Here is a 72,089-nt window from a genome sequence, read left to right as displayed (position 1 = left end):
CTAGAGTATCTTGATCCACCATCTCTGTTTCAGTGAGCTTTAAGATCTTCACCTAGTGGACATGATTTCATAGAAATTAGTAATTTTCACAAGCCTTATAGTAATAAAGGATTCCCAAGAATTCTATCACTTCCATTCAAAATTTTAGAACCAACCTCCACCTATCATTCCACCTAATCCTCCACCAATGGCCTTTTTTGCAAACATAGTAACTTGCAAGGTGCACTTAATGACCTTCCCAAGAATCCAAAGAAATTCTATTGAAGGTTCATCTATGGAGAAATACAAAAAATTGAGGATCATATGAAGGTATTCAAAAAAATATACAATCAAAAATATATTCAAGAAGAGAATGTAGTCCTTTGTTTATTCCCATACACATTGGGAGAAGTTGCCTTCAATTGGTATGTAAAATTTCCACCAGCATGTATCTAGAATTGGACCACGTTTGAAAAAATTTTCTTAGGTTAATTTAAAACATTTTAACCCAACTTTGATACATCATCCATTCATATCAACCAAGAGGGATACATCAGAGACCATTTCATGTTTTAATCATTACTTTCATATGGCATACCACAATTTGGAGACATCTTACACCATACCAGTTGAAGCTACAATCCAAATTTATCTTAATGCTATGGACCACCTTATTGCTATATTCCTAAGAAGACTACCAGTTGTGAACACTAACACATTGGAGAAAGTCTTCGAAGAAACAATTACATTTACTAATCAAGCCAATACTAATGGAGGAGGATTGATGGTTCCAACTCAAGCTAGTACAATGGTACCAACATATCCTACTGGAGCACAAGTAATGCCTAGTCAATATATTATAGTGACTCCAATTCCACTACAATGAGCACCAGGTGTACTAGTTCTAGCCATAAATTACCCAAGATATGAACCTCCAAATGCTGCTTTCTTTGAGAAAAAGGCAACAACATCCGTTTAAGTAGAAAACAATGTTACAACTATGATTGGCCAAATGAAGAAGACCATGTCTCAAATTACAAATGAACTTACCCATTTGAGGTTGTCTCAAGGGTAGAACAACAATTTCCAAAGAAAAAATGCATGTCCTTACATCAACAACAACTACTATGGTTAGAATTACAACAAGAACTTTAGTGGAAACAACAATATAGGAAACAATCTCAATCCTCTAGATCACAATAATGGTTTCCAAAGAAAAAATCAATAATGAAATACCCATCCAAACAATGGAAGTATCCCTACAAACAACAACAACAATGCTTAATTTGTGGACATCAACAAATTTGACACTAGTCAAAACATGCCTAATGATGGTGGCTCATATTTCAATGGAAATCAAGAAGTGAATTAGAATTCACAAGGCAATATTAATGACCCCTCTATAGAGTTCAACACTATGCTATTAGAATCTTATGATTCTCCACGGAGTCCTAAAATGGAAGAACAAGTCAATGAAGAATTTACTTTTCTATTCACTCAAGAATCAGATCCTCAACTAGAAGAGATGTTTTCTTTTTAGAATGATATTAAAAATACTTACAATTTGCGGAATAAAAAGGAACCCATGACTGATGGAATTCCTCCCATTTTGCAACCAACACCTCTAGATCCAAGGGATAATAACAATCCAGTGCCCATATGAGCACCGTATGTTGGACAACAAAATCAAAACCAAGGAAACATACCTACAATACTACATAATTCTACTTGGTCAACTGAAAAGTATAGCACAATTGAGGATCTAAAAAGGACAAAGGCCAATATATCCTTGTTCAATTTGCTAAAAAATTGTCCCAATTAGAGAGAAGCATTGCTAAAGACTCTTGATCATATAAAGGTAACCCCTAACACACATCCTTAGAAGATAGTAGCACATCAAGTTAACACTTTTGAGGCTATGCCTACCATGTATAAAGACAAATCCAAAGTGCGTCCTTTCTTGCTCAGTCTTAGAATTTTTGGAAGAAACCTTCACAATTGTCTCATAGATTTAGGATCTTCCTATAATGTCATGCCACTTTCAATAGCTCAAAGGTTGGGAGCCACCCCTCAACACACAAATCAAATAATGATTCAACTTGATAAAATGAAAGTAAAAGTTATTGGGGTAGTGAAAGATTTTCAAATATAGTTAACTACGGAACCCATAATTCAAGACATCATAGATATGCATGTGGTGGAAATTACAAAAAATTATGGTTTGTTACTAAGTGGAGAGTTGACCCGGTGTCTAAGAGGATGGTTCTTGATTGATTTCATTCAACTATGGTTACTATGGAAGAGACTAACTAATTAGATCAAGACAGATGCTGACCCAAAGTTAAAGATGATGATCACATAAAGAAATGCCCCAAACAAAGTAGAATTCCTTCAATCAGTCCTAGGTTCTTACAAAGTGATGACTCTTGACATAGCTCCAGTTAAAAGAAAAGACAATCTGAATAGAGAACCCATAAACTCTATCCCAATAAAAGAGGTTGTGACTTAGTTCATAGACAACATGGTTACAAATTTTCAATGTTTAGGAGAAGAGGCAAACCCAAATGTTTTGCTCCTTCTAGGATTTTGCAGGTTATACAAAGCAAGTCATTTAGAATTTGAATGCTCGCATTGACAAGAAGCGATTGCTTGGGTATTGACTTAGATAATGTACTTAAAAAATGGTCAAACTCGAAGTGAGATACAAAAGGAAAATTCATGTTCCACATGTATATCTAAAGTCTTGGAGAATGATGAGGAGGAAAAGGAAGATCTTAATGTTTCATATAGTAACATCTCTTCAAATGGTGGGGCTTTGTCGTGTTGTCCACCAAGGATAATTAAAGTCCTAAGAAGAAGACATTTTGTAAAAGGCCAAGGCTAGTCCTCAGTAGTTGTTCATCCTAAGCCACAAATTGATAAAATCACATAATTGATTGGAGAGATTCAAGATCAACAATAAAAATAGACAACCCCCATATCAAAGGTAAATATGGTAACTCACCAAGTCTATCACATGAAAGATTGCAATGGATCCCACAAAGTTCAAGTCAAAGGAAAGCTTTGAATAAATAAGCACAAGTCAAGAAAGCTGAAAGATCAACCAATTTAGACATTCATGTTTGATGGCTCTTGATGAAAATTAGGAGCTAGTGCAGGTATTGAACTAATTAATCCCAAAGGTAGGTCATTTTATGTTGCATATCATTTATAGTTTAGATGTACTAACAATGTTGCAGAATATGAAGCCTTGATTCATGAACTTCTCTTTGCATTGGAGAAGGACATCAAAGCTCTCATAATTGAAGGAGACTCTCAATTGGTGATTAGATAGGTTAAATCAATCTACTTTTGCAATAATAGAAGACTACTTTCTTACTAAAAAAGAGTTTGGGACTTTATGGAAGATTTCTAGGCCCTAAACATAAAGTCCATCTTGAGAAGGAGAAACATGGTAGTCGATGGCCTTGCAATTTTAGCCAGTCATTACAAGCTATTGAAAGGACATAACTCAAAAGGTTTTTGGTTGAATTGGTGGCTAATTCATCTATCCTATACAACATTACTAACATTTAGGTCTTCCAAGATGACCATCATATTCTTGAGTTCTGTCATGCCCAAAATACAGGGGCAAAAACACATGTAATATTTTTTTTTTTGATTAATTAAACTAATAAGTTCGTTAAGGGGTTTTGATGAAGTTTTCTTTGTTTGATTTACAAGTTAAATTATAGGTACATTGAGAGATAGATACAAGATCTCCTATCAATACTTTAAGACTACAACTTTGTTTAAAAACATCATGTAGGAATAGATCGTTAAATTTAAACTTTTATTGCTAAATCAATTAATTTAATTAAGCAAATTAAATTTAATTAATTAAAAGACCTAACACTATTATTTTTAATTACCCTTAAAATATTACATCCATAGAACAATAGTACTAAGCTTACTAGTGAACATAATTTATAATTAATATAAATCCCATTAACATTAATCAATAAAATATCTATTAAGAAAAATATCAATTAACAATATAAATTAATTGATTCGAATGACCCTTTAAATAATATAAATCTAATAATTCAAAACATTGAATAAAATGAACTCACTAACTAAAATAACGTCTAACATACAATTAAATAAACTTTATTCTAATAACAATTTTGTTTAAATCTACAATCTATTTAAAATAAAACATTCCTAATAATAGCATTATAACTAAAATTAAATACTACTAAATAATAAAATAAAATATAATATAATAAAATTAAATCTAAAGCCTTAACTATACTAATTTAAAATATTTAAAAATAAAACTAAGCAAAACAAAATAAATTAATACTTAAATTTTAAACTAACAAAAAAAAAAAACATGCTTAAACTAAAATCAAAACTAATTAAATTTTATAAACTAAATTTAGCATTAAAAAATACTAACACCTTAGCTAAGAATAAATTCTAACATTAAAATAAACTAATAGTAATTACCTAACCATAAAAATAATCCACCCATCTTAATTTCCTAATGTTCCACTTAAACCAATTTCTAAACTAACCTACAACTAACTTTCTTAAATGTAACTTAATCCAAATCCTATCTACCTTTACCCACACCCCCCCCCCCCCCCTTCAAGCCTAAAACTTTCCCCATCCCACATGGGCACAAGGACTTTAAAAAAAACACAGCCCAAGGTAAGAAGGCAAGTACGGTAGGTTAAGAGAGGTTATAAAAAGTTAAAAAAAAAACTCAAAACAAACATGCCTTTTCAAATCCCCCCCCCCCCTTTAATTTCATTTGCCAACTTGTCTGTCACATCAGACCTCATGGGCACGTGCTGTATTTTAAGTCAGCCCAAGAAAGCTTGTCAATTCGCCTAAAATGGAGGGAGTAAGATAGGAGTTTATGTGCATAAAGTTTTATAGGTAGGAATAGAATAGAACAAAGAGTTATGTCATAAAGTTAAGTAGTTAGGGTCTTAGGATATTAAATTAATTTCTTTCTTTAATTTTTTATTTTTTAATTTTAATTAAAAAAGAGTATCTACAAGGAATATTCCCTATCAAGACAAGGAGATTATTATTTTTCCCCATACAAATTCCAGAGAGCATTTTGCTCTAGGGAGGTGATTTTTTTTTCTTGTCTATTTTTTTTTCTAAGTGTAAATTTTTGGGTGCAAATTATTTTATTTTTACAAAGTATATATATATATATATATATATATATATATATATATATGTATGTATATATATGTGTGTGTGTGTATAATATATATGTATATACATATATGTATATATATGTATGTATGTATATATGTATATATATATATATATATATAAAAGGTATATATATATGTGTATATAATATATATGTATATACATATATATAGATACATACATATATATACATATATATTATATACACACACACATATATATATACATACATATATATACATACATATATATACATATATACATATATATATATATACATACATATATATACATATATACATACATATATACATACATACATATATATACATATATATATATACACACATATATATATATACACATACATATATATACATATATATACACATACATATATACATATATATATATATATACATACATATATATATATATACATACATGCATATATACATACACACACACACACACACACACACACACACACACACACACACACACACACACACGTATACATTTTTTCTTTCTAATTGAATATAAGCAAACCATATCTATTTAATCAAGGACGATATTATTGATTTTCTTTCTAACATTAATTATAATGATCAAGTTTAAATATTTTTTCAAACCATAATGTAAGATTATTTTGTCTCCTAATAAGCATGAAAATGAATTGAAGTTCCAACCATAACATAAATTTTTCTTTAACATATTTGAACTTATAATTGCAAAATTGTATATCACCATTTTATCTAATTAATCTAAATTAAATGAATATGATTACCAAACATAAAAATGCTGTAGTAAGGTAAACATCATCACATTTGATTTTTAAGTAACATGTGCAAAAACCAAAAAAACTATAAGACTCATATGCAAGAACGATACCCAATTTTTATCAACAATGTGGTTTAGTCATTTTTTATTTATTTTATTGAACCACCTGATTCAAAAGCTCTGCCAGGAAAGAACTAGGAAGAAAACTTGACTTCATAGCCATTTCAACAAAGAGTTTACATATAACATTTTTGCACACGATTAATATCCCAAGGAAAAATCTTCCAACATATTTGGAGTTCAATATCAATTCTACATTTCCTTCTTGGCTCCATAATAGGGAAACCATTACGAAGTCTACAACATATCAAGGTGATCATGGAGAGAACAAAAATTGACCAGGAGACAACCAAACTTAACATGAAGACAAATTTAAACATTCACTTCCATCCAGCTTTGCACAACAGGTTCGACATTGAACCAGACTAAGGAGAAGGTAGATTTTTTCAACAGGAGACGTTAGACACAAGAAAATAATAGGTGCCCTTTCAGGGCTATAAATTCAAGAACTTTTGTTCTTCCATTCTTACATTCCAAAACTCTAAACATGGTTTGTGCTGATGAGTAGGGGCCCATAACACCCTACTCTCTTTCTCTCTCTTCATCTTGAGAAGAGACTCTACATTGTTGGAGTCCAATTAAAGACCTCCTCCCATACATGGCCACTTCTGCCCTATCTGAGGGTGAGTAATGCCAATACACCCATACAATCCCTTTGAAAATAAAATAAAAAATACAAAGAAAAAACCATTCAAGAAAATTCATTTCAATCCCTTCCAAACATATTCAACAAGCACATGAACACACATATGCAAACAAAATGACTTAAACATGAATACAACATGAACCAAAAGAGCTTGAAGGGTTCCTACCTTCACAATACGGTAATGGAAATTGGACAAATTTGAGATGAGCTTCCTTTCCTCTCCTTCTCCTTTAATCTTGAATTTCTCTCTAAAACTAGAGGTTGGGTGAACACTCAAATCCTCTCAAATTTGCCTCTAAATAAGATCCTAAACTCAATCACCTTTAAAAAGTAATAACTCTCCCACTTGCCTAAAAGTTGTAGAGTCTTCTAACTCAACTAGACATAAGGCTAACCTCATTGTGGAGTTAAAGTTATCAAACTCATGATGAAAACATTCAATTTTCGCAATAAAGCAAAGATAGGATATTTGAGTGACTACAAAAGTCAACAAAAGGGGTTAGGGGGGTGGAAAATGACCCCAACCCATACTCAGACCCCTTAGGTACCTAGATTTCATGATTTTTTGCCTTTAGGACTAATTAGGGACAAACAAAAGCTTGGAAATTTTAGGACTTTCTAACAACCTTTAAAAATGTAGATTAATCACTAATCTTGATTAGGGTACTTAATCTCAATTACTAACTGATTAGCAAAAAGGTCACTAACCTAGTCTGACTTAGATCTTTAGCGTACTCGGTTAATCCTAACTATCATGCTGGAATGCATATACAATTTACGAGTGTCAAGCAACACTGAAAAATCACTGTTACAAAACATCAACACTTAATGATTAAAAAATGATACATTCATCCAAACCATGATACAAATAAAATACAAACAAAGGGGTTTGCATCTTTCATCAAATTTAACCCTGGTTTCCACAAATAGTACATAGGGTTTAGTTTTGTTTCTCCATTAGATTTCTCGGCTAAAATATCTTGCACACTCATTGCACGCATCAGTAGCTCAAGAAAATCACATGCATATATATATATGTATGTATGTATGTATAAAAATTATTAGGGAAATCAAATAAATTAAAACATCCATCTTTCAAATAACTAGTTGTTTCTCTTGTTTCTACTCATATTCTTAACCATTAAAATTGTATAACCGAAGTGTTAATTCTGCATTCACTTTCTACACTGCTTCATCAGTATACATGTTCATAAAACATTAAATAGCATAATTTAAACATCTAAAGGTAAAACATCACACAACATAATAACATAATAATGTTCAGTGTATCTAACAGTGTCTTGATATATAAAGTCAAAAGTATCAAAATAATAATGTATCCACTATGCTATGATGGGTTGGAGTGAGGCCTCACAAGTTCATTATGTGCAATGGTTTTTTCAAAGGACAAGAGATTAATGATACTTTTGATGATAAACTTGAGGATGAAAAACTAGAAGATGAAGATGGGATTATAAATTTGAAAACCAATACTATTCCTAAGGGGATGGTAGAGTTGGAACATGCCTTTGATCGAGATGAATTGATGCATAGTAAAAGAACTATTGAACAAAAAGGGATTGAAGAATGTGATTCATATAATTTGGGCACAGATCAAGAAGGCCCTAAGTTGGTGAGAATTGGAAAGGCATGTAATCCTCAAGAATGAGAAAGTATGCTTTGATCACTTACAAAATACAAAGATGTCATAGCATGGAGTTATGAAGAACTCAAGACATATGATCCTGAAAATCATCACTCATGACATTCCATTGAAACTTGATGCTAAAACTATTTGTCAAAGACAGAGATTGGTGAGCCCCATTATTGAACTATTAATAATAAAAGAGGTCCAAAAGTTGCTTGATGCTAAAATTATCTTTCCAATCTGACATTCTACATGGGTTGCTAACTTGGTTCCAGTAAGGAAAAAGACTAGAGAAATTTTCCTTTGTGTGGATTTTCATAATTTGAATCTAGCATCCAAAAGGATAACTACCATTTTCCCTCATTAGATGAGTTACTACAGATTATAAATGGATCCAAAATGATATTCAGGATACAATCAGGTGATGGTAGATGAGGAAGATTGGTTAAAGACTACATTTACAATGAAATGGGGAACCTTAATTTGCATACGTGAGAATACCTTTTGGATTAATCAATGCAAGAGCCACATTGCAAAGAGTGATGGATGAAGCATTGAAAGGGCTGATCAATAAATGTATAGTTATTATATGGATGACCTAACCATCTTTTCAAAAGATTGAAGACTCATATTGCTAATTTGAGACAAGTTTTCAATAGATGCCAGAGATATGGCATATCTCTTAATCCTAAGAAGTGTTCATTTGGGGTTACTAAAGGAATTTTTTTGGGTCACATTATTTTTGAAATTAGGATATCCATTTATCTTGAAAGGGTAGAAACCACTCTAAATTTGTCACCTCCCCATAGTCAAAAAGAGCTTAAATCTTTCTTTGGGAAGATTAACTTTGTGAGAAAGTTCATCAGTGGGTTTTTTGAAATAGTTCATCCCCTCAATTACTTGTTGAAGAAAGAAGCAAAGACATAATGGGTTCCTAAGATAAAGAAGTATTTCAAAGATATCAAAGTAGCTATCTCCATGGCTCCAGTACTTGTAAGTCCCAATTATGAGTTGCCTTTCAAAATCTATTCTTTTGCTTCAGAACAATCATGTGCAGGGATTCTCACTCAAAAGAAATACAAAGAAGATGAGAGACCTATCACATTCATGAGTTTTCCACTAAAGAATGCTAAATTGAACTATTTTGATCTTGACAAACAATCTTTTGCCCTGATAAAGGTAGTCAATAAATTTTTTCATTAGCTACTCAAGAGTAAGGTATATACTATTGTATCACATCTTGTAGTAAAATCATTACTAATGTAGAATGAACTAGGAGAAAGGAGAGGAAAATGGTGGCCATATTACAAGATTTCAATTTGGAAATTCAATCAATAAAGCTAGTGAGAGGAGAAGGGCTGACCAAGATGATAGTTGACAATGAGATTAGATTTGATGATGAAACCAAGACTAAAAATGAACAAAGGATCATAGTGTCTCAAGTGGAAATTGATAAAGGAATAGTCATAGATGTATGGTATCAAGATTTTGTGTACTACCTCTTACATAATCAACACCCTAATTGGATGAATAGTTCCCAATGCAAAGGACTCAAGATGAAATGTGAATCCTATATGATTCAAGATAGGAAACTTTATAAAAGAAACTATGAGGGAATTTATTTGAAGTGTTTGGGGCATGAGGAAGAAAAAGAGGTATTGGAACACTAGCATGATAAGTGTGACATAGGACACAAATTATCCAAAGCTATGACCCATATGATTTTGAGATTGGGTTATGTTTGGACTTCAATTTCAAGGACACATTTGAACATGTACACTCTTGCCACACTTGTCCAACAAGTGCCAACAGGGAAAGACATCCACCTATGCCACTACAACCAATGTTTAAAGTATTCCCTTTTTCCAAGTGGGGGATGGAATTTATTGGACTAATAGACCAACCATCATTAACAAGACCCATGTTTTTCCTTATAGCTATAGACTATTGTACACGTTGGACTGAAACTAAAACTTTCTAAAATTGGACAACAAAAGTGGTTACTGATTTCTTGGAAGAGCATATTGTCACTAGGTTTGGAATGTTATTCTTCATTGTATGCGATAATGGGTCATCTTTTGCTTCAATTTTCCTTACTCAATTGGTATTAAACAATCATGTTATAATCAAGTTCTCATCTAATCACTATCCCCAAGGGAACATTTTGGCCAAATCCACCAATAAGAACTTGATCAAAGTGATAAAGTGCTTACTAAAGGAGAACCCAAAAGATTGGCACACTTAGCTAAAATATGCATTATGGATGGATAGAGTCAGGATTAAGAATTCTTTGGGAAAATCCCCATATCTACTTGTCTATGGACATGAACTAGTATTCCCAATTAATCTTAGGATTCCATTGTTGAAATTCATGAGAGGGTGTGCTGAGGATGTTGACAGAGTTCAAATCAAATTGATGAATCTCTTGGGATTGGATGAGAAAAGGACAACCATTTTAAAGCATATGGAAAAACATTAGACTATTATAAAATGGTAGTTTGACAAGTGAGCCAGAGTCAACTATTTCTGAATCTCTAATCTTATTTTCTTGTGGGACAAGGAAAAAGAAAAACTAGGCAGTTACACCAAGTTTCAATGCTTATGGATTGGGCCTTATCAGATTACAAAGATTTTGGGAGAAAGCACTTTTAGGCTAAGTTCTTTACAAGGGAAATTGGTCCCATTGCCAGTCAATGATCAAATTCTAAAACATTATTTCAAGGCCTAAAAGAGAAAAACATTTTGATTTTTATTATTATTTTAAATTACCTTTTGCATGAGTGTTTACTTTATGCAAGTGTGTTTAATTTCAGTCATGTATTTACTTTTTGTACATGTGTTTACTTTCAGTTGTGTGTATTCTTTAAAGTTGTCTCTATCTTTTCTTGTTAGTCTAGGGGTTAGGTGTAATCAAGATCCTTTCTTGATGTATTCAATAGATCACTCCATTTGGTTTCAACTTTAGGGAAGAGGTATTTAGTTGTCAAAGCACTTGGATGATTTTTTGTTTCTTGTATCAACTAAAAACATATGTTACTTATAGTTATAGAGGACTTTTAGCCTTAAAATCAGAATTGTAGATTGATAGCTCTCAACACCTTACAAATTTAAGAATTGACTATCTTGGTGGATTTTGAATTTAGGTTGATAGTAGCAAGGGATAATTCAAAATTTTTTGGTTCAAAGTAAGGGTCTCTTCGACGAACTGCTAAGATCACTATTTGGCATGAGAGTTTTCCAAAAGTTCATTAGAAGAGGAACACAAGGGTTATCAAATTGAAGAACAAATTTGGAAGATAACACCAATGCCTTAGCCACATAGTCTAAGTGTGGTCAAGGTAGAAAAGAAAGAAAAATAATTACAAGAGGTATTAAATCTAAAGTTTCCAAATGATTCTAAAAGGTAATTAGATAAAGGGATATGCACTCCCAAATGGCTATCCTATTCTATGAAAAATGCTTCACAGAAGAATCAAATAGAAACATGTGAGCTCTGCAAAGAAAACCAAAAGAGATTACCAAAGACTCAAAAAGAAAGAATTGATAACTTGCCAAGACCCCTCAGAATGGATTCTCTCATCTGGTCAGATAGTTATATAGAAAAACAAGTTTTATGAGGATTCCCAATGAATGGACTATTGGAGCCAAATATTTTCTCCAAGTTTCTAGATACTCATGATAGATTGGACCTTGAGACATCAAGGGAAATTGATACACTAAGCACACATTTGAAGATTCAAGATTATGAAGTTTTGACTCCTAAGGGACTTGAAAGATGCTTGAAATGTTTGAAATTAAATTTTTAGTTGACACATGTGAGAAAAATTCTTGTTGATGAAGAAATTACTTTGTCATTTCTTCCTTTTTGTTGGGGCTATTTGTTGCGGTTTCACAATGCACACCCCATTTTTATGCAGAAAATAAGGACCCCCTAGCTTGAAATCCCTACCAAGGCTTCTAGTCCAAAGCCCCAATCATTTTGGACCCTCCCCTATGTCTGGGTCAAATACCAATCTTTGAACAGGAAGAGTTGGGCAACTAAAGAGGAGAAAAAGTTAGTTTTTAGGGCTCTATTGTGCTTCAAGTACCCACTTGCGTACATGCGCATGTGCACTAAGTGTGCACATGCAAGGGTGCACACTAGGCACTCGGAGTCTATATAAGACATTGACCCCTCTTAGTCTCTCACTCCTAGTTGAAGACCACACCTTCACAATGCCTCTGATCCCCCTAAAAACATAATACACAAGGTCAACACTATAGAGGTGTGTGCACCCTCGCACATCCTAAAAACTAAAAAACTAAGACCTAAACCTAAAGCAAAGGCCTAAGGCACTCTATAAAGGTGTGCACATGCACACCCCCATGAGGTGCACATGTGGCCACCTCTGCACAAACCTTAAAGCTCAAAAATATAAAATTTAAAACCTAGCAACTAAAGACTTAAGGAATTAAGGAGGTGCACACATTCACACCTCCATGAGGTGTGCATGTGCACACCACCACACTTAAAAAAGAAGGAAATGTAATCTTCCCCCTAGATGTACAATGCACTTGTGCATCTTGTCTAGGTGAGCACATGTGTAGGTGCACAATTGCACATTAATAAAACCATTTTAGAGCTAAATCAATGCACTAGCACATTTGTAAGGGTGTGCTAGGTGTGCTCAGATGCAAAACATTCTTTTCTACGAGAAGGAGAATTGCTTTTGACCTATTTTGTCTAGTTTTGTCCTTTATTTTGATGATAGTTTGAGTCCCGTAGAAGTTCATTTTTGCCTTCTAACTAATGCTTGGCTCGTTCATGTAGATTAAATGACATCTTCATAATCTTCCATGATGAAGAAGCTGACACCAAAACCTATTGCCTTCAAAGATCAAGTAACACTAAAGAAGTCACGATTCCAGAATGGGCACACAAAGATATGAGACATAAAGTTGGGACACATCGACTGAAATGCCTTCCTTACGAGATGCAATAAGCCAAGGGAGAGGTCTGCTATGGTATCTTCCTTAATCCAGTCTGGGATCATAAATGCAACATCTCACCCCACATCATTTCAATCTTTAAAATTGATAATGTGACTAGTAGAGCACTATGTGATCAAGAAAAAGGTCATGAAGAGTGCAACTAGAGAGATTGTCCTTGACCTTTGACCCCAAAACATTGAAAAAGTGTTTCACCTCACATGGATAGATCAATACTTTTAGATTTTATATGATGAAGTAGAATGATGGTATAAAGATAATGAGAAAGAGGCAAAAGAACTAGTACAATCTACATTCCTGATTGACAAGACACCTTTGGGCTGTAGAGTAAGCAAGGTGGATATGACCAAAGGATAAGTGAAAGACAACATCAAATACATGATTGTCCTTCTAAGTAGAGTTATGGGTCTTCCTATAGTTGGTTGCCTTGAGAAATGGATGGTTTATTTCATTGAAACCATAAGGACCACAAAGATGTTCATTGATTGGGCCACCACCCTAAGTGATATCTTGGATGAGCAGCTAGTCACCGTTAAAATTGATCCTTGGTTCTAAATGACATCATACATGGTGTACTTGTTAGTGGCATGAACTATAGACTATCCAAGGTTGTATACAAAGGGAAGCATGTAGGATGCAAATGCTTGGACCTAAGTAGTATATCCATAACTAGTGAAAAAGAAGCTCCCACTGTAAAGTGTGGAATATAGAGTGGTTAAGGATGGGTTGATCTTTTCCATCATTTGGTTTATTGAAGGGGATTATGCAAAGAGGATGTCAGTAGAGGTGGCATATTGAATCACAAAAGTTAGAGCCTACTATATTCAATTTAAGACCACATATCTTTAGGTAGCTAGTACTTTTTTGTGCCTCAAGAAACTCCCAAGATACCCCTCAGACAGGTTGATACTCTTGGAAATAGCGCTCCAAATCACTTCTAATTATGACAAAGTGATGAAATGACTTAAGAAGATAGAGGTATGGCATTCAAGGTGAAGTAGAAACAAGATAGTGCCACCTTTGAATTTGAATGGGATCAATATCCCTTGGAAGAATACAACTCCCCTCGTCCATTCTTTGACAAAATTGGAATGGTGCAACATCTAGCAAGAAAATAGTTAGTACATATTGATGGCCTAGAAGATCACTAGATGATTGTAATATATGACTATGATGTCTGTATAAGGGACTATTGTAGGATGAGTCGATACCTAACAGAAAATGTGATGAAGATGAAGATTCCTCTTAAGGCTGTAAAGAAGGATACCAAAGAAGTCATGGATCCTTTTTATAATAAAGATTAAATCTAGACATGCCTATCATGAATGTTGAGATCGGGAGAGATGAAAATGATGACATAAACCATCGAGCCAAACACATGGTCAAGTTGAAAAGGGAATGGATCTGGAAGCCATTTCAGATGGATCTAGTTCCTTAGGTCATACCCCTACAATCGACAACTAGGCCTATCAGAGGTAAAGGTGAAAAGGTCACCATACCAACCTACCCCGCTCAATCCCTAGTGAGGCCAAAAATAGTACATTAACATGAGTGGGAGGTTGAGTACTTCAAGGCTGATAAGGGAAAGAAGAGGAAGAGGGTACCCCTAGGGAAAATAGACAAGTGATTGAGGCCCAAATTGTACCAGCTCACTAGGAGCAAGGTGAACCTCAAGCAAAGCCAGAACAAGAATCTCTAGAGCAGTCACAACTAGAACAATTGGAGGAGGAACAAGTGGAGGAATAGAGGGTCCCACCACTAATAGCTATAGAGGAAGAAGCCTCCCCCTAAGATCAAAAGAGAGAAAGGACCAAAATAACTATAGTGGGAACATAGAGGAGAAGATGGAAGAAAAAAAATACTCCATCCCCACAAGTTTGAGAAACCATCATGAAAGTCGTGGATGAGCAAGAAGAGGAAGAAACATGATTCTCCCCCTTAAGCCAGAGAACCCACTTGACAAAAACCATAGAGGAAGAGAGGAGAATAATTTCTACACAAACACCTCCATCTTCTCCAAGAAAGCCCATGCAAGTATCAACTTTAGAAGATGAGCAACAAAGGTGGATAATAAAGATGGGCAATGAAGCAACTTATGTCTTTGACCTCTTAGAATTTGATTTTATGCCAATGGGCACTAAGATGGTGGGAGAGAATATCATAGATAGTCCCACGAGTGAGCCTTTAGGAAAGGATTGGAATCAATTGCCTCATTTATTTCAAGGACCTCTTGGCATTCCATCACCACCACCATAGGATACAACCATCATTTGGGATAAAGGATTAGTAGCTCTGCCTTCTCCAATAAAAGAAGCTCAACCAAAAAGTCAAGGAATGTAGGAGGATGAATACTAGTAGCTTCATATCGATGAAGTATTTGAAGAGGGAGAAATACAAGAAACTCAAAAAACTCGTCTAGATATAGAGGCGAGATCCTTATGCCAACATAGTATAAAGACTCCTTTGAAAGATCTTTTTCAACATGAGAAGACTCTAGAAAGAAGTGATAAGGGAAAGGAACCTGCTACACAACCAACCTCTTCAGCCAAGTATATGTCACCCATGGGCACCACACCAACATGGCTAAAGAGGGAGGTTATGCTTTGGTAGAAGAGGTAGCTAAAGCTAACAATAGAGAAGGGAATGCAAGAATTGATTAGAGCAGTAAAGAGACCTGAGCCAACTAAGGGTGATGCAAGAGCACTTGTCTTAATAGTGAAGAACCAAGACTAGGAGTTGCTTGCACATATTTCCATTCCCCCTCCTCATGCCGACACCAAAGAACTAATTCCAAAAGGTTACCAAATCAAGGAAGTGATGTTGGTAAGGCCCATGGTGGATACTGTATGCACCAAAAAATGGTCGCCTAGACTATGGGCCATCATTATTCAATTTATCAATTTATCAAATTTTCTGAATCAATGGTTTGTAATATATTCAAATCAATTTCCTTGATCAAATTCGATTTATTTCATTTCTAAGATTGATCATTTTATTCCGAGTCTTATTTAATTAAAAGAAAATCTTCTCTTTTAATTAAATAAAATAAAATCCCTATTTAATTAAAAGAAAACCTCTCTTTTAATTAAACAGTTCATCCACATTTAATTAATTAAGAGAAAAACCTCTCTTTTAATTTAATTAAATATCTTCTATTTAATTAAAAAGAACTTACTCCCTTTTAATTAAATAAAAATCCCACTTAAATATCTCTTTTGATGAAAAAAGGAAATAAAATAAATTCTTTTTATTTAATTTCTCTACACTTAAAAATGTGATCTAAGTGGGATTTATCTTTCCACTTTCTCCTCAACCACTCCTCTTTTCTAATTGGTGGAATCTTGTCTCACATGGATCACCACTTTCTTCTCAACCACTCCTCTTTTCTCATTGGTGGAATTTTGTCTCACATGGATCAAGCTCTATTATCCCATATTGGTTGCGAGAAGCCTCTCACCTCCATAATTTCCTTTATAAGGGAGAGCCCTCTCCTCATGTTAGACACCCATGATTATGCTATCGTTATGCTGTAGGTTTGAAGACCAATTTTTTGAAGGAGTTTGAATACAAAAACTTTTTGTGGAGAACTTCTATTTTCTTGTCTTTTTCTCTCTTGCACCCATCATGGGCTTTTAGCTTAGATCTTACATTTATAGATTAGATTTTGCTTTCATAGATTAGATCTTATTTTCATGCATATTTGAAGATCATGGAGACTAGAATTCTTGCTTTTCCTCTTTGAATCTCTCATCTCATGGTGTACTTGCATGGACACAAAAATAGGTCAAACTGAGGGCCTTCATTACAAACCCTTGCACTCTATGAGTAGAGAGCTATGGATCGATTTGTGAGGGCTCATTCTTGAGTTTTCTCACATGTAATGATTCATAGAAGTGTGACAACATTTTAGCACACAGATACAACTTAAGTGATGATCACCACAGGTATGAAGGAGGTGTTTCAACACATAGATTAGGATGAGGCTAAATTGATAACACTGCACAAGTAGAATGAGCTACTCAAAGGCTACCTGAATGAAGTAGTGGGCCCTATTGACATGGAAAATACAAAGATTGCTCTTATAATGACACTAGGAAGAAAAGGAGTAGGAACACATTTGTATCCATTTTTGGAGGCATATCTGCAATGACGTGACCATTTTCTGGAGAAAGGAGTGTAGATAATACAGGATACATCTAGTCAAGTTTAGACAAGTTTTTTTTCTATAGTGAACCAATATTTTGGGCTAATAGATGAAGTGTATACCTAGGCTAAGGACCTAAATGCATTGAAATGAATAAAGGGTTAGAGGTATTAGATGCTAATGGAGGTATATGATAATGAGGATCTAGATAAACTCATTGATTAGATTGAAAATATATCGACAAGAAATAGAGTAATGGAGGGATTGCACAAGGAGATCGAAAGGATTAAGAACAAAGCTCAAGAGCAATTTTTGGAAGCAAAGAGGTACTATAATGCTGTGTGCCTTGAGATTTTTGAAGATGAGTCCAAAACTAATATTTTTGTGATGCACTCATTAGTCCAATAGTTTAGAGGAACATGCAAAGAAGCTTCATCATAATATGACATCAAATAAGCTTTTAAAATTGATGAAGCACTATTGGAACTAGATACCAAGCTCGGGGATTTTGTGAAAAAAAGAATAGAAATCAATAATTACTGGAAAGTAGTGAAGAACATGTATGAGGCTTTAGATTTACCATAAGCTACTTAGATAGAAGAGATTATTGAGTGATTCAAGAATAAGCATCCAAACATCATTTTTCTCTAAACGGGAAGAAAACCTAGATGCTAGAAATTCAATTTTGACACTTTGAAGATTTTTTGGATTTTTTGAATCTATCACCAAGGTGCATAGGTGCACTTTTCACTAAGTTGCACTAACAATTTTGAAGGAGTGCACCAAGAGTTAACTATCAATTCCTAATTTAGAGGATTTCATGCACTAAAAACACATTTTGACGATAGTTCAACTTCAAGAAATACTTAGAGAAGCCCAAGATCCCAATTTTAGAGCTTCTAGAGACTTCTAGACCATCTCACAACTTCCTTCTTCTTATCTTCTTATTCTTTTGTTTTTTTAAGTCGTGTAAAGGCTCATGTGCCCATTAATTGATATAACAAGGGTGGATACCTACTTAGCACCATTTAGAGAGCTAATTTTCATATAATTAGATTTTTTAAATTATTTTTTAGCATGAGTTTGCATTTTAAGAGCTCTCACTCCTAACACAAAGGGAGGGGAGGATTTCTTATAAATACATGGATGTAATATTTACTCCAAGCATTATTTTGATGCAATAATATATGCTATTGGTTCTCTTATTGGGAGTGTAGTAAATCTTGCCAGAGTGTGTTATTTTTGTGAATGCATGTTCATGAATAATAATGGAGCCAATGGTTTTATTGTATTGTTATTATTGTGTGAGCTTTTAGTTCTGGTATTTTCCTTGTGTTAACGAATCTTGCTATTGTGACAAATTGGAGAAAGGACCATCTTTATTCTTTCACGACATCTTGTCTCACATGAGAGAACTCTCCATGGCCTTGTAATTTAATGAAACCTTAAACATATTTTTGATTTATATTGATTTACCATCAATGATTGCATCAATGGAGTGGAGGAAGTGCTACTCCTAATTTCATTGGTTTCCTGCCCGATCCTTTTGATAATTTAATTCATAGATTTGCTGTTACCTTGGTTTATGTCCATTAGGAATTTACCTTTCAAGTCATTTAAGTTAATTTCCCATTACTCTTTCTTTTCTAACACTTGGTTAAAATAGGAATTCATATAGTTGCATTGATAAATTGAATTCATCATAAAATAGAAAATACAAAAATATATCTCATTTTGTGGTTACATTTCAAATAGAAATAGATTGTCCAAGATTGGTTTGAACCAGCAAAGGCCTCCTCATGAACATACACATTTATCTTCAATTAAGAGAACTCATTAGATTTCAAAACCACTTGGAACCTTAGAGTTGGTCCTTGATCAACTTTTCAAGAGAGGGATTTGAAAGGATCCCTACCATTCAACATCGTGCAAAATGATAACTCAATAATTATGGGAGAATTTTAAATCTTACTAGATAGAATGCAATAGGTCAACATGTCTAGGTTTTTCATAATACATAACATTCGTTTATTCATGGATTATCTAGCTAGAAAGACTATGTTGAGGTGTGTTTAGTACCACTTTTTACGCATATAGTGATACAATATTATCTTGGACCACAAAGAGGCTACCGTAGAGAAGTAAAGAGATTCCTCACATCTTCTTGGTTGATTTTTAGAAGCTAAAAAACTAGTCAAGGAGCTTGGGTAGGAACTTAATGTTCATCCATGTGGGTTCTCCCTCCTTCCAATAGTGTAGGAGCACCTACGGGTTGAAAGAGAAAAACCTCAAATTTTGGTTTATAAGGAATTTTTTAGGTCAAAGGGGGAATTATGATGGTTTTTAAATCTATTTGATGCCCTAAGTGAGGTTTGGAGAGTCTTGAGTCAATTTGTGTCTTACTTGTTAAAACATAGCTTAATTGGCCAAAAGTTGTCAAGTATGCTAAAATTGTGCACTATATGTGAAGTAATGTAGTAATGAGTAGGTAGTTAGGTTTTGGTGTTATATATGTCTAGGGGGTGTAATAAATCATTCTGAATCATTAGCTTGAGTATATGGAATGGTGAAGAAAAAGTTTCATATGTTGTCAAAAAGTTGTATTGACAACTTTTGCAACTTTGTATTGACAAGTTTTTGCAAGAGCGGGCGGGCATCTTGTGTCAAAATAGTTATGAGCATACATAAGTGGTTGGATCATATTGTAGAAGCATATAAAGAGGTTGGTTGCCAATTTATACATTTTGCAATAGTAATCAACTAACATTTTACTAGTAACTTGTGCTCAACTACACTGTAACACGAGAAAATATTAGTTTTTTGATTGGCAATGGATATTTTATAGTTGTACATTGTTAATATAGGTTATTCACCTCCTTTTTATAATTTGGTGTACACATTTTTGAAGTTTTTATTTCTTAAATAAAATTCAAACAATAAATTGCTCTTTGTTGGCTGTGTTGGGGTTTGAGTTATAAAAATGTCTCTAACTTTATTTACCACTATGGAATTCTCATAGATTTTTGGGGTCTTCAAGTAGAAACTATGTTCACTATTTTATAATTGGTATTTTCCCAAAATGTTTAGTTTCTAATTTTTTCCATCAAGCCTTAAGCGAGTTGGTTGATTGTCCGACTAGGAATTTGAAGTGAGAAGACATATTTTCTTCAAGAAGTTGATTGGGGATTGAAGTACAATGAATTGTAAAGGTGTAATGAGGTCTAAAAAAGCATTGGTGAAAAGGACAATTTTTTAAAATCCATTTAAAGGGGTTATGAGTAGTAAAATTAATTACTAATTTGATTAAGTGTGAAAAAGATTAAATTAGGGTTTGATATTGTATGAAAGGTTGGAGCACCAAGAACTAAATAATATTTTAGGTAAATGGGTACTCTAAATGACCATTTATTCATAGGGTTAATTTCAAAGTTTTAGAGTTAGAGCCCCAAAAACCAAAATAAAGGGCAAATTGAGACCTACAATCCTAGTAGGCCTAAAACTATCGAAGTGTGCAATCATTAAGATTTTTTAAGGAGATCCATCAAATTGGATTAGTAATAATGTGTTTTGATGAGTTTTGATGTGCTCTACTCCTGCAAGATAGTCTTAGAAGAATTTGGGAAATGTTAAGCAAGTTTGTGAGGATGTGCTTGCAAATTATTTTGAAGATTTGCTTGAATTGATTGGGTAGTCTAAGAAAGAATATCACGAAATGTCTAATCAATCTAATCTTAAAAGGTTTACGAATTTAAAATATGTTTGAAAAGATCAAGAATAAAATTTAAATTTTTATATCTGGGCCTAAATATTTGGACTAATATTGAGTACATGTCCATTATTGAGTCAATGAGGGAAAAAAACATGGTAACCAATAGGAAATAGCCAAGGAAGTTTAGGATCAAGAAGAGGAGAACATGCGCCTTAAGGGAAAGCTTGACTTGTTATAAATTAAGATTAGGGAAGTAGAAAGAAAGATAGAGAGGGTCATTGTTAAGATCATAGAGAAAGAATGAAAAGAGAAGAAAAAAAGAGCTTCAAGATAGGATGAATTACTTGAAATAGACCCCATTTTACTAGAAGTTCCCTTTCTTAAAGCAATAAAAGCTATGAGAGGAAAATAATTGGAAGAAATACCACTATTTAGTGGAAAAATGGAACCAAACTTGATTATGGAGTGGATAGAAGGACTAGAAAAACACTTGGGAATGTGAAGACATTAGTGACACCCAAAATTTGAAAGTTACCAAGTCCATGTTAAGAGGAGCTACCCTAACCTAGAGGAAATTTGTTCAATTGAAAATTAAAAAGGAGTGTAATAATTCCATTAGTACTTGGAAAGGGGAGGTAGCCAAGATTAAAGGGACCTACATACCAGAGGACTATGAAAATCAAATACATAGAAAGAGGCAGAACTTAAGATGGATAAATCTCAATTTTAGTACATATACTAAGGAGTTTTAGAATTTTAGTTTGAGGTCTAGTGTAGAAGAGGATTAGAGCATTGTTGGAAATTTATTTAGTGCTCCCCTCAAGATTCATGACAAGGGCTTAACGACCTCCTAAATAATATAAGTTGAAGGGTTGTATCAAACACTGATAGATTGGTCTTTTGGTGCAATGACAACCCCACTCTAGCAAGTGGTATTAGAGCTTAGTAACATGTTTGAATCCTCAGAACCTTGGGTAACATTGAGGGGGAGATTTTTGAAAAAAAATTTAGCAGTCCCCTTAGGATTTGTGATAAGGGATTAACTGCCTCTTGTGTACTATAAGTTGAATGGTTTTATTAGGCATTAATAGATTGGTCATTTGGTGCAAAAAAAACCCCACTCTAACAAGGATAAATGTGGATAGATAATTGAATGGTTTGAGATGGAACATTCAAGAAGAATCAATTTATTGAGTCTCACCACAATTTAAAGGTACTATCAGTTGGTTCTTAAGGTGGAAGAGAAGAGAAAAAAGAAGCATAAGAAAAGGCAGACTTAGGGATGGTAGAGGACATATAGGTGGCTTTGAAGGGGGAAATACAAACCTGAGATCCAAAAGAAATCCAAATTGGTAGAGCAAAGTGTGGATTGTGTTAGTAAAGGGAGCTAAATAGGAAGAGGTTCTAGTAGTAGAAAAGGTAGGTCTAGACAATTGGGAAGAGGATCCCATTTATCCGCCATGAAATATTATAATTGCAATTAAATTAGGAACCCTTACTTTATATTCCCTAAGAAGGGTTCTTGATCCCAATGAGGGGACAGGAGAGTGAAATACACTCAAGAAGATATTGCAAGTGTTAAGTCACTCGAAGTCAACTTGTATTCAAAGGTTGGAGAGAACCTCGTGATGATTAGTGTCTGATCAAAGAAATAGTGAAGGAGGATCCGAGCCAAAGGAAGTCCTTATTCAGGATAAATTACAAGATTTTTGGAAATCTATGCAGGTTGTTATTGATGTAGGTTTTACAGATAATATCTTTTTAGAGTAAGTAGTTAGAAAATTAAAATTGTAGAGAGTTCCCCATAGTAACCCTTATAGAGTCACTTGGTTTAACAAAGGACAACATGTGTTGGTTAAAAAAAAAATATGGGTAGAATTTATGATAGGAGACTATTAGGATAATTTAATTTTTGATGTGTTACCCATAGATGTCTGCAACCTACTATTAGGTGGCCATGGAAATATGATAGGAAGGAAATTCATGATGAGGAGAAGAATTCATATGTATTGCAAAAGGATGGGGTCACCTTTAGGATCCAATCTATAATAGAGGGGGAAGAAATCAAGTCTATGGATCCTAATGTACTATTAGTTGGAGAAAATGATTTTTTGGACATCCTCAATGAAGATGATGGTGTGGGGTTTGCATTAGTAGAGAATCCTAAAGAGAAAAAGTAAAAAAAAGAAGGTAGAATTCCCTATAGAAATACAATGTCTACTACATAAATTCAATGACATAATCAGTGATGGAGCACATGATACCCTACCACCACAAAGAGATATAAGCGTTAAGATAGAATTTATATGAGGGGAATCCTTACATAATAGGGATGCATAAAAAATGATGCCTTAATAAAATGAAGAAGTAGCAAGGTAAGCACAAGAAGTACTTGAAAGTGGTGTAATTAGAAATAGCATTAGCCCTTGTGCAGTCCCCACAATTTTGGCACCAAAAAAAGGAGGAACATGGAGGTTTTTCACTTTTCAAGAGCCATAAATAGAATCACCATTAGGTACAGATTCCCTATACCAATAATTGAAGACATGATGGACTATTTAGGGTGTGTAAGGTATTTCACTAAGACTAACCTTAAAAGTGATTATTGCCAACTAAGGATCAAGGAGGGAGATGAGTGGAAGACAACTTTCAAAACCACATAAAGGTTATATGTCTACCATCTTAAAATGGTCACACTTTCATTTAAAGATTTTTTCTCACCATTTTCCATAATTCCTCTTTGGGACCATGGATGAACCTATGCTCAATTTCTCTTTTTCTCTTCTCCATTTCACTCTTCTTTGTCATCTCTCACTCTCTAAAATGGTCGTATAGGTATAATTTTGATACCATTTTGACCATATCTCCTATTTAGTTAATTATCTTTTAGTTTCACTTGCACCCTCTTCGAGACCTTTATGATGCCCATCTATCCTAACCTCTAGGATAAGGTTGACCTAGAGTTGAATTTGTTGACTTGGGATGGATTAGGTAAACCCAAGTGGACCTAGTCCCCAATGGTTGCAAGTTTTAGGGTCCAAAAGTCCTCAAGTTTTCCAAATTAATTAATTTTACTCCCTCGTTAGCCTGAGTTATTTTCTTGCCCAAAAACACATATATAAGGAGGCTTGGGGGCTTCATTTTCATGTCTCATATTATTAATGACATGTCATTATCAAGACATAAAAACATTAAAGATAAGGAGTTCAAGCATTCAATCAAGAAAGTGAGTTTGTTGCATGCATTCAAGGATTGTTTGTGGGAATTTCCTCTTTAAGGTATAGCTTATTGTTGGCCATCAAGGGATGAGGTCTACATTGAGGAATTTATTATCTTCTTGATTGATACACATTCAAATCCATGAATCCATTGTATGGTTATGGTAGATCAGTTGCAATTGTGGAGATTTCCTACATCCCTCATACAAAATTCAAGATCTACAACATACAACAAGGAAAAATCCTTATTGAAAAGAGTTTTTCTTACAAAGAAAGGTGAATATTTACATTTATCTTATTTTCTTTACATTTACATTTATTATTTATGGTTAATTCCTTAACCTAGGGCTTGACCAAGGCAAGCCTTCCCCCAAAAAAACCCCAAAACCCTTCTTTTTAAATTATGATTTGCAGGATATCAACAAAAGGTGTACAAATCTAGAACCTACTTTTCAAGAGTTTTATGGAGAAGTTAGTTTTAGGTTTCCATACTACGTTAAACTAGTTTTAGGAAATCTTTCCAAGTTAACCTAGACTTTCAATCTCCATTTTTGCAAATATTTCAGGGTTTTTCTCCTTTCATCATTTTATTTCAAGATCTACAGATAGATATTCAGAAACAGTTTAGATCTACAAATTTTGGAGCTAAAATACATCTTGCTCTATGAATTTCAAGGTGATTCTTTCATATTTTATTTTATTTCACATCCTTACCCTAGATTTATATGTTAATTGGGGTAATTGTCTTCACATAGCATCTAGATTTACATTATTTAAACAATTGGTCCAATTTTGCATTCACATTATCCTACCAAGGGTCAAAGAGAGTATTTCCTTGTTTTTCATTCCCCTCTATAATTTGAATTTAGTATTAGGACCCTACTTTCTTTAGGTCCTAGCTAATCTAATTTGGATCATAAGTAGAATCATATTTGGAAATTCCTCTCTTTCCCCCCACACACATAGTTGAATGGATTAGTGGACCTCAAAATAGGGAGATCTACACTCCTATTAAAGTGTCTCCCTTCTCCCATTAAACATTTTGGTGAACCTGACCTCTTGCCTCTTTCTTTTGGAGTTAGAACTTTTACATTGCCTTCTTGTGGATTTTAGAGTTAGATCCTTTAATATACTTTTCTTTCATTGCATTAGGTATTTATCTTCTTTGAGTGCATCTAAATCTATTTTTTGCATTTATGGTATTTAGTTCTCCTTTTGCATTTCCTATCAATGGGGTCATTATCTTTCTTAGATGTACGTGATAATGATGCAACATATGTTGACAGTTGGCTAATGAAGATCTATAATTATTTTCATTTATGGAAACACATGATGTACATGCTTACAAGGAACCTTGGAAATAAAGATACTTAGCTTTTGGTACTTAGAAAATTGTCTAAGTATTAATTTGGTTTATAGAACTGTATTATTTTGTATGTAACTTGTTACTGACATCATATTATGACTAGTGAAGTTAGATGAAGATAGTATACATGTTGATGATGACATGTATAACCTTGGACATTAGTACAGACTATAAAGATAAGAGATATTCATGTTTACCAATGAAATAGGATAGTGAAATTAAAGTAAAGGAATTATTTTGTTTACAATATAATTAATTGACCAATTAGGGCTGACATCCTAGATGTTTACTCTAAGTTGGAAAAAAATATTATGGTCTTAGCCAACCTAGCAACAATTTGTGTAAAGGCATGATATTTATGCAAAGGACATCTTGCAAATTCAATTGTGTAAGGCGTGTGAGTGAAGTGAAGTATTGTGATATACAAACTTTTTGTAAAGCAATATATGTGAAATTTAAGAAGCCATTTTTGTGATTTGAGATCAAGTTGAAGATCAAAGATTAGCAAAGAAAGAGGTTATAGTACCTATACACCAGAAGTCTAATAACTTGTTTGGGCAGTAAGATCTTCTTGTAATAAGAAGTGCATGTTTGGGAAATGGGCTCATCTTGCATCTACTATACTACAACTCCTAATAGGGTTGGAATCTCCTAACATGAATTTAAAGTCTCCTAATAGGGACTCTCTATACTAAATTTTCTCATTGACTCCTAATAGGGTCCATCCGCTAACAAGGAGCTTACATATCAATATATTATCTAGTGGGTATCATCCCCATCAGGGTTTTCCCTTGGCCAAGATTTCCCTGGTTAACAAAATATGGTGTTATGAGTTATCTTTGTGCATGGTTACTGTTACTATTCAACATTACTTGTTTACTTTCATATGTATGGTTCAAAGCAATAAATAATATTCAGTTGGTGACTAAATTTTGTAAATCACTAATTCATTCCCTCCTCTCAGTAATTCCTATTTCTAACAATTGGTATTAGAGTATAGTTACTTATAGGAGACTTAATAGCTTGAGTAAGATCCCTATGGATAATGGAATAGTTGATGAAGAGCCTTGAAGAGGCACTTGAACAAATTGATATCCTTATTGAAGAAAGATATAAGCTAAAGGATAGATATGAAGACTCCAAAGCATATATTGGACAATTGAAGGACAAGATTGAACTTCTCAAATTCAAGCCTGAATCTACTAAATCTGAAACTAGTGATGATGACTATTCTAAGTTGAAGACAAAGTACAAGATCTTGAAGAATGAATTTAATATTATAAATCTAAAGTTGACTTTGAAGAATGATCCTAGCAAAGTTGAATATGATTTGAAGACTAAGAATATAGATCTTAGAGCAAGTCTAGCAAAGAAGACATTTGAATTTGAAACATTGAAAGAAGATCATGAAGAACTTCATAAGTACAACACTATTGTGAAAGGTGAACTAATTCAATGGAAGCAACAACTTGAGAAGCTTTATTCTAGTAAATAAAAGCTTGATGATTTTATGTCAATACAGATACCTACCTATGATAAGATTGGTCTTGGTTATCTATCTAACATGTTTGCAAAGAAACTTGATGTTATATTAGATCTAAAAGAATAAGACAAATGTGATGATAAGATTGAATCTAGTCAATCTTCTGATAAACCTAAAGAAGTTGGACAAGACAAGGAATTTGAGATTTTGGATGAACCAAAGCAAGTGGAATCCCCTAAGGAAACCATGTATAAATTTAGAGGTAAGTTTTTTTCATGTAATGAAATAGGTCATATGAAAAGAGATTGTATAAATAAGTCATTTAATCATGTTAAGGATTTTTATTTTCATAATTGTCATGGTATGGGTCATAAAGAAATTGATTGTAGGAAACCTAAATATAATAATGATAGAAGGAATAGTAGAATGTCTAGAAATACTAACCCTACAAATAGAAGAAGATCTAATGAGAGGACATCAAGGGAAGGAAGACCTTATGAATAAAGAAGACATATCATGTGTTATAAGTGTAATAAAGTTGGATACATAGCTTGGAATTGTCATGCACCTAATGATCAACAAAATCCTAGAAGCAGAACTCCAGTATGTTAGTTACGCAACAACTTCAGACATACAACAAAGTTTTGTAGAATGGACAAAAGCTTTGGAGATAGAAGGCACAATGGAAGAAACTTTAGAAACATAAGGAATGATGGAAGAAACATCGATATTTATAGAAGGAACCATGGGAGGAACTTCAAAACAAACAAAGACAATGAGGAACAAAGAAATATAGTCAGTGAAATTTGAGAAGAACTCAATGAGGCATTTGTAAAAGGATTATATGTCTCAAACGAAAAGTTAGAAGATGATGAGACATGAAGATTGAAGTTAGTAATCACGTTTGATTCAATTAAGTTGAATTAATCTTGTTCACAACACCAAAATTTGAAACTTCATCTAGAGATTGAAGTAGAGGTAGTGAAGTTGGGAAAAAGGTGTATCAAGATAAGTTTACACAAAATCTAAGCTCACTTAAAATTTGGAGCTTATCTAAACTAGTTATGAAGGGATTATGAGTTACTATTATTACAGAGAAAGTTAATTCTGTAGCAGAAGATGAAAACTATGTTTTTACAGAGAATTTCATGCAATGAATTTTTGTGGAGCATTGTCATGATGGAAGGAAGCTATGGTAAACCTCAGGTAGTATCTAAAGATTAGATAGAAGATCTTGAGTAGATATTTGATTTCAAAATGTAATTGAAAACTTTTTCATATTTGTGAAGTATGTAATTAATTCAAGTTTGAATTGGATGAATAAAATGGAGTACCAACTTGATTACCACTTCATTGTGATTACATCCGAAGCATAGAGCACTCTGAAGTGACTTGATAAGGAAATTTTGAAGTAAACCTTATTTTTGGAAAGAGGTATTTTATCATTTATTCACATAATTTCTTTGATATAGTTTATATTTGATAGAACCATGGATATGTCTGCAATTCATAATGTTGAGAATGAGGAGAGACTAAAATTGAAGGTTGTTTCCATGAAACCTATAGAAGGAAACCCTAATTCAACATTATCCATTATGCTAAACAATATAGTTTATTTGGAAGATGTAGGAAGTTATCTTAATAGAAAGTTTAAATCTATTAGGAGCAATTATATGAATAAAGATACATAATTAGTCTTTAACCATGATATGACTATGAAGCCTAGATTTGAACATTTAGAGGAACTAGATCTTTTCAAATATATTTCTACTAAGAATTGGAAATTCATGAATGGACATAGATCATACTAAGTAGAATTAATGATGGAAAACTATGGATGGAAGATAATATAGTTGATATTTCAACCAACCTTATTCATGAGATAATTGGTCTTAACAAACAAGGCAAAGCACCTACAGGCGAGAAACTTGTTAAGAAGAAGGTTGAGAGCTACATAAAAGTAGTTTATAATGGAAAGACCATGGTGATAAACACCATTAAATAAGATGATGTAAGATTCTTGAGTAGAATCATTGTCTACTCTATATGTGCAAGTTATAAGATTGATGAATTTTTAGCCAAATTTCTCTATGTAGCTTACAAGATATGTGTTGAGAAGGAACAAGTTAATCTTAGTGAAATTCTAAGAATGCAACTTCTTGAGAACCTAGAGAAAATCAAAAGGACTAAGAATGGTGTGTCTAGATTTCAGTCACTGATCAATCATTTATCTTTTCATGTACTTAAGAGATTTCCATATTTGTTAGTCACAGAGATTATGAGTAGTGAGAGATGTACCATGGAGAAGATCATAGATGTATGTAGAAGACATCCAACATATAAAATCTTGGATAGTGATAATTTGATAATGAAAACATTTTAAAATGAGATGAGACAAAGATGTAGAACTGGACCTGCAATTATAGAAAGATTTAAAGAAGATATATGTGTTATGGTTGATACAAAATTTACTTATATTCAAGTAGTAGAACCTTAGGAAACATTCCTTGATCCCTTAAGTAATGAGATAAGTGATGATATAAAAATTGGATACATTGATCTATTGTTGAACTCTGAGAAGGACTAAGCTAAGTATAGATTTGGGACACATGAAGAAATTACCCAATCAATTCAATAGCCATCTTTAGATAAAGAATCTCACAAGAAGATTGAGACATTAATGAAGAAATCTCTAACTGAGGCCAATGTGATAGAAAGTGAGTCATAGGCAGTTACACATATAATGAAGCAAGGTATAACATATGTGCAACATTTGTTAGTGTCTATTGCAGAGACATCTTTAGAATAGAGCATTCCATATGCTACAGTATCAAATGAACAACCAAGTGAGATGAAGAGAAAATTAGAAATATTAGTGGAAGCTATGACTACCAAGACTAAAAGAGTTAAACAACAAGTCACTAGACCAGGAAAGAGACAAAAGATATTGTTGACAATTGTGGAATCTAGTGAAGAAGAAGAAGAAGAAGAAGCTAAACAAGTAGAGAAGATTACTACATCTAAATAGTCAACAGGAAAGGCTCGAAAACCCTAGAAGCTGAAGATAGAGAAGATTAATTCAACCATTGCTAATTTAGACAACTTTTTTTAGATGAACAAATTTTATCTCTTGTATAATAATTTTCAGAAAGATTAGATTGATATCTCTACTATGAGATACATGATAGCTAATAATCTAAAACTTAAAGATATTGAAGGCATGGTAAACTAGAAGGTCTATGATAGACTCATTGTAAAGAAGGCACCAGCTCGAGAAGAGGACTTAGAACTTTGTAAATCTATGTCAAGGAATATATGCAAGATAGATGATGAAGAAGTCAAGAATTTGTTGAGCAGTCTAGTACCTTACTTAAGAAACAAAGTAAGACCATTTCTATTTATGGTGGGTAAGAAGGATAAGATAAGAAGTGAAAAAACCACAACTATCACTCAAATGATGACAAAGTCTAAGGCAACATCTTCACCAACACCCAAAATCTCAGCAGTGTTAGTAGGTGGTGACACAATGCAGATTGATAAGATCAATGTTACCAATAACATTGATGAATAACCCTTTTGAGAGTTTAGAATAGCCTAAATCTCACACCAAGGATATTGAAGATCAATTGAAATAAATTGAAGAGGAGAAAAGGCTATTAGAAGAAGAAAAGAGGAAAATAGAAGAAGTCAAGAAAAAATTGCTTAAAGGAGAAAAGAAGAGAAGAGTTGAGGAAGAAAAGAAGAGGAAATTAGAGGAAGATAACAAGAAGAGAATAGAGGAGGAAGAAAAGAGAGAAAAAGAAAGAAAAGAAAGAGAAGAGAAAGAGAAACAAGAAAGAAGAGTCAAAGAAGTAGTTGAAAAGAAGTAAAGAGAAGATGAATCTAAACCTTCTAGTTCATCTACTCCACTTTCAATTGCAAGCCTAAAAATTGATGATGATGATCAAACTAACTTGATCTCATCTTTGTCAAAACTTATTGAGAAGAATAGGAAAGTGAAGAGCCTACAAAGAACCTTGATCGAGGTTACTAACATATTACATAGTACTCTAGTAGTCCAACATACAAAGGCAGATCCTGAACAGAGGGCACAAGCAGTGCTAAAATATTTTGATGAGTAATTTACAAATTTTCTAAATGCTATAGAATCTAAGGCACATATTTCACATAATGCTGACTTATTAAGCACTAATTGTTAGAACTTCATGAACAATTTGATAAGTCTTGATACTTGTATCAAGGAACTTCAAAAATGTCAATAGGACAGAAAGGTATTGTACATCAAGTGTACCTTATCTCACAAGTTGACCAAGGATCTTGATAGTTAGATTGAAGGTAAGATGAGTGAGCTAGAGGCTCTATCTAGCCAGATACAAAATCCTTCTAGAAAAATTGATGATTTTCAAGGACAAGTGGCTAGTATTCATTGTAATATTAGGAAATTACAACTTTGGAAGGAATTTTTTTTGAAAAGATTTTTAGATTTTAGAGAGTCTATATCTCTAAAAATATCTATTATTGAGAGACAGTTGGAGTGTGTCAAAGCCAAGGACACTTATTCTAACTTTTTATGTTTTGATCTTAATGTAGTTGAAATTGCATCATATGCCCTATGTACAATTCTCACCTCTATTAAATCAGCCAAGGATACATGGATAAAAGGTATAAAAAATCTTAGGGCCCATTTGGTTCGTGGATATCAACAGCAATTAGAATTGCGCATTCTAAAAAAATTGCAATCCACTGTTTGGGTCGACGAAATAAGAATTGGAATTCAAGAAAATTAGAATTCGCAATCCTCATTTAGCCCCCAATTTGAGGATTTGGTCTTCCTCTCAAATAGTTGGTATTGGCCAAATACCCATTTTAATTCCAATTTTGGATAAAATGAGCATTGCGAATTAATACAAAATGAATTTTTTTGAAGTCCGATAGCCCTAAAATGTTGTGTTTTGGGCGCTCAAACTTATTTGCTGCCGGATGTTGTGTTTGCGCTCTATTTTAGTGATGCAATGTTTTGCTCCAACGTTTTTGTTGTCTGTTGCAAGCTGCTCTCCATCTCCTCTGGTTGCTCGCGTTGCAAACTGGTCTCCATTTTATCTGGTTTATCAACATCTCAGCAAAGGTATGGTTGCATTTTGCTAGTGTTTAATAAATTATGGACTCTCAGCCAAATGGTGCACATGTTAACTACAAGTGTATCTCCTCAATGTACAGGAACGACGACAATGTCTTATCCATAACTCTCAGAAATGAGCTTCTTTACACAAGGTCCGAGAGCAAGAATATCGGAGTATGGACATACCCACTGCTCAATGAATACAACAGCTTCAAGTCAGGCATCAGGTCAGTAATGAATTCTTGGTGAACCAAATGGTCCCAAATCAAATCCTCAAAATAGTAATCTGGATTTCAAGTTCCAGAATCCCAAATCAAGGTTTTTGAATGCCAATTCTTGAATCATATTCCAGCAACCAAACGAGCCCTTAAGGAAAGTTTTGATGATTGCATGAAGATACTATTAGTTTAAGGTAGATGATTACAAAGTTTTTGACAACATTTTTGACATTCTAACCTTTGTCATTGATGTCAAAGGGGGAGAAAATGCATAAGAAAATTGTAAATAAGGTAAAGGAGAGAAGATAAAATTGTAAGGTATGAAATTATATTGTAAGGGGGAGCATATGTAAGATGGAAAAGTTGTAATAGATAATTAATGTAATGTTTCTGTAATATTTTTGACAAGTTTTTGCTACTTAGACAATTTTTCTTATTTTGTTCCCATCAATGTCAAAGGAGGAGATTGTTGACTATTGGATAATGAAGATATGTAACTGTTGTCATTTATGGAAATACATGATGCACATGCTTACAAGAAACCTCAAGAATAAAGATAATTAGCTTTTGGTACTTAGAAAATTGTCTAAGTATGAATTTGGTTTACAAAAATGTATTATTTTGTATGTAACTTGTTACTAACATCACATAATGACTAGCAAAGTTAGATGGAGATATTATACATGTTGATGATGATGTTTATAACCTTGGACATTAGTATAGATTATACAGATAAGAGATATTTATGTTTTACCAATGAAACAAAACATCAAAATTAATGGAAAGGAATTATTTTGTTTACAAAATAATTACTTGACTAATTAGGGCTAATACCCTAGATGTTTAATCTAAGTTGGAAAAGTATGTTATGGTATTAGCTGACCTAGAAACAATTTGTGTAAAGGCATGGTATTTATGCAAAGGACAATTCAATTGTATAAGTTGATTAAGTGAAGTGAAGTACTGTGATATCCAAACTTTCTATAAAGTGATATATGTGAAGTTTAAGAAGCCATTTTTGTGATCCAAGATTGAGCTAAAGATCATAGATCAGCCAAGGAAGAGGTTATAGTACCTATATACTAGAAGTCTAATCACCCTTTTGGGTAGTGAGCTCTTCTTGTAATTGGAAGTGCATTTTTGGGTAGTGGGCTCATCATGCATCTACTGTACTACAACTCCCATCAGGGTTGGAATCTCCTAACAAGGATTCAAAGTCTCCTAATAGGGACTCTCTATACTAAATTTACTCATTGACTCCTAACTGGGTCTATCCTCTAACAAGGAACTTATTTATCAATATATTATCTAGTGGGTATCATCTCCACCAGGGTTTTCCCTTGGCCAGATTTTCCCTAGTTAACAAAATATGGTGTTATGGGTTATCTTTGTGCATGGTTACTGTTACTATTCAACATTAGTTGTTTACTTTCATATGTATGGTTCAAAGTAATAAATAATATTCAGTTGGCAACTAAAGTTTGTAAATCACTGATTCATCCCCCCCTCTTAATAATTCCTATTTATAACAACATATTCCCTCATTGGGGCTCATCTTTTAAAAGATGACCAACCTCTATTCATTAATGATACCACTATTTAAGATAAACCTCTTGATCATAATTTTGACTATGTCAAATATGACAAGATGAGTGATGCAATTAATTGTTCTCCTAATCCTCCTCTTAACGAGAAAGATGACATTATAAATAATTTCATCAATGTGACCTTTCCTTCATTTGATGTTAATAGTAGAGATAAATCGTTAATGGAAATCCAAAATCCCTATTCTAAGGATTCCTTAGAGAAAGAGGATATTGACATTCTCCTTAATGATCTCCCTTCTAGTCATGAATCTATGGAAAGGGGATAAATTTATCAAGTTAACATGGTTCATATTCCTCAACCTCTCACTAGACCTATCATCACTCTAAAGGGTTTTCCTTCATCAAATGAACCTATCCTTACCCTTAAGGGATGCCCTTAAATAACTCTTAAAGGGGAATCTAGTGATTCTTTGGATTATCATACAGTATCTCACACCTATCATACAATAAATAACACTCAACCTAACATTTACTCCCACCTTCTCTACCTATTCTTCCCCCTCCACCTCATCTTTCTCAAAATCTTGGGTTGGATTATGATTTAGTATCATAGTTCTGTAATATCTCTACCAAGATTTCTCTTTGAGAACTTCATCAAAAATATCCTTCATACCATAAAGCACTGAAAAATGCTTTACCCACTCTTCCTAATTTTTCTCTTAATCAAAATAACATCAATTTCTTTTTACAATGCATGATTACTACATTGATCCCACCTCAAATTGTGTTTACTCATAATGATTTACCTCTTAAGGAGATTAAAGATCATTATTATGCTCTTATGGTAGTTGTTCTAGTCAATGGTAATCTTATTCATCAAAATCTAGTTGATAATGGATCTGGGCTTAATATTTGTAGCATTGGTATACTCAAAGCAATTAATGTTGATGTTTCAAATATCAAACTTGATAGTACCTCTATTTGTGTCTTTGATAATATTTATAAGAAAAATTTAGGCACCATAACTTTACCAATCAAAATAGGTCTAGTTATTATGGATACTCATATTCATGTTATTCTTGGACCTCTTAATTACAATTTTCTTTTGGGTAGACCTTGGTTACATGTTATGCACATTGTTCCTTCCACTCTTCATCAAAAAGTAAAGTTTCTCTATAATAATGTCATGTACACTCTTCATGCAGATAATAATCCAAATAGATGTCTAAATGTCAAGGAACAACAAAATCTAGATTCTAATGATCATCCTTTCTCTACAAGCACCTTTCTAGGTGATTATGGGAATCCTTAGATTTCACACCAAGTTTTATTGGAGAATATAGAGTTAAGGACCTTTCATTGATTATAAATCGCGCAACTTATCTCTTCACCAACATTTTTTATACTTCTAATCATGATAAATATATTAAATATAGTGATAAAAACCATATGCCCTTTGATAATGGGGCACTCTTTTAACACCATTTTCCGTCATAATTTAAGATGTACACAAAAAAGTATTGAATCTCATTCTTTTTCCACATCTTCTCCTCACATATCTTCTCTTATGAATCAATAACTTATCTTACCTAAACTTCTTCTTGATAAGGTGATTACTAGGCCTAAATGTAGAAACAAAAATAGTCAAACACTCATGAATCTTTCTTGCATGTATCACCACTATCATGATCACTCCAGTAATGATTGTCAAGCTTTACATTATAAGATCTAACAACCCATTAATAATGAGGTTATTCACATATCTCCTTATAATGATCTCTCTTTTACTTATGATTTTCTTAAATAACATTTAAGTCACTATTATGTTTCTCTACACCATGTAACATTATTGCCCTTTTTCTGGGGCTCGTTTTCATACATGGTTTGCTTTGTGAGTAGCACAATAGGTTTTTTTTCTCTTCTCTTGTTCTTATGCTTAGGGGGAAAGAGAATCATTTCCTCCTTTTTCTCTTTCTCATGAATCCACTATTTCCTTTGGTTGAGTGTTATTTGTTTATCATGTGACATTCAATCTTACATCATTTGCAATTGGATTTTCATGGTAGATAGATAACTTACCTTTGAGTATCATAATAGTGTCTCCCCCTTTTTCACTTCTTTCATGGTGTCTCTCTATTCTACCATTCCATGACCTCATATGAGTTGTGACCTCTATGGTTTGGTTTGTGTGTTGCTTGTGGATACTATCTTGATGGTGAAATTATGTTATTCTTCTTCATAACTTCCTTAAGATGCCAAAATAATTTCTTAAAATCATCATATAGACAAGTTTCTAGGGCCAGCAACTCTCTTTTTACATTTCTTGGATTGGTTCGCTAGCATGCCACACACACTTTCTAGACCATTTGACCTATCCTAGCACATACATAAACCATTCTCATAATATAGGATTACTATATCATGGGAGTGCAGATATGCCACAAGGTACAAATTTGTGGATTGGTTATCAGGAACATAAACCTACTAGACCATTCAATCCTTCCCCCTTTCTTTTCTTTATGGGATTGACTATGGAGAACATAAACCTATTAGACCATTTTATCCTACCTTTTTCAATTTTATTTCATGGGATTGACTATCAGGCACACAAACCCACTAGATTATTCAATCTATCCTCTTTTGTGAGATTCATAATAAGGAACACAAACCTTATTGGGAAAATTGATCACACCGCCCTTCTCTCTCTTCATTTCCTATCAGTGACATATCTCTTATTGCAATTTTGGATATGATGAAGACTTAAGTTCCTGAGGGGAAATATACATTTTGAGTATGGCTTGCAGTACTTTAGCAATTTTGGCTTGGTATGATTTCTAGATTATCTTCAAGTCTATGCATTATTCCTTTCTTAATGATTTTTTTGTATCTTAAGTTGTGATAAGACTATCTTTTTATTTTGATCTACTTTACTATAAGTTTGAGTAAACTCATACTCTCTTTAAAGTGGGGGCTAAATGTACCATCTTAAAATGAACACACTTACATTTTAAGATATTTTAGCACCCTTTTCTATAATTCCTCTTTGGAACCATGGATGGACATGTGCTCAATGTCTCTTTTTCTCTTCTTATCTTCCATTTCATTCTTCTTTGTCATTCTCAATCTTTGAAATAGTCTTCTAGGTATCATTTTGATACACATTTGACCATATATCCTATTCAGTTTACTATCTTCCAATTTCACTTGCACCCTCTTCTGGACTTTTCTAAGGCCTGACTGTCCTAACTCTAGGACCAGGTCAACCTAGAGAGGACTAGTTTAATTGGGATGGACTAGGCTAACCTAATTTAATGTAATCTTAGATGGTTACAGGTTTTGGGGTCCAAAAGTCCTTGAGTTTTCTAGTTAATTAAGTTTACTCCCCCATCGGCCTGAGTTATTTTCCTGCCTCAAAAAAATATATAAGGAGGTTTGGGAGATTAATTTTCATATCTCATCTTATTCTCAAGAAATTCATGCATTAAAGACAAAAATTTCTAGCATTCAAGAAAACAAATGAGTTTTCTTCATGCATTCAAGGATTCTTTGTGGGCATTTTTTCTTCAAGAGTTAGCTTATTATTGGCCATCAAAGGAGGAGGTCTACATTGAGGCATTCATTATATTATTTATTGATGAAAATTTGCATCCATGTCTCCATGATGTGGTTATGATAGATCCATTGCAATTGTGGAGATATCCTACATTCTCCATACCGAATTCAAAATCTACAACATACAACAAGGCAAAATCCTTATTGACAATGATTTTTCTTACAAAGAAAGGTAGATATTTACATTAATATTGTTTCCTTTACATTTGAATTTATCATTTACAATTAATTCCTAAACCTAAGGATTGACTAAGGCAAGAGATCCCCCAACAAAACCCCAAAACCTTTCTTTTTTATTCTAATTTATAGGATATCAATAAAAGGTGTATAGATATGAAACCTACTTTTCAAGATCTTTCTGGAGAAGTCAATTTTAGATCATCAGGCTACATCAAACTTGTTGTAGGATGTCTTCCCATGTCAAACTAGTCCTTTAGTCTTTATTTTCGGGGAGATTTCTAAGTTTTGTTCCTTCATCATTTCATTTTGAGATCCGTAGATAGATATGTAGAAATAGTTCAGATCTATGAGTTTTGGAGCTAAAATACATATTCCTCCATATATTTCAAGGTGGTTCTTTCATATTTTATTTTATTTATATCTTTACTCTAGATTTATATCTTAATTGGGCTAATTGTCTTCACATAACATCTAGATTTATAATATTTATCCAATTGGTTCAATTTCACATTCACATTATCCTACCACGGGCCAAAGAGAGTATTTCCTTATATTTCTTTTCCCTCTATAATTTGAATTTAGTATTAACACCCTACTTTCTTTGGATTCTGTCTAATCTAATTTGGATCATATGTGGAATCATATTTGGAAATTCCCCTCTTTCCCTCACACAAATATGTGAATGGCTTAGTGGACCTAAAAATAGGGAAACCTACAATCCTATTAAAGTGTGTCCCTTCTCCCACTAAACAATATGACTGGCTTGTTATGCCATTTGGGTTGACTAATTCCCCTAGCACCTTAATGAGGTCTTGAAGGACTTCATAGATTATTTTTTAGTTGTTTACTTGGATGACATATTGATTTTCACTATAACAAATGAATAACACTGTAAGCACCTAGAAATTGTCTTGAAGAAACTACATGAAGAAAAGATAACCATCAATTTGGATAAGTGTGAATTCATGAAGTAAGAGCTAATATATCTTGGTTTTGTAATCTCAAAGGGTGACTTGATGATGAATTTCTCCAAAGTCGATGTAATCCTCAATTGGCCCTCGCCCAAAATAACTAGTGAAGTAAGAAGTTTTCATGATTTGGCAGAATTTTATAGGAAGATTATTAGAAACTTCAGTGAGATATGCTCAACTTCCCTAGACACCATAAAATGAGGCATGGAAACCAAACTTTAGTGGATAGAGATGTCTAAAAAATGCTTTGAAACTTTCAAAAATAAATTAGCTACTCAACTACTGTTAGTGCTACCTAGTTTTGACAAGTTATTCACAATTAAAAATGATGCAAGTAATATTGAACTGGGAGCAATTTTGAGTCAAGAAGAAAAACATGTGGGATTGTTTAATGAATATCTTAATGAAGCTAAGGAAAGGTATTCTTATTATGACTTGAAGTTATGTGCCCAAGTTTAATCCTTGAGAAAATGGAGACACTATCTCTTACCCAAAGAGTTCATTGTTTATACTGATAACTAGGCTTTACGTTTCTTAAATTTCAAAGATAAGTTGAATCACAAGCATATAAGGTGGGTAGAGTATATTCAACACTATAATTTCACTATCAAGCATAAAAAGGGTAAATACTAAAACCAATAAGATAACTAATGCATTAAGTAAGAGAGCCCTAAAAGGTCAAGAAATTCAACTCAAAAGCCTAAGGATTGACAATTTTAAGGAATTATATGAGAATGATGAAGAGTTCTCTATAGTTTATAAAGTATGTCAAAATTTTGAAAATAATTTCCATAGTGAATATGCATATTACACCTTTAAATATGGTCTATTGTTTAAAGGAGGATGAATATGTGTTCCAAGAGGGTCTATATGAGAAAATCTGATCCAAGAGAAACACAATGGATACTTAGGACACTTTGGATTAAAAAAAACCTAATAATGGTGCATAGATTTTATTATTGGCCCAAAATTTTAAAAAAAGATATCAAAAGATATGTAGAACACTACACAATATATCAGAAAGCTAAAGGGACATCCTTAAATGTAAGTCTTTACCAACCTTTTTATATCCCTATTAGGCCTTGTGAATGTGTAAGTATGGCTTTTTTTGTTGGGTTTCCTAGAAAAAAGAGTGTGTTTTCTATTATCTATGTTGTAGTTTACAAGTTTAGTAAAATGGCCAACTTGAGCCCTTGTAACATAACTCATTATGCTTGTCATATTGAAAATATATTCTTTAAATAAGTCATTAGAATCCATAGTTTTCCAATCAATATTGTGTTTGATAGAGTCTCTAAGTTCATTGGACATTTTTGGAAGACATTGTTGAAAAGAGTAGGTATTAATTTTTCATTTGGGTCTACATACCATCATCAAATAGATGGGAAAAATAAAATGTAAATAAGAGCCTAGGAAATTTCTTAAGGTGTCTAAGTAAGGGACACACTCAGGTATGGGATCCACAAAATTGAGTTTTAATAAAAATGACATAATAAATAGGACTACAAGTAAAAATGCATTTGAAGTTGTTTATGGGATACACCCTAGAGTAGTGATGGAACTTAGAGATGTAGTAGGGCTAGAGAGAAGAAGTTATTATGTAGAGGATTTTTCCCAATCCATGAAGGAGGTTTGTGGGCAATTGAAACACACATTAATTGATAATACCCAAAATATCATATATAAGGTATATATGAAGAAGAGGGATGTTCAATATTAGGTGGGTGATTTGGTAATGGTTTATCTCATTAAGACAATGTTACCTAAGGGGGTCCCTAGAAAAATGCAAATGAGAAGAAATGGCGCATGTAGAATCTTGGAAAAATATGAGCATAATGCTTACAAGATTGATCTCATAATTAGGATATATCTTCATGTTCTACTTTTAGTGTAGAATACTTAATTCCTTATAAGGGACATGCCCAATAAGATGGTAAAGAACCCTCCACTATTGCAGACATTGTTTATGAATTGTGATCACTTTTCAATCAGACCAAACCACCAAAAGAGAAGGTATTGGGGTCTAGAATTTCTAAGAGAACTAGACATAAAGTTTACGTAGGGAATTTCATTAAGTGGAAAGGTCTATATAATGTTTAAGCTACATGGGTCCCTAATATTGACTTCAAGAAATTGGAGAATGATCCTAGCCTCTTGTCACTTGACATGACCTAAGCTCTTTATATTGTGGAAGAATGGTGTAGGATCACACAGGGGTTGAAAGAGAAACCCATAAAATTTTGGTTTGAAAGGAATTATATAAATTGAAAGGGGAATAAGGATGGTTTATGAATCCATTAGATTTGAGGTTTAGAGATTCTTGAGTCAAGTTGTCAAAACATAGCCTAATTGTCCAAAAGTTGTCAAGTATGCCAAAATTGGTATTATATCCAAAATGATGTAATAATGAGTAGGTAGTAATTTTTTTATGTTTTAAATGTATAGAAGGGTGTTAGGACATAATTATACATTATTAGGTTGATTATATGGAATGGTGAAGAAAAAGTTGTATATGTTGTCAAAAAGTTGCAAAGACAACTTTTGCAACTTTTTAATTTTCCATTGAAAAGTTTTTGTGAGATTTTGCATCTTATGCCAAAATAGTCATGGGCTTGCAAAGGTGGTTGGATCATGTTGTGGAAACATATATAAGACCTCCCAAGTCATTCTAAAGAGGTTGTGTGCCAATTGATAGATTTTTCAATAGTAAATAACTAGCATTTACTAGTACTTTATGTACAACTACTTTGAAACATGAGAAAATCCTAGTGTTTGGATTGGAAATGAATTTTTCTAGTTGTACATATTTAATATAGGTTATTTACTTACCTTGTATGCTTTGGCATACATATTTTTGAAGTTTTTCTTGCTTAAATATAATTCAAATGAAAAACTACATTTTAGTGTTAGTATTAGGGTTTGAGATGGAAAAATGTCTCTAACTTGATTTGCCACCATGATTTACCCATTTTTTTCCATCAAGCCCTAGGCGAGCTGGTTGATTACCTGACTAGGAACTTGAAGTGAGAAGACATATTTTCTTGCAAACATGGATTGGGGATGGAAATCCAATGAATTAGAAAGGTGTATTATGGTTTGGAAAATCCATGGAAGAAATGCCAAACTCTGTTGAATAACTTTAAAGAGGTTGTGAGTAGTAAAATTTATTTCTAGTTTGATTAAGCTTACAAAGGCTTAAATTAGAGTTTGATACTGTATGAAATCTTGGAGGCCCAGGACCTACAATTTTTTTTAGATATTCTAAATGGGTACTCTAAATGTCCATTTTTCCAAAGGTTTAAGTTCAAATTTTTAGAGCTAAGACCAAAAACCCAAAGCAAACGCTAATTGAGACCTACAAGCCTAGTAGGTCTAGAACTGCCTAAGTGTGGAATTGGTAAGAAAATTCTTAGGGGATCCATCAAATTGGATTGTTAGTAGTGTTTTTTGATGAGTTTTTAATTTCTCTACTCAACCAAGATAGTATTAGAATAACTTTGGAAATGTTAAGCAAGTTTGTGAGGATGTTCTTGTAGATTATTTTGAAGATTGTCTTGAATCAATTGGGAACTCTAAGAAAGACTATCACCAAAGGTCTAATAAACCTAATCATGAATTTTTTGAAACATTAGAAGGTTATTGAAGAGACCAAGAAGAAAATTAAGTAAAGAAGCTAAGGTAGTGAATATAAACTAGAGTCTCCCTATCATACAATACCCTTAGTGGACTAGTTGCAATATTATTGTGTATGTGAAGGCTTTGAGTCTCTAGATGGTGAAAATTTGACTCTAAAGGATATGGGTTTATTGAACTTCCTTGAATAAAAGGAGGATAAGCCTATGGAAGGTTTAAGGGATGTGAAAGAAATTTCTCAAGAACTAGCTCATTGAAGATGTAAAGGCAATTTTGTGGTAAAGGCACACATGGTGCATTAAAAAAGATAAAAGAAGATTTGTCAAAAGGGCTTGTTCTCACCAGTTTAAATTTCCTATTTAGGGACACCCATGGTCTTAAGACGAAGAGGGGTCATAGGTTATATTTTTCACTAATTATTAATATATAGAGTTCCTTGGGCAACTCTTTCCTTGGTCCCTTTTATCTATGTTTCTAAGTTGTTGCATTACAAATATTTTTTATTGTTAAGATTGGTATAAGGGTTGGTACATAATTTTTATGTATTGGCATATGTATATATATCTAGGTATGGATACTAGATATTTAATTGGTGTGAGTTTATATCAGAGATCTTTTTTTGATTTAAATACCTCTACAATTTTAGGGTGGTTAAATGGTCTAGTTTTGAGTTAAGGTTTCCCTGCTATGGTTTTTTTTTTGTCCTTACATGCAAACACATGTAGTTACATTTTTTTGGTATTGATATAAAGGGAGTTGGCCTATAGTAGCTATCTAATTTTCTTTAAAAAAGTATTGCACTCTAATGAAATAAGGTTGTCTTCTAAGACATACAAAGCATACATAATATTCACCATTAAATCTATGACCTAATGATTAAAAAATAAAAATGATAAATGATAAATTATTCAAAAAATATGTCTTTTTAGGGGAATTTCCCCCAAATACCACACTAAGGTGTGTAGCCCCCAAAGCTTGTAGGGGGTACACCTCTTGTAACCTCCTACACTCATTTATCAACAATAACATTCAATCCTAGTATATTTCCACAATCCATCAATCACTATAATTTCTAGATTTGATTGTATTTTAAATTTTTAAATAAATTATAAAAATCACACTCTATGATCAATATGAGAAGAGATGAAAGAGAAAATAAGATGTATTATTATAAACAACCCCATAAAAGGGAAGAGGAGATAGGAAAGGAAGGCACATGGATTAAGAATCCAAGGAGGGAGTCAAATAATAGTAAAAAAAAAAAAATTGAACCAAAGAAAAATAACAATGGAAACAAAAAATAAAATTAAAGAAAAGAAAATAAAAATGGAAACTAATAGCATCCCAAAATTGGAAAAACTACACTTACCAAATATTGAGATAAAAATATTGAAAAATAAAAATAACAAAATGTTTGAAACTCTCAAAATATGTACATAAAATGAAAAAGACATAATACAAGAGGGACAAATAGTATCAAAGTTCCTCTTGAAGTTAAACATGATTTGATAAAAGCTAATGAGCAAGAAATTTAAGTAAGTGAAGTTTTATTTTTGGCCACACCATATGTTATAGAGTAGCAAATGTTATAGAGTAGCAGTGTTCTAGAGTAGCAAATGTTACAACATGACATTAATAACATATATTTCAATAATTTCATATATTAATGAATTATGTGTTGGAAATATAAGATAAGTAACTAAGAGAGGAGGGGTGAATTAGTTACTACAAAATTATATCCCATATCCCTTAGATGTTAGTAAAAAATAATCTCTAAAAACTCAAATCTACTGATGCTTAGTAAACACATTGAAAATATTGTAACTCAGTAAATACTAAAAATGCTTAGCAAACACTTAACATGTAAGTATTAAGTTGTTATCTGTGATTACCATTACTTTAATTTAGTTGAAAACACATAGAAGAAATAACATGAACACATAAGACACCAAGATTTAACATGGAAACCCAATTGGGAAAAACCACTAATTGCAACTAGTTACTATTTTTCACTCTCTTGAAGTGAGCCCTATTAGGAGCCAACCCTATTAAAGGTTACAAAACACACTTTTAGGTGTGACCTTGTTAGAGGATTTAATCACCCTGTTAGGAGTGGCCTTGTTAGAGGTCTTTAGACACTTTAATAGAAATGTCACCTTGTTAGAGGATTTACAAATAGCTATTAAGCCGAATATGTTAAGAGATTTAGATCACTGCTACAATGGTTAGAGAGTAGCAATGACATGACTTGATTTGGATGCAACTGAATTGCTGATTACATATCTCAATTTTTGGTTATATACTTGATCCTCCTTGATCTAATGTATATTTTAAGCTTCTTAAGGATACTATGTTTATCCATCTGATTCGCCTCCTCTTAGCATCATCAAATCTTCAATTATCTTCCATGTGTTCACACTTCTAATCCTCAACTTGACCTTATATTTATATCTTTCATATTGTCAAGTCAGCTAGAATACAACTTAGAATAATTAATATTCATCTCATCAATCAACTAGAACCAACATATAAACCGCTTGAACTCAATATGCCAAAACAAGAAAATCCTTTGTTAGCCAACCCTGCTTAGTAGACACTAACTTAGAAATGATTTCCTACATTAACCAAGTGAACTTGGTCAACACTACATACTCGTTGTAGTTCCTTTGGTAACCAAGTGAGCTCGATTAACACTAGTTCCATCCAATATTTCCTTCATTAACCTAGTGAGCTCAGTTAACACTCATCTTCCATAAACTTTTCTTTGGCACCCAAGTGAACTTGGTAGATACTACCTGTTGAACTAGGCAAACTCTGGAACATTTAATAGACATAGAAAACTATCTTCAATGCTTGAGTGAGCTCAGCATACACTGACTAATAATGATATGACATTTTGTGTAACATCAAAGAAAGTACACAATTAATCAATTCTTTCAACAATATGTGGAAATATATGTTACATATGCAATTTTAATATTGGCTTGAGGATAGAGAGTTGTAGGATCTAGTAAATATAGAGTAGCATGTAGTATAAAGTATTATTGAGAGAGTGAGTCAATTTAGATATGATTTTGTAGAGTATAATTACTAAAAAATTATTATTAAGTATTATTCTAATAATTTAAAATTTTAAAAAAATCAATAACACAAAGTTACATCTTTTTAGAAGAAATCATTATCACCATAGTTATAATTTAAATTAAAAAATTGATTGACGTTCTTTGATTCTAACAAATAGATCTTGAATTTCATATTACTTACAAAATTACTCTTATGCATGATGCTTTGATGGATGCACATATCCTATTCCAAAGCTTCTACATTGATAAATTCAATAAGAATATTGGGGAAAGTTATTGGGTATGACATTCTAGATCTGCAAATTACATTTGCATGTTTCATAAGTCATTTCAACATATTTGTTCTATGCATGTCTAGGTTATATGATAGTTCCAAATCCATGAATCCTCTAGAACTTGATCTAACATTATACTAATTAGTTGCTAGTTAGATTATTATAAATTCAACTCTATATACATGGTCAAAGAGATTTCCCATTAGGTGTACTCTTAAAACAAAGGTTTAAAAGGGTTCTTCTATTTTTTAAAGTTACATAGAAATCTTAATGGAAAAAAGAAAAGACTTACAAATGACAACCATCTAGCTCCCCATAATCAAACAACAAGATGAAGCAATTGTAATATTGATGACCAAACTCACTAAAATTTTGGAAAACAAATTGTAAAATAAAATCTAATCATTTTGTGGTGACAATATTTTTTTGTGTATATGAATTGCATTATTAACATATTTATTTCAGTTTCTTCAAATGCTTTGAGCTCTGTTGTAACATGGTGGGAATATATGTGCGTCATACAACTCTCTATCAAAATTTATAGGCCATCTCCATTTTAATTTTCAATAAACAAAAAAAATAAAAATCATGACTAGAGTGAGGTTAGAGCTTTAACATAATTTTCAGGAAAACAAATTACCATCCCAAACTTCAACAAGAGTTGTAAGGGAAAAACTAATAATACAGATAGTTTGAGTAAACAAAAAATTCAAATGGACATTAGAAAAGAAGAACAAATAACCAGAAAAAATAAGAGCATAAAAATGATAACTTCGAAATTTTCCAAGAACATGATTTACTCAAAAGAACTTCTTTGCAACTTTGGTGGAAAATGACATACAAAATAGATGAATATATATAAGTGATGAATCTTCCAAATCGTGAATTTTTAATAAATTAAAAAATCTAATTTCTTACCTCCATTAATTTTCCATTAAAAAATAAATGATTCCTAACTCTTCAACTTCGTACATTGAACATAGATTTTTCTGAAATAAAAAATTAAATTTGTAAAATAAATCATGGCCTAGGAAGGGGAAAAAAATCTATCAATAGTAGCACTAATTGAACCAAAATTAATTGTGCATATTCTTTGACATATATTCATATCAATATCTGAAAATTTGCAAAATTATTAACACTATGCCTAATTTTATAAAATAAATTCATCCAACCATTTCTAGCAATCTCTTGGCTATTCAAGATTGAACATTAATAACTTGTCTACAAATGTTATCTCACATTATTATGCATAAAAATGGTGTAAATTAGAAAAAATAAAATTTAAAATTTAAAAGGTTTTAAAGATACAAACTTTTTTTTTTTGATTAGTAAGATGCCAAAGCCAAGATTAATTATTATGTATTATTATTAATTATTATTTAATTAAGCACAGGCAGATTCGAACCCAAGACGTCTTCAATAAGAGGCTCACAATTTACCGTTGTGTTGTAGGCTCTTTCCTATTCAAAGACACAAACATTATATATAAATAAATGCTTGTATAAATTCTAAAAAGTGATTGGGTATAGAAAAGTGAACATAAATTTTTTAGTCAATTTCACAAAGTTGAAAAGTCACCTTCATTAAGTGGTATTAGAGTAGAACTTCCTAAGTGTGTAAATGGATCACTAAGCATGAGGAAATTTGCGTAGGATTATGGTTGTATATTTGACTACTAGACACAAAATGCCTCCGAGATGGAATTATAGTGGAAGAGCCACAGTTGTAACAAAAGAGGGTTTTAGAGCTCTCAAGAGACAAGTGAGAGCATTACAAGAGGAGATTCATAAAGGAATGAATATGTGGAAAGAGATAAAAAAGTGAGGAAAATTTTGAAGGAGAAGGCCATGTTGAACATAAAGGAGCAAAAGCAGCTAGAGATCCCAAGGAGGTTGGGTTTTTTAGGGCCATTTTCAAGATTGTTAAAGACCCAAGATTGTCCCCACATTTTAAGGAAATCATAAATCAGAAGAATTGATCAAGAAAATTAATGAATTAGACGAATATTTTGAGTATGAAGATATCAAAGATCCTAAGAGGGTTAAATTTGTGAAGGCCAAATTGAAGGGTCATGTAACAAATTTAGTGGTAAGAGATTCAATTAGAGAAAAATAGAAGAGAAAAGGAGAAACTTACATGATATAATTGGATGGTGGATAAATTAAAGAGATAATTCATTCTTTTCACTTATTATGTTGATTTGATGAATAAAAATCAATGGTTAAAGAAAGTGTGTAGATCTTTTTAGGATTATACAAAGGAGTTCTATCAAGCCCTCTTCAGAATATGCAAAAGTCGATAAGAAATTTCTTTTTGTTACCTTACTAGGTTAAGGCCAAGTATTCACATGGAGTAGAGTTTGGTTAGAATTACTAGTATTGAATAGAGACACCTACTTTCCTTAAAGGTGGAATACAAGTTGAACAAGAAGTTTGAAACCAAGAAAGGTGGAAGAGTTTGTGGTGGAAGATCGAACATACACTCTTATTAAGGCCAAAATGAAGATTATTTAAAAAGTGATGAGGCAAGTAGAAGTAAAAATCATAAGGGAAATAATTATTGTGATTAGAATCGTATGGATCAAAGAAGAAGAGGAAGAAGGTAAGGACAAGGAAGTTGTGGTAACATGTTTATGTTACAAGGAAGAAGTACAAAGATCTTATGAGTGCCCTCAACATCAACGGAAAACCAATAGAAGACCCAAGGGAAATACATGATTTGTGTATATAGATGAATATTCCAAATCATTATATTCTAAAAATGCTAAATGATGATAAGTTGTGGTTAGAAGAAGAGCCTTGTTGAGTGATGTGAATGAACCTAAACAAAGGAACAATATTTTACACACTAGGTGAAAATATAATGGTAAAGTATGAAATTTAATTATTGATATATAGTGGAAACACATATAATATTATTTCAAATTAAATGAATAATTTAAAGTTAGTGAGAAAGAAGCATCTAAATCCCTATTAGATTGCTTGATTGCAAAAGAATCATAAGGCCCAGGTCAACGAATAGTATATATTAAAGTTCAAGATTAGGAACTACCACAATGAGGTATTTTGTGATATAATATATGTGGATCTTTGTAATTTTCTATTAGGGAGACCCTGGTAGTTTGATCATCATGCAATACATGTTAGGTATGGAAATATCTATTCTTTGATAAAGGATGGAGTTCAACACAAGCTAGAGCTATTAAAGGAAATGATTATGTGATGGAAGTAATTTCCTTAATATGATTATGTGATGGTATTAGGCATAAGGATATGTGTTTTTTCTTTAATCCCAAAACCTGGTAAAGAAGAAGTAAAAGATATACCTGTAGAAGTTGTAGATTTTTTGGATGAGTTTCAAGATATTATATCTAATAATATGCTTGATGGGTTTCCACCTATGGAAAATATCAATTATCAGATGAAATTTATTGTAAGATCTAGTTTGACAAATAAGGTAGCACATAGAATAACACTAGTAGAATGTGAAGAGCTGAATAGAAAAGTACATGAGATACTTTAAAAGGGGTTAGTTTGAGAGATTCTAAGCCATGTGTTGTACCAAAAATATTAGCACAAAATAAAAATGGAGAATGAAATTTGTGTACAAATTCTCAAGCTATCAATAATATCATTATCAAGTATAGATTTCTCTTGTCAAGTATAGATGATATTATGGATTGTTTGATTGGATCTATTTATTTCATGAAGATAAATATAAAAAGTGGATATGACCAAATCTTGATCCAAGAAGGATACGAATGGAAGATAATCTTTAGGAAAAAGGAGGGATTATATGAGTGGTTAGTCATGCCTTTTGAGACAACCAATGTATTGAGCACATTCATGTTGCTCATGAATGAGGTATTGAAAGTGTTTCTGGGTAAGTTTATCATTTATTTATCTAGATGATATTTTGATCTTCAAAAATACATCACAAGATAACATAATTAACATTAATGGGGTGTTTGCGAGGTTAAGGGAAGATAAAATATTGAATAATATGAAGAAGTGTAGTTTTGTGAAGACAGAGTTAGTGTATCTTGGATTTGTAGTCTCAATAGAAGTTCTAAAAATGGACTAAAAGAAGGTAAATGAAATCCTCAAATGGCCTAACCAAAGTTCTAGTGAAGTAAGATATTTGCATGGTTTGGATAGATCTAACATAAAGTTCATTAAAATTTTTAGAAGTATCTAAGGACCCTTGACTAAAATGATCTAAGGGGGAAGGAAATAGTTTAAGTAGACTATATAAGCATACAAAAGCTTTGAATTGTTGAAACAAAAGTTTACATTAAAAAATGTTTTAGTACTTCCATAGTTTAATAAGGTGTTTAAGTAGATTATGATGGTAGTGGTTCTACCATCAGAGCTGCTTTGACCCAAGAAGGTAGACACTTTTCTTATTTCAATGAGAAGTTGAAATATGCCACAAGAAAATTTTCTATTCATGATCAATAATTCTATGCTATAGTACATACCTTGAAGACATTACCTTTTACCTAAGGAGTTTTTTTTGTTTACTAATTATCAAGATCTACAATATATGGACAATTAAGGAAAGTTGAATCAAAAGAGTTTGAAATGGGTTGATTGTTTGCAGAGTTACATGTTTGTTTCAAAAATAGAGAGTGGGAAGTCTAATATTGTTTTAGATCCTCTTAGTAGGAGTTATACTTTTCTGACAAAGATGTAGATTGAGGTTATTGGGTTCAAGAAACTCAAGAGTTTTTACCTAAAGGGTATTGATTATGGTGAAGCTTAAAAATATTGTATAAAACCTATTTATTTAGAGTGAAGTAAGTGGATGGATTTTAACATCTAAAATGGTATGTTATTTAGTTGTAGTTAATTGTGCATTAAAATAAGTTCTATGAGGGAGAATCTCATCAAGGCGCAGTATAGTGGAGGGTTGGTTGGAAATTTTCATCAAGATAAAACAATTTCTCTAGATAGTAAGAATTTTTACTAGCCAAATTTGTAGCAAGATGTTAAGAGATTCATATAGAATTAAAAAGTATGTAAGATGGAAAAAGAAGAAAAGTAGAATACATGATTATGTAATCCATTACCTATGCTAGTGAAGCTATAGGAAGATGTTAGTATGAACTTTCTTCTTCATTCACAAAAGACTCAATGAGGAGATTTCATTTGTTTTGGTGGTTGAAAGGTTTTTAAAAATGACACATTCCATTCCCTGCAAGAAGACTAACGATGCTATTCATGTGTAGGAATTATTTTTGAGAGAAGTGGTCAATTTACATGATATACCACAGAGAATAGTTTTAGATTAAGACACCAAGATCATTAGATACTTTTGGAGAATATTATGGGAGAAGATAAAGTTGGATTTAAAATTTATCTCAAAACATCATCCAAAAACTGATTGATAGACATAAGTGGTGAATACTAGTTTGGTAAACCTATTGAAATGTTTGATTGGAGATTTAAAAAAAGGGATAGGATTTGATTTTACTAAAGATAGAGTTTTCATACAATAATTATATCAATAGGAACACTATTAAAAGATCACCATTCCAAATAGTATATGAAATTAGTTCCAAAGATTCTTTTAAATTAAGGAAGTTGGACAAAGGGGAGACAAGTAGTGTTGAAGCTAAAGAGTTTATAGAAAACTTAAGAATCTGCATGAGGAAGTGAGGAAGCATATTACTAAAATGAATACATGGTACAAAGATAATGAATATGAGAAAATGAGGCATAAGGAGTTTTACATTGGAGACAAAGTCATACTTCATTTGAGGAAGGAGATATTTTAAGTGGGAACATATAACAAGTCGATGATGAAGAAGTTTGGACCATGTAGAATAATGAAGATTGTAGGGAATGCCTATGAAGTAGAATTACCCAGTGAAACTAATATTTCACTAGTATTTAATATTTAATATTTAATAGATTATCACAAGGTAGATGTTGAAGATGATGTCACAGAAGCACAATGGAGTATTCCATGACCTACTTTAGTTACTAAAGAGAATGAATATATTTTGGTCATACATGCTAGAAGAAGCACACAAAAAATAGGACATATGAAGAATATTTGGTCAAATGGAAGGGATAACATATTAAAGATGTTGGAAACTTACAATTGGAACAATTTTTGTTTTGTCATTGATGTCAAATCAACTACTGAGACATGTTGCTATTTGATCTAAATGTCATATCTATTTGAGTGATGAAGAGGATTTGAGAGATTGCTCATAACGATAGCACCTAGAGGAAAGATTGAGCTATAAAAATGAAGTTACAATGGACATTTGATTATTTAGACTCTGATAAGACATAGTGATTATTTATATCATAGATGTAAAGCTTAACCAAGGTAAGTAGTAAAATATTAAGGAATGCCAAGTGATGTTAGTGCTAACTGAGTTCTAGTGCAAGCCAAGCAAATCTAGTGTTGATAGAGCATTAGCATCAACCAAGAAATTTAGCTGATGTTGAGCCAAGACGTTTACCAAAAAATGAGTGATTAAGTGATGACCAAGTGTTAGAACTTAGTGATTGTTGAGTAACAATATTTTGATTGTGTTTGAGAAATCATAATTTCCAACCAACTTAGTTGATTTCTTAGGATATAAAAATTGTGGTGAAGATAAGATTGATGAGCTAGATCATTACATTAAAGGAGAGGATTAGGTACAATACCTATGATCAAATTTGATGGATGAGAAGTTTTTAGGAAAGAGGGAAGATGAAAAGATACAATGAATGTGATGAACTAGATTTTAAACCCTAAGATCTACGTTGATCATAGAAAATGGAAAAGCAAAAATTAACTATTTAAGGAGATATAGAGCCAAAATTTAAAATAATGCGCATAGAGAAAGGCGGAACAAGGGCACACAAGGGTGAATAAAAGTGTGTAAGAGTAAGAGAAAAGCAACAGAAGGAATTGCTTGTGCAAAAGCTACTAAAGTTGATAAGTGAATATGAGAAAAAGGATTGAGTTTTGATGTGAAGGAGAATGATTTCTTGAAAGGTTTCTGAGAAAGTTAAGAGACAAAGTTGACAAGGGGACTTATTAGCAAATCAACACATGAACCGAATAGTGATCTAAAACCAAAAAAGTGAGTTTTTTTCATACATATCAAACCCTTACTATTTTTTTTCTAATAATTGTGAATAGCTTTTATTGAAATCATTTTAATAAAAGGTTGACCTATCAATCATTTATAGGACTTAACAATCTATGTAAATCCGTTAGCAAGGTGACATAGTAAATGGAATGATTAAAGTGCTCTAACAAGGCCACTCCTAATAGGTGATTAAATCCTCTAACTAGATCACATTTAACAGTGTGTATTGTAACCTTTAACAAGGTTGGCTTCTAAGAGATCTCACTTTGAAAGACAAAAAAGAAAGTGGTAACATGTTGCTGGTGGTTTTTCCCAAATTGGGTTTCCATGCAAAATCCTAGTGTCAAACTTGTGTCGAATATTTTATGGTGATTTTCATTTACATGTTTACATTTAGAAAAGTTTGTTATGATTAAGACATAATTATTTTATTAGTACAGTAGAGACCGAGAAACATCAGGATAAGTAGAACATTGAATGTTTAGATGTTTAATTGTTCAAATGGTACTTAGTGAACTTGAGTAACTGATTCACCCCCCCTCTTAGTTATTCTAAAAATTTCTAACAAAAGATTCATCGTGGCTAACAAGGGAGAAAGTAAAATATCTTGTTTTTCCTCTAACCAACTAAGTTGTAACAAGGTTACTTCTACAATTACCCTAGGTGTATACTATAGGAGTATCTTGGTTGTAAGGGCAACCTTGCATGACCCAAAAATATTTCTAGTTTGTCTTTCTAATAATGGACAATCTCACTTCAGAGTTGCTATTTTTGGAAGCTTACTATGTTTAGTAAGTTGGTCATTTAAGCCAACAATATTCAAATTACTTCCCTAAAGGTTCACTTTGGATATATCACCTACCGAAAAAGTTTTAGAGTAAGATTAAGTCTATTTTTCAAGATATTGATTTTTTTCGATATTTTTAGTAGGGAATAAAAACTTTGAACTCATTTTTGAAGGCTTTAGAAGTTTTGAAAAGGGGCTAGACCTCGTTATGAAGGATATGTTTAAAACAAGGTCACAAAATCATAGTGGAGTATTATGTGACTATTGGCCAAAGATTCCCTCATGCCAAAGATTGAATTCAAATATTTAAACCCACCCAATGGTTGCAAGATTTAAAGATCCAACATTTGAATAATGCACAAAGTGCACATTATAATCTTAGGTTATATTTTTCCCTAATTGCCAAGCTATTTCATGTTATATTTCAAGTCTCAAAGCCCTGACAAAATAATTTGGTCCTAATCTTATGATAACCCATATATCGGAGGATCGTCAAGTGAATCAAGTAGTGATAAGATTCTACAAGGCTCTTGTTGGTCGAGTGGTCAAGTTTTCATAACATCTCAAATAGTCAAAGGATTGTAAACCAAAGATAAGTCTTGCCCAATGTTACAATAGCAAATGACCATGAGATCGTAGGTGTTATAACGATGTCTTTCGAGGACATGAGGTAAAGCATTGGCATAGCATCAGGTTTCCATGATATCAAAGATCTCAGAGGATTTTGAGCCAAAGGGATATGTGTTTTGATGCCATGAAAGGTCAATAATTGTAGGGTCATGGGGTATGATTGTAAGGGTTATTATCATAGTTGTCGATGTTACGATGGACTGTGATCATAAGATCATGAAGGTTAAGTCAACCATGCCTATAACATTGTAAAGGGAGATTGATGGTACTATGACCTTATGCTAGGGGTGTTATCATGCCTTTATTTTGTCATGATATCATAGGTCTTGTTGCTATCAAAGGATCATAAAGAGAATGAAGGATGGGCTCGATACTATGAGCTATAGGTGATCATAAGATTGTAGAAGTTAGGGCTATAAAAAAAATGTGACATGAAGGGTTTTAACCACAATTGATGGTTGTAGGATCATGAGTTCTAGTGTTGACCAAAATATATAAGGAGCTTCACCTACCAAGCCAAAAAAAGAGGAATCCTCAAAAAAATAGATAGTAGGAAAGGTACAGAGTGATAGTTGAATATGGTTGACCTATGTTTTTTATCTGACTTGGAATATTGGTAATAAGGGATAGGTATCTCTTTAATGAAGAATCTAATCTTTTGATCTCCTGCACCCACTTTCATCATTCCCCAAACCTGACAAGTATGAGGAACACTTCATCACCACCTATTGATCTATCTACTTAGTTGAAAGATTAATGACCACCATTCATATCCTCTCAAAGATTGTTTGGTGGATAAGTGATATTCTTGCATATAGATTTGTGTTGCAATAAGATCTTTTCCAGTTTTGCAATAATTATTCTCTACAAATTTGAATGCAGTTGTTGAATTTTATCTTAAAGTAAAAGCTATCTAAGATATGCATACACTATAAAAGTAGATTTTGTAATCTTTCTTAGGATCAGATCTTCTCTATTTCTTTGGTATTGCTCTAGCATAATACTATAAATTCCCTTTTTTGCCTCTGAATTATATGACACCTTGACTTATCTCTTTCAGCCATCGATGTATAGTGCAAGCTTTATTTTCCTCTCTTTGATGTACCATGGATATCTATAACCTACATGTCTGTATCTCTTTTGCCTATGAATGATAAGAAGTGAATCTCTTCTTCCTTGTGTCACTCATTTGGTTGTCTAATCTACATGTGGCTATTGGATTGAAACAAGTCTGAATCTATATATCTTCATATTGTTATGATAATTGTACTATGCACATATGGTCTAAACACTCTATTTTGGTGCATCACCTACTTAGAATAGATTAGGTAGTTTTCTTTTATGCATTTATCCTCCCTTTTCCTCTCCAAGTGTAGTCTAGGTGTATCATAATAGTAAAGACATCCAACCTTCTCTGGAGACTTAGCCTCATTGTTCAAGTCCCACAACTTGGAGGTTATTTCCATGTTTCACAAGATTGTCCTTAGGTAAAATTTTTGGACCAAGGTGCAAAATTTTGTGACAAAAATGACCTACTTCAATTAAAAAGGACATTAAAGATATTTTGGATAAGCACATTGGAAAAAGCACAAGAAATAGGACATATGAAGAATATCTAGTCAAATGGAAAGGAAGGCCTATTAAGGATTCATCATTACTGATAAAGAAGGAGGTTAACTATCTTTTTTTTCCTCTAATCAACTTAGATATGAAAAAGTGACTTATGAAATGACCCTAGGTGTCTAATGCAAGAGCATCCTGGGTGCAAAGGAAATCTTGCATCACCCAAAACTATTTTTGGTTTGTCTTTTTAAAAAGGGGCCATCTCACTTCAAAGTTGATATTTTTGGAAGCTTATTATTTTTAGCAAGTTGGTTATTTTATATTATAATATTCTTATTAATTCCTTGGAGGTTTATGTTGAATATATCATCTTGCTAGTAAAGTTTCATAGCAAGATCAATTCTATTTTTGAAGATACTAAAACTTTAAGTATTGGTAGTAGGGTATAAAAACTTTAAACATAGTTTAAAAGGATTTAGAGATTCTAACAGGGGTCAAACCTCAACTAATTAAAACCTATGCTACTTATAGGCATTGTAGAGAACTTCATGGCATTTTTGAAATGGGATCATAATAGCTAATTAGAGAAACTAGCAATGTGTTATGGTCTCCAAAAATTGTGCTACTTGAAATCAAAGAAAAGGAAATTTGTTGAAATTAATTTTTAATTCTAAAAATTATTGGGGACTAATATAATATAATACAATATGAGTAATAATAACTTAGGTTTGGTTAGCACCAAACTTTAGGGTTAAAATTTCTATAATCTTCTTGGGTGGTGGAAAATTTCCTATCTATTTAAGTTCCATAGGGTTGTTTAGATCAGCTTGTAGCATATTGTACAAGAAAATTCCCATGTGGATTTTCATGTCATATTCTCAATTACTGTAATTCTAATTTTGTGCAAAAAATAAGAAGCCAATTTCCTGTTCTTTCCATTTATTGTTATTTCTCTATTCTTTTGTATGTATTTGTGTTAATAAGGGGAGAAGTTACTGAGTGTATAGACATATCACCAAACTTGAGGTTCATTGTACCATGAGTATGGTTGTGGGTTTGAGTGCTAAGTGCAAAATGCCTCCACAATGGAACTGTAGTTGAACTAGAGGTGTGACAAAAGAGGTCTTAGAGTCCTCTAGAGACAAGTGGAAGCATTGAAAGAGGATATTTGTAGATGAATTAATATTTTGGAAATATATGAATGTGAAAATTGTTTTGAAGATGAAGGCCATGTTGAACATGAAGAAGCATAAGCAACTAGGGATTCTAAGGAGGACAAGTTTTAAGGGAAATTTCCTATATTGAAAAAAGACCCAATATTGAAGTCCACACATTTTTAAGAGATTTTAACCTAAAGGAATTAATATTCTGGGTCAATGAATCAAAATAATATTTTGAGTATGAATGTATCAAAGATCCTGGGAGGTGTAAATATGTGAAGGCCAAACTGAAGGGTCATGTAAAAAAGTTGGTGGTAGAAGTTTTAGTTTGAGTAAAACAGAAGAGGAAATGAGAGAATCGTTAGATTGGATTAGATCATGGAGAAATTGAAGAGGAAATTAATTCCTATAGATTATGAGCTTAATCTATCAAAGAAAATGTAAGGGTTAAAGAAAGAAGGGAGATCTATTTAGGAGTATATAGAAGAGTTCTAACAAGTCCTTATCAGAACAAGCCATGTAGAAGATGATAATGAAAAATTTGTTTGTTAACATAATGGGTTAAGGCCAAGTACTTAAGAGTATTTGAGTTTGGTTGGAATGAATAGTATTGAAGATGCATACTAGTTTTCGTTAAGGAAAGAATAAAAGTTGGAGAAGAATTTTGAAAGAAAGTAAGGTGGAAGAGGTCATGGTGGAAGATCAAGTGAATGGTCTTATGGAGCCAAATGAAGATTAGAAAAAGAGTGATGAGGCAAGTTGCAATCAAAATAAGAGGGGAAATAATCTTAACCATTCATGTGATCATAATAATAGGAATTAGAGAGGAAGAGGAAGAGGGATATGACCAAGTAGAGGAGGTTTTCATGGAACATGTTTCCATTTTAGGGAAGAAGGAAATAGAGCTTATGATTGTACTCAAAATCAAGTGAGAAATAATAGAAGACCTAAGAGAAATGAATGAGTTGCATTCATAGATAAAGATTCCAAATTTCCATATTCTAAAGATGTTCAAAAAGGGAGAAGTTCTAGTTCCTAGAAGAGCCTTTCTAAGTGATGAGAACAAACTTGAACAAAGGAAAAAAAAAAATATCCACACCAAGTTTAAAGGTAATGGAAAGTTACACAATGTTTAGATTTGTAGTGGTAGCATAGATAATCTTATTTAGAGGAAATGGTTAATAAGTTAAAGTTAGAGAGAAAGAAGTATTTGAATCCTTACCATATTTCTTGGTTGTAGAGGATCAAAATGCTTTCATTAATGAACAATGTTTGGTAAAGTTAAAGATTAGGAGCTAACATGATGAGATATTGTGTGATATTCTTCTTATGGATATTTTTTATTTCTTATTAGGGAGACCCAAAAATTTTGATCACCATGATGTAGTACATGATGGGTATTCAAATACCTATTCTTTAACAAAGGATAAATTTTGACAAGATGAAGACATTTTAGGAAACAAGAAGGTATGTAGTAATGCTAGAATATGTTTAGTTGATGTAAGGAAATTTATAGAAGGTGTGAGGAATGAGCATATGTGTATCTATTTAATTCCAAAAAATGGTGAAGAAGTAAAAGATTTACCTATAGAAGTTATAGATTTTTTTGTTGATTTTAAGGATATTCTATCTAATAATGTGTATCATAGGTTACCACCTATGAGAATGACCAATCATTAGATGGACTTGATTCTTAGAGATTTTTTTCCAAATAAGGCAACACATATAACAAGACCAATAGAAAGTAAAGAGTTGAACAAACAAGTGCAAGATATGTTGTACAAGAGATTAATTCAAGAGAGTCTAAGTCCACGTGATGTACCAGTAGTATTAGAACCAAAGAAAAATGAAGAATAGGGAATGCATACATATAGATTGTTTTAGTGGATATGTGTATTTAAAAATGATAGATATGAAGAGTGGATATCACCAAATCTATATCTAAGAAGGAGATGAGTATAAGACAACCTTCAAGAAAAATGAGGGTTTGTATAAGTGGTTATTCATGCCTTTTGGGATAAGCAATGCACTAAGTAAATTTATATGGCTCATGAATGAGGTGTTGAAAGATCTTTTGTGTAAGTTCTTTATTATTTATTTAGATGATACTTTGATCTTCAGTAAGATAGTGGAAGAGAACATAATGCACATTAATAGGGTTTTTGATAGGTTAAGGGAAGATAAACTATTGATTTATCTAAAGAAGTGTATTTTTGTGAAGAAAGATTTAATGTTTCCTAGCTTTTTAGTTTTAATGGAAGGCCTAAAAATGGACAAAGAGAAGGTGAAGATAAACCTCAAATGGTCTACCCCATAGATTTTTAGTGAGGTAATATATTTTGATGCATTGGATAGATTTTACAAAGGTTTATTAGAAGTTTTAGTAGCATCTATTGACCCTTGAATTGAATAATAAGAGGGGGAATTCTCCTTCAATATATTTCACTTTATTAGAAATAATATCAACAATGATCAAAAACTAAAAAATGGTCTCAATCATCTCCTAAAATTGTTAGCTTTTTCCTTCCAAATCCTTCCAGATCCTTTCGCTTAATTTCATCCATAAATCTTCATTTCGATTCAGATTTAATGCATCTAGCCATTCGATCAATACTAGTTCACATCAAAGTTTGTGCTCATTATAAAAATAGAAAATCTTCTACATAAAATCATCTTTTAATTATTCTAGTTGTAGATCTCATAAAAAAATGTCCTTATCCTTTATGCTTCTTGAACATTCTTAATTCTCATCATTTGTTGGTCTTGGATTAATCTTTTCTTTTGTTCTCCACTCGGTGAACATTACCACTTCACTTAGGAAATACTGAGCTTTGTTAACACTAAATTACTTAGTTAACACTGAACTTCATCTTTACTTTTCTAGGTGCTTGATTATTACTTTAGTAGCTTGGGAAATACTGTATTCATTCTTTCACTTGATGTAACTAGTGTAGCTCGATGAATATATGAACTTCATTACAACTTTACATGATTGGAAAATAATCAAACCAACATTAAATTGTCAGGGTCTAACTCATTCAAGTTCCCATTGAATACCAATACTCATAAGCTCTGTCATCATCACACTTTCTTCAAATCCTCTTCATTAATCAAACTCTCTTCATCAATCAAATGATATAGCACTCTATTGAATTAGCTTCATGTCTAACCAACTAAGGTTTGAGATCAATGACAACATAATAAATGATATGACTCTTTCACATAAAATAATAACTTTCTTAGTTGCATTATCAAATGGGGCTAACAATCTCCCCCTTTGGCTTTGATGGCAACAAATAACATAATATTTTACATTACAAAACATTACTCATAAAATAATAAAATGTATGCATTGACATCAATACAAGTTTTTAGCTTTCTAACATCATTTAGGTTCTCTGTAATAGATTTAGCATCAATTTCACTTGGTCTATATCTTCTTAGCTTCATCTTCAATATTTCTCCCCCTTTGGGTATGCTTCACTTTTTTTATTCTCCCTTTTCTTACTCAGATTCTATCCTCCTTTATTCATTCTTACATATCCTCTCCCCCTTTGGAATAATGCCAATGGTAAATATAAGTTCCAATATAAAACTTATAAAACCTTGTAATTATACCTTGTACCTTGCATGTACTATTTACATTAGTTTCATTAAAAACATTTTCACAACTTTAGAATTGATCCTAAAGTGTGAACTCTTGCATCAACTCCAGTATGATATATCTGATCATCCATGAATTGATGCAACATGCATCTTTACTTAGTGAATTTCAAATAGGGGAGCACCCCTAGTTTACCTCTTACATACTCAAAACATCCTTAGGTGATGGCTTGGTAAATATATCTGCAATTTGTTATTTAGATTTTTCATATTCAAGCCTTACTTGCTTCTGTTCTACTTTCTCTCTCAAGTAGTGATATTGCATAGATATATGCTTGGTTTTTCCATGCATGACTGGATTCTTTAATATATTTATTGCACTAATGTTGTCACAATAGATAGTGATAGGATCAATAACTTCTTCTTGCATCCCTTTTCACAATTTCTTAATCTACACTTGATATTAGAACAATTAATTGTAGCAACAACATACTCAACTTGAGAAGTAGATTGCAAAATACAAATCTATTTCTCACTTAACTATGCTATCAATCTTTCTCCTAAGAAGAAAGATCCACCACTTGTACTCTTTCTATCATCCACATTACTATCCCAATCAGCATTGGTGCAAACCTTCAGTTCAAAATTACCATCTTGTTTGTAACGCAATCCAAAATCTTCAGTTCTTTTGATATATTTGAATATCCTCTTTAAAAAAACCATGTGTTTTTCCTTAGGATTAGAGAAAAATTTGTAATAATTCCAACTACATGTGCAATATTAGCTCTACTATGCACAACATACTATAGCTTTCCAATAATTGATTTGTATTGTGTTTCATTTACCTCATCTTTAGTATCCTCTTTTGATAATTTTCATCTAGTTACAATAGGTTTATTGACTAGCCTTGACTCATCCATGCCAAAAGTTTTTAAAATCTCCTTTATGTACTTAGACCAAGTCACAAATATACCATTCTTTTTTCAATGGATTTGTAATCCAATGAAAATTTTGATCTCACCAAACATAGACATTTCAAATCTTTACTCATTTGACCAACAAATGATTTACATAGAAAATCATTACCACCAAATATAATATCATAAAAAAAAAATTCAGCAATCAATATCATGTCCTTAGCTTCATCCTTCAAGTACAAATTATTGTTTTGAGTAGTTTTTTCAAATCCAATCTTAATCAAAATTATGAGCGTAACATTTCATACCATGCTCTTAGTGCTTCCTTTAATCCATCTAATGATTTGTTCAATTTGCAGACCATGTGCCTCTAATCAGGTTCAAAAAATCCTTCTAGTTGTTCTATGTAGACATTATTTTCAAGCATTTAAAATAAATTTGGTGAACTCACAATAGTGGGTTACACATTTTTGGAGGAATAAATTCCTCCGAAATTGTGAAAGATGGACTTTTGGCCAAAAGACTTTCAATAGAAAGTAATGATATAGTTTTGATAGAAACTATAAAAGTTTTGATTAAAACTACTTTTGAAGGTAGTTTTGATTGAAACTAATTAAACCAAAAAAAGGATCCTAAATAATTTAAATCAAAACTAAATAAGCACACAAAAATTGGCCTAAATAGTTTCGATAGAATCTATTTAGTTTCTAAAACTAAATACAAATAGTTTCTATCGAAACTATCTAAACAAATTTGATAGAAAGTTAGTTTCTATCTAAACTAGAAAAATAGATGGATTTTACAAAGTCTATAATATTTTCATTTTTTTTCATGGCTTTTAGGATCAATTGCTATGTTTAGATGGAGCACTGAAGACATGTCATTTTGCATGACACGAGTGTTGACATTAAGGTCAATTTGTCTATTAGTGACTTAACATTCAGTCAGTTGGTTTTAGTTGCTACCAAGCTAATCAATCAGACTATAGTTCATGATGAGTTTCATAGTATCTATCAAACATCTGAGATAATTTATAGTATTTCTTGAGTGTAGAAAAGTCTACTAATCTTTCCAATACAAGTGATGAAGATCTTAGTGTTAACCAAGTATGTCAGTGTCTGCCAAGCTCGCAGTGTTAACAAAGTGAATTTAGTGTTGATTGAGCCATGCAGTGTCAATTGAGTAATTTAGTATCTACAAGTTTCTTAGTTTTCACCAAGTCATATAGTGTTGACCAAGTTCCTATTACTCAAAGTGATCAATATGGATCGAGCTTCAATGTCAACACTAACCAAAATTGGATTGCCACATAGTTTGGCTTGCAATGTAGATTGATCTAAGATCTTTAAATATTTTGTAGTAAGAGGATTGATGTTTTGACCCGATGGATCAAAAATATCTTTGACAATTATAATTTTAGTAGTTTTGGTTATTTCATGGGGAGGAATGACACTCGGCAATTGTGTGTCATGCACACTTTGTTCTTCTTGTTGCTATTCAGTTGTTGCCTTGTCATCTTCTTGCTTTTCTGTCTCTCCTCCAACTATGTTATCTTTGTCATCATCTTCCTTATCATCATCTTTATCATCATCTTTACCTTCTAAAGGGTCAGCTTCTCCTTTCTTGATAGTGGATAAACCATAAATGAGTTTCCATATTTGTGTTGATTTCTTAATAGCATCTTCAATATTATTTTGGAGAATGTTAAAGGCTCTATATTTAGGTGTGAACCTAACTGCATATTTCTTTACTGCCTTAGCAATTTGTGCCTTTGTCAACTCAGGCATTACTTGGGCTAGTGTTGTCTCCCTGATTTTGTCTTTCCAAATTTAGACAATAATGCCATTTTTGCTAAACTATGTCATATAGAATTTTAGGTACTGAGTTGGAAAATTCTAGTAGTGTTGTCTTGAACTTTGACATAATGGCATATAATGCCTATTCCACTTGGATTTTAACCTCTTTACCCAATTTATCAAAATTGATATGATTGAAACTTGATAAATCTACATTGTTTTTAACATTTTCACATAGATTCTCAAGATCTAAGAGAGGATTGTGACTCACCACCTTGAATTGGTTGTTGTCATTTGATTCTATCTTCTCTTCATTAGAATTTGGTTGAGCCACATACTTCCTTCTCCATATTTTCTATTCTTGACCTCCTTGCTCTATCTACTTTGTCTTTTCTTTAGCCTTTTGTGTTGTAGCATGTGTGTTGGCTCTAGTTGTAGGTGTAGTGGGCTTTTTTTGACTTGGTTTGACAAGTTTCTTTGTCCTTTCCACTGTCTATGCCTTTGCCTTTCTTTTCTTTTTCTCAGCAGGAGTAGGTGCTTCATCAGCTTCTTCTCCCTCGACACCTTCAATCTCCTCCTCTTCATTGTCTTCTCCCATGCCTTGTGTTAATGTTAGAGGTTATTGAGCTTGAGTTTTTTCTTCCTCTTCATCCTCTTCTTCTTCTTCTTCTTCCTCTTCCTCCTCGGCACCTTCTCCAAATTTTGCTTTCAACTTCTTTACTATCTTTTCCTTCTTTCTTTATGATAGAGGTAGTCTTTGAATCCATGGTAATTTTTTTACCATCTCATAGTTTCCAAAAACTTTTACAACTTTTTCTACTTCTACAAATAGAGCTATTGTGGTTGTTGAGGCTTCATTCAAATTAACCTCATACCCTAGGGTCTCAACCATCTTACCCTAGGTGTGGCAGCTTGCACAAATGTGTCTCAACATCAAGAAGAAAACATACATTGTTAAAATGTTTCTCAACCAAGGAAACTAGTATTCTAGGTCTTTGCTTCATTGACTTTTTGAAATCTTCAAAGTAGCTAGTTATTAAGGATTCAAAGTTTCCTCCTAGTTGCTCAGTGTACTCTCCAATCTGTACTACAACTAATCTGTTAGTCTTCTGTCCTACTATTCTAAATGAGGGAAATGTGCTCTATACATAAAAGAATATACAAACTAGTATAGATCCAAACTTGCATTGTGCAGTCTTAGTTTTCCTTATTGCTCCAAGGTTCTCCATTAGTTGTTGCAATTGAAGTTCTGTTGGATCATATGTATGATACTTCTTAACAATTTTATAACCAACATCTATAGCTATACAGGGTACACTATTCAATCTACTGGATTGATAGAATTTGTGTGAGATTGCCCTTACAACAAAATTGATAAGATGATCTATGATTGTAACTATATTCATAACTCTCTTATTCCAAACTACTATAGTATTCTTCTTAATCATTTCTTTTGAATCACTTTTGAGTTTCTTAGGCCGATCTAGGGTTGGGTAGCCAGTAACCCTATGAATTATTCTCTTATTTATTTTGATTGGTCCTCCTTCCACCCACAAGGAACCATCATAAATTTGGCTCAACATAGTTTGTATCCACTCTATTTTAAATACATTAGGAAAATCTAGGGCTCGTGTTAAACCCTTTTTCTCAACAATTTTGAATTCTTCTTTCAAAAGATCATTTTAACAATTAGGATTAAACCATGAACATAAATAACAATTATATGCAAATATAAACAATATTAGAAAATAATAGATCACATAGAAAAGAACACAAGACACCAAGATTTAATGTGGTTCACACAATCCTTGGGATATGTCCACCAAATAGCAAGTCTGATATTATTACGATCCAGTGATTACAACTTAATTACAATTTGTAATCCATTACAACTCAATACCACTGCAAGAAACAATTTTTGCATCACTCACTATGAAGCAATCCCTAACCCTAAGCCCTTTTATACAATTGTTTTTTCCACTTTAGGTTTACAACATGTCAACCATAAATTGATGAATATTAGCCCAAACTTTAGTGGCGAATCAACAAATAGTACCAATTTTTATTATAAAGTATGTACAATACTTCCCTGGTCAGTCACCACAAACTAACAATCTGCCACTTGGGGACTGATCAGACTCCACATGAGACAACAATGTCCCACTTGGAGACTAATCCTGTAGCTATGCCGCTACTCCATGAGGCTCCCACTAGATCAAACTACCCTGGACTCTACTATTCTTTTATTCCTGTTCAGTCTAGAAGACCAACTAAATCTAAAGAGGAATTTAGCTTCTCCCTTGTCATTACCTTTCTAAACATATCTATTGGATTGTCATCTGTATGTATCTTATCTAGCTTTAAGTGTCCATCATCTAAAAGTGATCGAATGAAATGGTACCACAATTGAATGTGTTTAGTCTTTGAATGTAGAGCTGAATTCTTTGCAAGATGAATGGTACTCTGACTATCTATAAACAAATAATTATCTCTCTGAGGTGTCCTAATTCTTCCAAGAAGAATTGAAGCCATATCATCTCCTTGGCTAACTCTATAGTAGCAACATACTCTACCTCTATAGTGGATAAACCATTAACCTTCTTTAACCTAGAAACCTAGCTCACAGCTACCCCCCCAACAATAAAGACATAACTTGTAGTGCTTCACTTGGTATCAATATCCCCTACCAAATTTGAGTCAACATAGCCCTATAATGCAGTAGTACAGCCCCCAAAGTGTAAACACTTATTGGATGTTCCTCTCAAATATCTAAGAATCCATTTGATTGCATTCCAATGCTCAATTCTTGCATGACTCATATATCTGCTAATGACTCCCACTGCATGTGCAATATCTAGCCTTGTACATACTATAGCATACATCAAGCTTCCTACAACTGAAGCATAGAGTACCTTGGACATCTTATCCTCCTCTTCTTACATCTTGGGACACACCTCCTTAGTCAACTTCAAATGACCAGGTAAAGGTGTGCTGACAACTTTAGCATTCTACATAGAGAAACATTGCAACACCTTCTTAACATAATTAGCTTGAGATAGCATCAATTTTTTGTTCTTCCTATCTCTACAAATCTTCATACCAAGAATTTATTTTTCTATCCCCAAATCCTTCATAGCAAATGCATGTGCTAACTAGCATTTTAGCCCCTTAATGTGATCCATGTTAGACCCACCTACAAGCATATCATCAATATATAAACATAATATAATTTAGTTGTCATCATCCAATCTCTTAAAATAAAAAAATGATCTAAATGATACCTACTATATCCATGCTCATGCATAAAAATGTCAAATTTTAGATACCATTGTTGAGGTTCTTGCTTCAAGCCATATAAACTTTTCTTCAATTTGCACACTAAGTTCTCCTTACCTTTGACTACAAATCCCTGTGGCTGAGCCATATATATCTCTTCATCCAAATCACCATGAAGGAAAGTTGTTTTAACATAAAGTTGCTCTAAATAAAAATCTTTAGTAGCCACAATACTTAAAACAATATGGATAGAAGTCATTTTAACAACAGGAGAAAATATCTCATCAAAATCAATGCCCTTTTTCTGTGCAAATATTTTTACAATTAACTTGGCTTTAAATCTTTTCTTACCTCCATCGTCTTCTTTTAACCTGTAAACCCACTTATTCTATAAAGCTCTTTTACTTGCAGGCAACTTACATAAATACCATGTCTTATTTTTCATCAAAGAGTCCATTTCATCTTTCATTGCAGACTCCCACTGAATCTTAGTATCCACCTACATAGCTTCATCATAACATTCAAGTTCACTAGAATCTATTAATAAAATAGAATACAAAGAGGGGAAAAATATTTTTGGAGGTCTTATTTGCCTTGTTGATCATCTAACATTCACTAGTATGTGTGGTATTTGTTGTTGCGGTTGTTGCACATCATGAGGAATGGCTAGAACATCATCTTTTGGAGTATCATCCAGCACTACATAATCATCTTCTTTCTTCTTATGTTGCTGCAACAGATCTTTGTACAACACTTTCTTATTGAATATGACATCCCTACTTCTTAAAATTTTAAGATTTTCAAAATCCCAAAGCTTATAACCAAATCCATTAATGCCATATCCAACAAATACACATTTTTTGACTTAGCTTCTAGCTTGATTCTATTTTTAGAATCTATGTGAGAAAATGCTTCACAACCAAAAGTTTTGAGAAAAGAATAACTCACCTTCTTACTAGTCCATGCTTCCTCTAAAATACCAAAACCCAAAGTAGTAGAGAGACCACTATTAATCAAATATACAATAACATTGACAGCCTCTGCCTACATGTGTAAGGATAACCCAACATGCAACCTAATTCTCCTTGCACACTCTATTATAGTCCTATTCATGCATTCAACCACTCCATTTTCCCATGGAGTCCTTGGAATAGTTTTCTATCTACAAATACCATTAGTGGAGCAATAATCTTAAAATTCATGACAGCAATACTCGCCACCATTATCAGATCTGAGACATTTTAATTTCTTACCAGTCTCATTTTCAACCAAGCATTTCCATTTCTTAAAAGTTTGAAACACATCGGATTTCTATCCAAAGAAATAAATCCATACTTTTCTAGTTGCATCATCAATAAATGTAACATAATAATGAGAAACACCAAGGGAAGATACCTGAGTTGGTTCCTATACATCTATATGCACAAGCTCTAATTTCTCAATTTTGTTTTCCTTCCAAGTCTTTACAAAAATCACTCTCTTTTATTTTCCATAAACAAAACTTCCATAGAAATCCATATTAACACATTTCAAACCTGGTAAAACATTATTTGAATAAATTCCTTTCATACCTTTTTCACTCATGTGTCCAAGTCTGTCGTGCCACAATGCTATATCAAAATTTACAGCAGTTATTTGTTCTCCTTGCTCAACTGTAGCAACTATTCCTAAACATTCATTTTTCTTTGAAACAATTAAAGTAGAAGGAACAATATGACCTATACAAAGATATAAGGTGCCTACTTTCACATCTTTTGGTACTACAAGGGAACCTTTTGAAACCTTCCAATTTTTATCATTAAAAGTAACTCCACAACCCTCATCACTGAGTTACCGTGCTGAAATTAAATTCTTACTCAGCGTTGGAACATGTGTAACATCATTTAGTAGCCAATGATTCCCATTCTGCAACTTGATCTTAACTTTTCTCTTTCCAACAATCTAACAAGGTTCATTATTACCCAAATAAACAAGTCTAAAATCCCCTTGGACATAATCAATGAAATAACCTCTATGAGCTATAACATGAAATAAAGCACCAGAATCTAAAACCCATGAATCATAAAAAATTTCTAAAGATAGAAGCAAAGCATCCTCTTCAAATTTGTTACTTACCACATTTGCCTCCTTGTCTCCATCTAGTTTATTTCCTTCATTTTTCTTTCAAATCCAAAAATCTTTCTTTTTATGCCTTGATTTTCCATAGTACCAGCAGTTGTTCGGTCCTCCTCCCCTTTGACTTTCCTCTTGATTTCCCACAATTTTTGGAATTACTTCCTCTCTTAGTTGTTCTACCTCGACTTTGTGCATTCAAAGTACTTCCTGATGTAGATGCGCCTAAGGATTTCCTATGAGTTTCATCATTCAAAATAACACCAATCACATCATCATATTTTAGGGTACTAGATCTAGGAACAAAATTACTCACAACCATTACCAAGCCATTCCAACTTTCAAGCAAAGAACACAAAATCAAAAGAGCACTAATTTCTTCATCAAAATTGATACCCACAGAAGATAACTGACTAGTAATAGTATTAAACTCATTTAAATGATCTGCAATAGATCCACCTTCTGCCATTTTCATATTAAATAAATGCTTCATGAGAAATACCTTAAAGCAGAGGGCTTTTCATACGGTTTCCCTAGGGTTTGCATCAACTCTCTATTGTCTTTGCTTTTGTAATATTAAATGCCACTAATGGTGCTAGGCATAATCGAATGCTTTGAAGTGCCTTTCTATCCAAAAGATCTCAGCCTTCAATTGACATGGATCCCTGATTCTTGGTTTTGCCTTCCAATGACTTCCATAAATTCTTCTGATAAAGATAGTCTTCCATTTGCATCTTCCATAAGTGAAAGTTCTGCCCATTAAACCTATCATCCCTTAGCTTTCTCTCATTTTCCATCGCTCCCACTCAGTTGTGAGATTCCCACTCAACTGTGAGACTTTCTTGCAAAGGATAACTAGAAAGAATATCTCACTCTAATACCACTTGTTAGGATTAAACCACATATAGAAATAAAAATTACATGCAAATATAAAAAATATCATAAAATAATAGATCACACATAAAAGAACACAAGACACCAAGATTTAACGTGGTTCACCCAATCCTTGGGCTATGTGCACCAAACAAGTCTAATATTATTACGATCCAATGATTACAACCTGATTACAATCTGTAATCTCTTACAACACAATACCACTGCAAGAACCAATTTTCACATCACTCACTATGAAACAATCCCTAACCCTAAGCCCTTTTATACAAGTATTTTTGCCACTTTAGGGTTACAAAATGTCAGCCATAAATTGGTGAATACTAGCACAAACTTTAGTGGTGAATCAATGAATAGTACCAATTTTTTTTTATGAAGTATGTACAATACTTCCCTAATTAGTCACCACAAACTAACATTCACACAACTATTGTATGCACCTCTTATTTCCATGTCACTAATGCTTCCTATATTGCAATTTTAGCATTTCCTCACATCTTGTACTATTATCACATTTGGTAGGATCATTGACAATACACCAGAAGGGTCTTGTTTATAAGCGATGTTAGGAATGACTTTAAATACGAGCTGCTTAACTTCATTACTAACCAGCCGAATGTTTAAAACTTCTTTCCCTTCAACATTTTTTGAACTTGATGCCATTGTGTCAAGCTAGGGTTTATGAAAATTTTAATTGCATCATTTTGCTCTTGATAAATATCTTAGAAAATCTAATGAACTGGCAATAAATTGCTTGAAAAATCTTTTGCAATTGCTTTTGACAAATTTCTAAGTCACTTCTAGCTCTTCTTGCTCTTTCTTGAATTCAAAATGATGAAAAATGAGCTCAAATCAATCATATACCCTTTGAAAAAATTTCATTTAATGCTAAGTTCTTATACAGCTATAAGCTTGGAAATAACCAAATTTGGGTTCACTCAACATTCATTGAAATTTCCATCACTCGGTAGCTACTATGAGCTCAGCATCAACTACCTAGTCTCATAGCTCCACATCTTCTAACATTCCACTTGACACATATAGGATACTTTTCATACTCGGTAACAACATGAAAAAATTAAAGATTTGTCTTGAATTTCTAATAAGATCTTGCATCTTTATTCATGATAATGTAGTCTTTTTAGTACTATCTCCTTTTGGAATTGATGCATGATATAACCTTTAAACATCAGTCCCACATACCTCTTGTTTTCCTAGTTTGATAAGGTGTGATCACCTAACCCATTGGGTGAAGTGATCCCTTCTCCATTTGATGTGTTGCAAATATCTTTCTTTTTTCATGTCTTATTCATCTCATCTATGATATTTTCAACATTTGGCTTGCCTTTACCTTTATCAAATTCACAACTAGGTGCCTTTCACTTAGTTGGACAATATTTACTGATGTGACCAATCTTCAAACAGCTAAAACATGTAGTTTGACTTAACCATATTTTGTAATTGCCACTAAAGTGTGTCCTAATACAATTCTCAAAAACATGTCCATATTCTTGACAATAATGACAACTATATCTTGTATTATAATCCCAATTATAAGAGTTGCCATTGTTTCTTACCTTTGTTTGCTTGTTTGATGACCACATGCATTTGGATCTACATTCAAAAGCTCTAAGTCCATACTTCTAACAATTGTAGTAATATCCTTCAAATCCTTGTGTATGCATGGTCCTAGTTCTACATTCATGTGCCTGATTACCTTGCTTGTTGCACTTATGAAAATGAGTCATATTCTTAGGCTTGACATTCTGATTTGTAGTTTTTCTCCTGCACACATTAGCAATATGTCCTTTCTTACCACAATTATGACAAGTAGGTTTGGAGTTTTTACCTTTGGTGTTCCTTTCTTCTACACTTTTGGATGATTCTCCTTCTTTAGTGCTTGTGTAGTCGAGTCTTGATGTGTCATTGTTGGATCTAGGAGATCTCAATAATTGCTCAAAGTATTTGATGGCTTCATTTGGCTTGTTGAAACTTTTGACAAAGTCCTTTTCTCTCTTTAGGTCACTATGCAATTTTTCATTCTGCAACTTCAATGTAGTTATCTCAATGTCCATGACATTCAATTCATAGTTGGAATTCATCATTTCACTTAGAGTTTCCAATTGCATGTTGGAGATCTTGGTTAGCTCTGTTGACTTCTCTTCTAATCTGTTGGCTAGAATTATTTTATCTTCTTCAATCATGGATTTTTCTTTCATAGCTTTCTTCTTTTGTTTAGTCACCTCACATAGCAGTATAGCTTGTGATTCTTGTTCTATCTTGAGATTTCTAATTTCCTCAGCTTGAACTCTATT

The sequence above is a fragment of the Cupressus sempervirens genome, chromosome 7, assembly GCF_028749045.1.
Source record: "Cupressus sempervirens isolate cs-2001-9-10 chromosome 7, ASM2874904v1, whole genome shotgun sequence".
NCBI lineage: Eukaryota > Viridiplantae > Streptophyta > Pinopsida > Cupressales > Cupressaceae > Cupressus > Cupressus sempervirens.
This window is presented reverse-complemented; position numbering follows the sequence as displayed.